Source organism: Zalophus californianus, chromosome 5 (genome assembly GCF_009762305.2).
Source record: "Zalophus californianus isolate mZalCal1 chromosome 5, mZalCal1.pri.v2, whole genome shotgun sequence".
In the NCBI taxonomy this organism is placed as follows: Eukaryota; Metazoa; Chordata; class Mammalia; order Carnivora; family Otariidae; genus Zalophus; species Zalophus californianus.
This window is the reverse complement of record NC_045599.1, coordinates 139727515-139799603: the sequence shown is the minus strand read 5'-3', so window position 1 is coordinate 139799603 and position 72089 is coordinate 139727515.

Sequence of the window (72089 nt, the reverse complement as noted above, 5' to 3'; positions counted from 1 at the left end):
CTATAAAATCTCTGATGCCACCAATGACAAGCACATCACACCAGTCACTTCTGTTTACAAAAGCTGAAGCCTATTTCTAAATCCAGGCTGATGGCAGCTTTTTGAACAGCATCTGAGAACATTCCCCGAGCCTCCTCCCTCTGTCTGGAGAGCTACAGCAACCTTCTCATGATTAAGAATGCTAGTCAACACCTGAAAATAGGGGTATTTATGCCATCTACTGGAGTTTTTCTAAAAATGCTTTTTCAAATATCAGACGTTCTCTTCTACAAATTCAGAAATGTAGGCTATTTTGATTTCTACTCAGAGTACTGAGACCCCTTCAACTTCTCTGAAAATTTGAGAAATATCCCATCGCTCTCGTGTTATGGATGCACAGCTCCTCCTTCTTTGTGGCAGTGCAACTAGATGTTATGAGATGGTAGAGGGCCATCATTATATCGTTTTCCAAAAATGGGGATAAACCTAATTATCCAGGTGTCACTTGTTTTTTGTCAGTGTTAAAATGGTTCCCCAAGAAGTCATGTATCTTATACCTTACATTACCTTTTGATACAAAGAAGTCAACATGTTTACTATGATTAAATAAAATGTTACTTCCTCTGTTTGCAAGTCTGACTCTCCATATACCTGATCTTTATGGCTGTATAAGCAACAATTATTGTCTCCTAGCTTGCAGATTTCCAGTATAATATGTATCTTTTCATCAGTTTTTGTAAAAAAAACAAATAGCAACAACAACAAAAACAAACAAAAACTCCTTTCCATCAAGTGAGAAAAAAAAAGGTCTTTTTATTGGTCTTTTTTTTTCCTTAAAGTTTAGACCAGATATTCTAGACATCATGTACTTTTGTTTTAAATAAAGGCAGTATGGATCTGATATAAATATTATATGTTGTATTCTGATACATATTGTATATATTTTAAGATCTTTACTATGTGAAAGACATTGCCAATAGAAGGAAAAGACAATCCATAGCTGAGCTTTTCAAATCACCTTTCTCACAGAAGACTTGTATCCAGAATAAAGAACACCAAAACTCAACAACAAGGAAATGAACAAACCTCCCCAAAATAAACAAACTATCTAAACAGAAACTTTGTCAAAGAAGGTGTACTGATGGTAAAAAGGCATATGAAGGATGCTCCAAATCATCAGCCATGGGGTAAATGCAAATGAAAACTACAATGGTATTCCAATACACACTCAGTAGAATGTCTAACTAAAAAAAATACTGACAATAATGAAGTGATGGTGAAGGTTAAGAGCACCTGGACTTCTCTCATATTGATGCTGGGAATACAAAATGGCACAACCATTTTGTGGAAAACAAGATGGTAATTCATCATATAGTTAAACATACATTCTCATATTACCTAGCAATTCTACACATGTGTATTTACCCAAGAGAAATGAAAATTTATGTTTATGTAAAAAATTACATACACATGTTTATAGCAACATTATTCATAGTCAATAAAAACTGGATAAAAGTCAAGATGCTTTTCTGGTGAATGGATAAACAAACTTTATAAAGTACATCCATGCAGTGAAATCTGAGCCAGCAATAAAAAGAAATGAATTATTGATTCACCAAAGAATTCATCTTAAATTCATTTTGCTATGTGAAAGAAACAGGCCCAAGAGCTACATATTGCTTGATTCAATTTATATAACCTCCTGGAAAGGGAAAACTAAAGGAACAGAAAAAAGATCAGTGGTTGCCAGGGGTGGGAATAGGGCTTGATTAAATATGAGCAGTGGGAGGGAATATTAAAACCAACAGAACATCACAAAGAGTGAATTTTACTATATGCAAAGTTTAAAAAAAAAATCAACCAGGATATGGGAAGAATGTAAAATGGAATACAAATATATGACATTGAAAGAAACAAAAACATGAGACCATTGAGGGTAGCGAAGAAAATAACCTAAATACTTCGGAAATCAGAATTTTGATTGAACACTCTAGGATTAAGGAAAAAATGCACTGTACATGAGATCTATATTTGGGTTCATAAATCTGCCTTTCTCAGGAGTATGGGTATAGGAATACTGAAAATACTTTTTTTTAAAGGTTTTATTTATTCATCTGACAGAAACAGAGACAGTGAGAGCAGGAACACAAGCAGGAGTGGGAGAGGGAGAAGCAGGCTTCCCCCCCGAGGAGGAGGCCCGATGTGGGGACTCGATCCCAGGACCCTGGAACCATGACCTGAGCTGAAGGCAGACGCTTAACGACTGAGCCACCCAGGCGCCCTGAAAATACTTTTTGCATATACTAGGATCTAATAAATAAGTGAATATATTATATGTATTGAGGGTCAGATTTCTTACCATTAGAACAGATACAGATAAAGAAAGGGAAAGGCTATAATTAACCCCGTATAGGAATGGAATCAGAGGTATTATTATAAGCCTATGCTTTTTAAAGATAGATAGATGATGGATGGATGGTTAGATGCTAGACAGACAGATAGATAGATAGATAGATAGATAGATAGATAGATAGATAGATAGATAAGAGATACATAATGCCTGGGTATGCACTGGTTGGTACAGACACATATATTGATGTATATAGACCTCAGCAGATATTCAATGACACTATATTAGCAATAAGCATACTTAGAGCCCAGATGTTTGTTTCTAAATATGCTCCAATTAAAGGAACCAGGATTGCTTGAAGAAGTGGTTGATTGATTCCAGGGCTGGTACAGAGTAGATGCCTGGAATAAGATGCAGTTCTGGAAAGTAAGAAATTACTCAAATAGAGAGATAAATAAATAAATAAATAAATAAATAAATAAATAAATAAATAGTGCTAACTATAGGAGGTGATGGATATGTTAATTATCTTGATCTTGGTAATCATTTCACAATATAAATGTATATCAAATACCACACTGTACACTTTAAACATATACAATTATATTTGTCAGTTATCATCAATAGAACAAGAAAAGAAAAGAGACACAGGAAATATGGGAAGGGCTTAGAAGCCAACCTGTAACAGCTCCCAGTAACCAAAGCTAGAATAATTTAAGCAACAAAGTCATGATAATACTGGATAAAATTCACAGAATAAACTAAGCATTTATAAGTTCACAGTGATAAAACTATATATTTCAATAACTAAATGAGGAAGAAGGGACAGTTCTTCCTTACAGAAAAACTTGAATTGATAAATGTAGGAAAAAAATAAAGATAATAGAAAAATCACCATTAACACAGCATGGAATTGTTGCAGGCAAATTCTACCAAAGGGTGCTAAAACTGATGGGCAAGACTGTGAGAAGATTCAGATATTTATTAATTATAAGGGGAAAAATAATAATTACCATAGAGAAACCCAGCAGGCAGCGCCTTAAGTGATCAAGATTAATTCCATCAATATGAACATCACGCACTTCCAAACTGATGCACTGAGAAGGACAAGTATTTCTATGGTGTTCTTGCCAAAATGCATAACCTTCACCTAAGCTTGAGAAAAATAAGATTAACCCAAATGGAGGGAACGTTCTACAGAATAATGTACTAAATCTCTTCAAAAGTGTCAAGGCCATGAACAATAAGGAAAGACAGAGCACTTTGATGAATTAGAGGAGACTTACAGAGACATGACAAGTAAATGAAATGTACTGGATCCTGGAACCAAGGGTGAAAAAAGTGAAAAAACTAGTGAAAATCCCAGTAAGTCTTCAGTTTACTTTATGATACTATATTCATGTTAATTCCTTAGGTTTTAGTAAAGTTATGTTATACAAGATGTGCTATTAGAGGAGGCTGGATGAAAGACATATGGGAAATTTTTGTACTAATTTTGTAATTTTTCTGAAATTCTTGATTAGTTCAAAATAAAATTTAAAAATAGTGTAAACTAAAAAAAATAAAAATAACAAATAAAATAAAATAAAAATAGTGTAAACTCCTACTTTTTTAAAGGTAGTTGTCTTATTAATATTTAACTACCAGGATATATGTGTGTGTGTGTGTGTGTGTGTGTGTGTGTGTGTGCTTGTTTCAAATTAGAGGTGTGTATGTTTTGGGCCATTTTGTCTCAGTTTTCCTACTTCTATATTGCAATATTGTTTTTTATTTAATTTTTTTATTTGTCATATTTTATTTTACATTTAAGATATTAATCTTTAACTTCTTTTGATTTGTCTTGATCTTTTGTAAACGTCAATCTGATATATCAACTTTCTGGAACCAACTTTCCCTTTTATTGATGAATTGGTTTGTTTTCCATCTCCTTAACATATTTTTACATATCAATTGGTTATACTATATACCACTATCTTTTGTTTTTTTCTTTTCAACTTCTTAAATATGTCAACCTAAATCAAGAGGGAAACCAAGGCAAGCCCAAATGACCAGAAATTGAGTTTTTTGAGGGAATAGAAGAGGAAATGCAATTTGGGAAATGCCTGCTGCTGTAGCAAGCTATAGGCAAGTTCATTGAGGGTTTTGGGGTGGCCTGTATTATGGCAAGGAATGCAAAGACGGGTAAGTCCAGCCAGAGTTCAAGCAGTAAGGTCATTGACTTGAGGATGGGGAGAGATTCTTGGTGGATGCTCATTGGTCAGAAGATAAGGCTTTGTCTTTGGTAAGTCAGGCATTTATGGGCAATCAGTCTCTCAGTTTTTAAGTTCATTTCTTCAGAGGGCACATGTGTGGGATTCCTCATTTCCTATCATCTGGTTCCATTTAAATTGAAATCTTTTCAAAAGTTAAAACTATAAATATTCCTGCAAATCATTTATTTTAATCCAGAGTTTTTGATGAATACAGTGTTATCATATTGTTCTGTTCTAGATCGTAATTTTATTTTTAGTTAATTTTTAAATCAGGCATAATTTAGGGGTATATTGTTGAAATTCCCAAGTATCTGGCCTTTGTGATTATTATCTAAGTTTCATATTTGATTTCTGATTTATGGCACTGTGTTAGTAAACATGGCTTAAGTGTTTTATCTTAAGGAGTATATTAAGATTTTGGGGGCACCTGGGTGTCTCAGTTGGTTAATCATTTGCCTTCGGCTCAGGTCATGATCCCAGGGTCCTGGAATAGAGCCCCACGTCGGGCTCCCTGCTCAACAGGGAAGCCTGCTTCTCCCTCTCCCTCTGCCCGCCGCTCTGCCTACCTGTGCTCTATCTGTCAAATAAATAAATACAATCTTTAAAAACATATTTTTCTTTTTTTACCAATTACATGATCATTTTGGCAAATATTTTCTTTGTATCTGTTAATATATATACAACACTTTTTAATTAAATTGTTAAATTGTCTATAGTTTTGTACTTGATTTTTCTTCCCCTAGAGTTTTATTTAGAGACATTCACAATGATTATTAATTTGTTAGTTTCTAATTCTAGTTTGGTTAGTTTCTGTGTTTCATAGTTTGAGATCATTTTATGTTGTACATGTACAGTTCCATTATTCTTACAACTTCTTGAATTTTTTTTCTAGAACTCAGTTGGCAAAAATTGGCTGGGTATAGAATTTTGGATAATATTTTTAAGAATATATTTTATCTTCAAGTCTTTAAGTATATTATGCTATAGTTTTCTTCCAGACAGTGTTACTATCAGAAGTTGGATGTCAGTTTGGCTCTTATTCCTTTCTGGGAATTTTTTTTTTTTCCACCTTGGGAACTCCGAGATTTTCTTTTTCCCCTTGCTTATCCTTTTAACCTTGAGGATCTGGTATTTGTCAAGGTGCTGCTTGTTTTTAATCTTTATACTTGCTTGACTTTCAGTGTGGACACTTTCAGTCTAAGTACTCAAATATTAATTCTTTGGATTCTTGTTTTTGATTTTTTAAAAATTTTTCGTATCTCCCACTTTCCACTTCTCTAATTTTGTCAGGAGGCAGGCGCTAGGACTTGAGAACATGCTTTATCTGACTCTTATTCTGTTTTTCTTTTTACCCGTCCTTCTCTGTCATTTTGTATTGCATTCTAGGAAAATTACTCAGTTTGATCTTCCAGGTGGTAATTCTTTTTATTCTTATCTATGTATATCATCTGTGAAGCTTTCGAAAGTTATCAGCAACACCTGTGTATATCTACATATTGATATACAATACCTATGCTATTTTTAGTTGGCAGTCTTATCCTGTTTCTTGAAGGTGACATCCTCACTTATTTTTCTGAAGATATTGTTCTTTTTTTATTTTTATTTATTTATTTATTTATTTTTTAAAGATTTTATTTATTTATTTGACAGAAAGAGAGAGAGAGACAGCGAGAGCAGGAACACAAGCAGGGGGAGTGGGAGAGGGAGAAGCAGGCTTCCTGCGGAGCAGGGAGTCCGATGCGGGACTCGATCCCAGGACCCTGGGACCATGACCTGAGCCGAAGGCAGATGCTTAACGACTGAGCCACCCAGGCGGCCCTAATTGTTCTTAACCTAATGTTTATTTTGTTGGTTCTATCCATTTTTTTAGGGATAGGGTCCTCCGGCTTGTTGAGCTTCTTGTCCTTATTTGTCATTCCTGGCTTTGCCTAAATAGCTCTTGGTTCTTGGCCACACCCTCGGGTTTCTAGTGAAACTGTCTCTGCTATCTCCTGTGTACAGTGTTTGGGGACCACTGTTATTTTAAACACCTTCACCTGAGAGGTCATAGTGAGAGCCTACGCCACATGAAATACCTCAGTAGCTGTGTTTCTGTGTGTGAGTGCTTTTGATATTTCCAGGGTTCACCACACATCAGGACCAATGTCCTAGCCTTTTATTTATTTTTAATTTTGTGTGTGTGTGTTTCTAAGTTTATTTTTATTTTTTTTGTTATGTTCAGTTAGCCAGCATATAGTATCCTTTTAACAGTGGTTTCTTTTCCTCTTGTTTCTGTTGCAAGCAGAACGCTTACAGCTTCTTCGTGATCAAGTACAGAAGCTACCAATCACCTTGTTGCATGACACTGGCTCCTCTGTTTTCCGTATCCATATCCTCGATGCTTGGAACAGAGTTGCTCACCCTTAGTGTCTGTACTCAGCTGTCAGTCCCTAAGCTGTTAGTTCCCTTTCCTGCCAAATTCCACTTTTTAAAAATTATTATTATTATTATTTATGAGAGAGAAAGAGAGCAGGGGAGGGGGTGGTGGAGCGGAAGAGTAGAGGAAGAGGGACAAGCAGACTCCACGCTCATCCTGGAGCCCACGCTGGGCTCAGTCTCAACGACCCTGAGATCATGAGCTGAGCCGAAATCAAGAGTCCAACAGTTAGCTGACTGAGCCACCCAGGGGCCCCACAATTCCACTTCTTATTTGCTACTTTGGATCTCCATGAACATATGCATGAGTGATGTGTTTAGGTGTTTTTTAAGTTACTACTGTCACAGGTCTTCTGGGAATGGAGAACTTACAGAATGTGTTCAGCTTATCACCTTGAAGCAAATATTGTTTTCTTGAGTCAAATCATAAGAAATTGCCATTTTTTCATAGCTCAAAATCACCTGAAGTTTAGCAATCTCATATGGTTCTATGTGATAATTTACTAATCATTCCCTTCCTTATAGCACGAATTTTGTGTATGGCTTGCATATCTTACCTTGGTTATGAGGTAGTGAAAATTGGTGCCACCATTGTATATTACCCACTGTTTTATTTTCTGAAATGGTTATTTGATTCTTCAGCTGAGTAAGTTCTTGAAAAAGCACAGCAAAGAACACAACACCAGTTCCTTCCAGCTGTCTTTGTGGATGTGGCCCAGTTAGATATCCACATCTGGGTGGTGGATTCTCCACAATGAAAACAAGTTTGATAAATGTGGGTAGGATAACTGTTTATGGTAGAGTATATGGGGTCCAATCCATGCCATCTTCAGGAATGGATCTGCTTCAATTTACCAAATGTCTCAGGCCTATAAATATTTGGGGATCCTATTTTCATGAGATGTTCTGGGGACTGCACTAATTATGCACTAAGGCAGGAAAGTTGCCATTCTCTCAACTTGCAAAAATTCTGGATCGTCCCAACCCAAAGATAATTCCTTTGTCACTTCCTATAAGTCTTACAGCATTGCATGTACAAGGATCTTAGGATCTTGGTCTCCTTCTCCTACAGCCTTGGAGCCCATCTGGCTCATCTGGGTTCTTATCCAAGAAGCTCAGTTTTGGGGGAAATTTTCCTAGCTAATGTTGCACATTTCCACTCTGGAGAAGTCCTGTCTCACCCGGCACTCCCTTCCCACGTACAGGGAATTTGAGACAACTGTGTACATAGTTTTCACTGGGGCTTGGCTCACTCTCCTCTCCTTTCTGATAACTTCTTTCAGTTTCCTGGGTCTAACTAAAGATGTGAGACACTGGAGCCTGGGAAGGTCACGCCTAGTAGAGCTTATTCCACCCTCAGCTCAGAAGATGCAGAGGTCTGGTTTCAAGAGGAGACTTGAAAGTAACTGAAAATAACATAGTTACACTGTTTTCTGCAACTTGGCAGGGCTGACAAATACATTGCTGATAACATTAGCTTGGGGTTATTGTCACCTTCCCCTTTATCTTGTTGCACCAGCTGAATAGTCCTAAATAAAATCTTTCCAGATACAGAGAAATTATTTAACTTAGCATCTTAATTTGGAATTTTTAATTTCCTCATAAAAATCGCTTCCTGTTTAAATAGAAAATGGCTTCAAGAGCCAGAGCCTCATATTTACAGTTCTTATTGTCAGAAGTGGATTTTCTGATTCTAAAGGAACAACGACACAACTACCACTAATACAATGGGGTAGATCCAGGATTCATGGAAGCCTGAAGCATATCCAATTTTAGGTGTTCTCCTCAAGGACAATAATACAAAACGACAATCACAAAGTTAGATTAAAAATGAGCATATTTATTTACAATGAGAGAGGGAATAAGAATTACAATTTTTAAAAAGCCGACAGATTCAAAACATCACTAAATCACAACAGTATTTCTATTATTCACTGCCTGACCTCTCCATTCTTTTTTCCTCCAATTCTCGGGCTCGATACTCTTTTATAACTTTCAATATAATAATTAGCATGAGTTATTGTACCTGATCACAATTTAATTTTTATGATTGCTAGTTTAGAAAATTTTCTTTCACATCTTTTTTTTTTTTGAAATATCATGTATAATTTTAGGATTGCTCTTTGAAAGGCTCTCTGTTAGGGTTTTTCCACCTGTGAGCTATTTTTTCATGTGTCGGAGGTTTTGTGATTCCTGACAGGAATTCCAATTAATTCTGCTTTGCAATATTCCCATCAAAAAAGACTTTTAAAAATGTCTAGCACTTTCTTTTATGCACCTTATCTTAAAATACATTTCTAAGAGGAGAGAACTTCCATCTTGACTAGGTGTTGTTGAACACTGAATCCACCATTACATTTTTAACACTTGCTGATACTGGAGAATTTCTTCCAGGCTGCCTTCTGACTTCATGCACTCCAAGTTTTGTTGCTCCCTCACTGCCTTCATACCTCTGGTGCACTGGGGTGGTGGGCCATGTTTCATTTCATGGTGCATCCTCTGGGCCAGAGCTTGTGTAGCCCTATGCAAAGTGAATTGGCACAGGAACAGTAGATATGTTCATGGATGCCCTTACACACCGGGAAGGCAAGTGATAAATTATTTCTGCTTAAAGTGACTGTGAACTCTGTACATATAATCTACTAAACGCCAACCAAATGTACCCTCAAATCAGCCTTTCCTTTGTTGTCATATTTATGGTCATTCCAGTAGCAGTGGCCAACGGGGAAGTATGGAAGCAAGTGGGGGTGTTCAAACGGAAGGGGACAACAGTCTTAGTCAAGTGTGGCTAAAATACCATAAGTACCCTTACACATTTACAAGAAGCTCATGGCCATATCCCATGCCGCTTGGGTATCTCCCTGGGTACTTTCATGACAACGCACTTGAGTTAAAGCAAAGTCACTTGGATTGAAAAGTCAGAGGAGAACTTCAGTGTTTTTCTCATTCTTTATGGTCGTGCCTTCTTGTTTTCACTTGTCTTTATTTCGCCTCTCGGAAGAGTTGTTTCAGTAAGAGTTAATCACATAGACTATAAAAATTCAGCCAAAGGGAATGTAATGTGAGTTATTTTTGTAGGCAGCAATTTATACACTTCAAACAACTCTCTTCATATTCTGGAATTCTTACGTTACGCTGGCAGCCCCATAACAAAGTATGCAGGTGTTTGTTACTATTGGCCAGGGCTATGGGTAGATTTGAGAAACTCCACATTAAGGCTGTGGCAGGACTCGATTACAGAAGGCTTGAGAGAACACCTGAGGGAGATGGGAAAACACATGGGCACCACGGCGCTGTCTTTTTGAATTAATTCTCTGGTGCAGTATTTGTGGTTATTATTGTGAACGCGAGCAAAGAATATTCACTCTAATGATTACTAAGTTGCTGTTATAAATGGCCAGTATATTCCAACCATGGATCAGTTTTCAGTTTGTATGATTATACTCTATTTGACTGTAATTCTCATTTAGATGTAATTTAGCAGTGCCTACTTTCAGTGCCCTGTTCTGAACTTTTGAATGGCATCATGGTTTATGAAGAGCTTGGTGTGAGGTGATTCCCAATAGCTTGTGGCAACTTGAAATGCTTGAAGAGAATGTGAAAAACATATATATCTAATTTCAAAACTGAAGCTTAAGGTCTTGCTCTCATTATAATAGTGTTTTATTCTTCTGGATTGCATAGTGATCCCTGCAGATCCCTTAAGCCTCTGGAATCTGCAAATCTCTTCTAACAGGATCTTCATTTTTTTTTTTTTTTTTTTTTTTTTTTTTTGCAAAAGCTGCCTATTCAAGGCTACCTCCAAAGGAGTATTTTCTATTTATGACATAAAGGGAATTAAGTAATACCCTCAAATAATGAATATCTATTTTCCTCAAGGCTCTTCCCTGTACTGTGGAAAATTAGATTATCATTCTTGAACCCAAGGATTTTCCAACCAATGGAAGAAGATAATGGCACAAAGGAGGATCTGCTTCCTTAACAGGTGTTGATGTTGTTGAAAGACGAATAAAAAAAAGGAAACTGGAAACTGCATTTGATAACATTCGACATAGGTCCTCTTTCTCTTTTTCATCTCTCTCTCTCTCTCTCTCACACAGACACACACACACACACACACACAATTATATATAAAACCAGGATCAACAAAATGGTGCTCTCTAGCACCACTATTATTTAACATTTACTGGGCATAAAAGTCAATGCAAGGTGACAAAATTAAAATCAAAAGCTAAATATTGAAAAAAAACCAAGCCACTTTATTGACTGCATCCGATTTTACTGTCTACCTCTAAACTCCCTAAAAAGCACTGAAAAGGAGCAGGAAACTATCAGAACAACAAAATATAATCATGACCAAGGAAAAAAACCCAACAACTTAAATGGATACAAATAAATATAAATATCAAGTTCACTGTTATTTCTAGAAATAAAAAATATGATAGAAGCAGTATTATATGTAATAAGGATGGAAATATAACAACAAATTTAAAAAGTTGAACAAGATATGGGCAAAACTTACATGAAATCTAATATATGTTTGAATAGTTAAATAGAGAATAGCTTGTGTTTAGATAAGGAAATTAATGACTGTGTTGACAATTTTCCTCACTGAATCTTTATCTTCCATGTCAATCTAAATTTAATTTTAAAATTTGAATACTAAAATCACATAAGCATGAGGAAGAATAGTAAAGTGTGAGATTCATAGAAAATGTTAATGTAAAATCATCATGATTAAAACCCTTTGATAGTAAAAAAGAAATAAACCTGTATCTCAGTGGGTCGTACGGGAGCTAGCAATAAATTGACATAGATTTATTCTGTGAAATATTGTCATCTCCCATTAGTGAGAAAATGTAGGCTACATTTCTGTTTGCTTCTTTATACAAAATAAATATTTAAAAATGAATTAATCAAAATAGTTGAAGAAAAAAATGGATGACAAGGAGTGTGGACAGCTTCTTCAGCAGAACTGTAAGTCTAGAAACTATACACACACACACACACACACACACACACACACACTGCTGATTTTGACAACCTAAACACTTGTATATAGCAAAAAGCACTTAAGCAAACAAACTTTATTGGAACAAAGATGTTATTTCAACATAAATTAGAGCAATTATTCTCATCACTGTGTGCACTTCACAAATAAAAACTTCAAACTAAAAGGATTGTGCAAAAATTATTTGCAAGGTGTAGATAAGCACATACAAAAAACCCTTTTATTTCTGGGATTTAGATATAGATTCTCATCAGGGAAAATAGAAATCTGATGTTAAATTCAAATCCTGTTCGCTGCGCCATGGGAAATTCCCTCCATCAGTGGTGAAAGGATTTATTTTCTAAAAAAAAGTCACACACATTACATCTATTTGTTCAATGCTCCTTTTTCACCAAGGATAGCTTCACTGAAGTTCTACATTTCTAGTATTCCTTTTCTCTGACTTCTTTAGGCATTTCAAAACATTGCAGAAAATGACCAAAATAAATGGTGGCTGTGAATTCTTGGAGAATGAAAGATACTATCTATCCCTGTACAAGATATATGTACAAGATTAAATGCTATTAGGGAGCAAAAATTCCTGTAATCTCTCAATAATCACCAAAACAACACGGGCATGGTGTCAAGGGTTTTTGTTACTTAACCCTTAATATCACAATGGTGAATTCATGGTGGTCAGCTCATTCTCTTACAATGTCAAAGGATGTTCACTGAGGATATTTTGACATTTTTCTAAAGAACTTTCCAATTTTCCTGAATCCTTTGGCCAGGTCACCTCATAGCTACCTCTTCAGTTGATTTCACTTTTGGTAAAAACTCTCTGACCTTCCAGTTACAAGTCCATTTACTCCCTCCAGAAGACCCTTAATTCATAAGTAGACATAATGTGTCTCTATTGAATTGAAATAATGCTTCCATCACTTCAACACTGTGAAAAGGTAAGTGAGCCAATCAACTACCAACTACCCCATCTGTGAGTCATCATTTACATTCCTAATCCTTCCTTTGTGTTAGGCTTGATAAGTTTCATCAGTTTTAGGAAAAGCCACAGTGATATATATTTGATCCAGAAAAGGGGAAAATGTATTAAAACAATCAGGAAGAATAAAAAAAAAAAACTTGCAGGTTTGCCTTGCAAATTGTAGTGATATCATGGCTTCAACAGTTTATCAAGAAGTTAGAGCAGTGATTCTCTTTTCTGGCAGTACATTAGAAACACCTGGCAAGAAAATCTACATACTGAATCTCTAGTTCCACCCAAGACTAAATGAATCAGAATATCCAGTACAAGGGCTCATACATAGACATTTTTTAAATAAATCATACCTGCTGATTTTAATGTGCACTCATGACTGAGAACCAGGAAATTAGGTATATTACATACTCATCTCTTAATTGAGAAAGTTATCCGTGGAGAATATGACCTATACTGCTCCAAACTTTCCATATCCAACTTTAATGTCATCATTCTCTCTCTCTTGACAAACACATTGCCATTAGCAGTCACCACATCCATGTCTGTATCCCCAGCAGAAGAGAAGGGAATGATGGAATTGAAGATTCCAATTTTCTTTTAGGAAGCTCTGGGAGTAATAAATTTTAAGCACATTATTCTCGTTTTTAAAGATTTTATTTATTTGAGAGAGAGAGAGAGCAATTGTGAAAATGAGTGGGGGAAGGGGCAGAGGGAGAGGGAGAAGCAAGCTCCCCGCTGAGCGGGCAGCCCAATGTGGGGTTCCATCCCAGGACCCCAGGATCATGACCTGAGCTGAAGGTAGACACTTAACCGACTGAGCCACCCAGGTGCCCCATAAGCACATTATTCTTAAACCCCCTCTTCACATACCCCACCTTCAACCTGTAAGAAAGTTGTATCCCTTATATCACCTCTGTAGGTGGCACTGGGTCCTTAAATGACCCCCTTATCCCACTAGGTGGCTGGCAAAGAAGCTGGTATTATCTCCATGAAAGGACACTCTAGCCTTTTTGGTCTTTGTTCCTTACTTAGTTTCAATTTCAAAAGAGTTTACATCTAACAACCATTTACTAATTTTAATATGGATTATTTAACTCTGAATTCTCTTACAAAAATCCTTGTGCGCCTATGAATATGCATCCCTAAATCAGTATTTTAAACACCAGCTGGAAGCTCGTGTGTCTGCCCAGTCTTATTTGGTCAGGTTGCTTGGTATGGGAAGTATGTCTATTCTTTTAGCTCATAAAATGCTTCTTATTGCTTGTACGGAAGGAAAGGAAGAAGATCTGTTGACCTCAGGTGATGTCTAGGGTGAAACTCTAATTTTGACTTTCAGAGACACCAATTCCTTTTTTTTTTTTTTTTTTTTATCTGCTGTGAATTTGAAATTACTGCTCTGCAGCTAGGAGTTATTGCTATATATTACTTCTCATCAGTGCTGGCACACTGCATAGAAGGTTGACCCAAATAAAGGTAAATTAATGTATTCTTATGAAAATATAAATGGGGGCAGTTTCTTAATGGTTTAAAATATTTAAGGGTTCACCAAGGGGGAATTTGCAAGTTATAATAAAAAGCTCCCTAAAAGAAGTTCTATTACCACCATTCAAATATGCATCACTGTAACAAGTATATTTTTTTAATGTTACTCTTTCTTTCTCTCAGTGGTCATAATAGAGTTCATTTTTCTTTTTATTACATCTTTGGAACTCTAGCATCACACTAACAAATACAACTGAATGTCCCCACGTTGAGATTTCTAAAAGAAGGGACATCCAAATAAGTGAAAGGGAACTGTAGAGATGAAACATTTTCTTGAAATTTGTGAATTACACTTATCCATATTTTCTCTTATATTCTGAGTTCTTGTAAGTTGGACATTTGGGCTAGATTTTTATTTTTGTGTCTTGTTATAAACATATGGCATAGTTTAAGGTAGAGTCATATACCACTTTGTGTTCACACTAGACATTCATTTTTAAATATTCCATTAGGCAAAATAATGGAGTAACACCTACAATGAAGAATATTATTAGTGAACTGAATTAACATTGATTTCTACTGCCTAGGAAAAATCTGGAGCAGTTTTATATCCAAAAACAGAAAGTGGGCATGGAATGAAACTGAGAATTATTTGAATAAACATCTTGATTCAAATGGTAATGTTACCGAGAAACATTTATTTGAAAATCACAAGTGGTATTACCATTTGAATAAAATGATAATTTTATTTTATTGGTAAAATGGTTTGTGCATATGATTTGTAAAGGTTTTGTTATTATTAAATTATAAAGCTATTTTAATTTTCTGGCCTCTTCCTAAAGCTTTGCAGATTAATACTTAACTAAAATTTCAAAAGGGAAGTATTTGATCTTATATTAATAAAATTGCTATCAGTTAACATAAGGGATTCTAATGCCTTTCCCACTAGTATTTTTTTTTTAAGATTTTTTTATTTGAGAGAGAGCGAGCAGGAGCAGGGGGGAGGAACAGAGGAAGAGGGAGAAGCAGACTCCTTGCTAAGCAGGGAGCCCAATGTGAGGCTCGATCCCAGGACACTGAGATCATGACCTGAACTGAAATCAAGAGTTGGAGGCTTAACTGATGGAGATACCCAGGTTCTCACTAGTACTTTTTTTTTTAAAGATTTTATTTATTTATTTGTCAGAGAGAAAGAGTGCGCGCACAAGCAGGGGAAGCGGCTGGCAGAGGGAGAAGCAGGCTCCCTGATGAGCAAGGAGCCCAATGTGGGACTCAATCCCAGGACCCTGGGATCATGACCTGAGCTGAAGGCAGACGCTTAACCGACTGAGCCACCCAAGCGTCCCTCTCACTAGTATTTTTAAGAAGAGATTGTGTTTGAGAAATAATGCTACCAATAAGCACATCACCATATGAATACAAAGTCCTACAATAGTTATGGTAATATAAATTTATAATATCTGACACTCACATACTATTTGAAATAGTACATAGTCACAAGAATCTGTGGGACAATATGCTACATTTGGTTTGCAAACATTGTCTATGGCCTTGAAAAGACACTTGGTTTAACCAGAGAAAGAGCATGGGTTTATTGAATCCAGGCTCTGTAACTATCTAATCCCATAACCTTGGATTTATTTAGCCTTTTCGTGTTATTTGTAAAATAGAATGACAATACCTACCTCATAAGCTTGTGGTAGGGAATTTGATAATGCCTAGAAATTCTTAGGGCAAAAGAAAGAAAGAAAAGAAAGAAAAGAAAAAGAAAGAAAGAAAGAGAAGAGAAAGAAAGAAAGAAAGAAAGAAAGAGAAAGAAAGAAAGAAAGAAAGGAAAAGAAAGAAGAAGAAAGAAAGAAAGAAGAAAGAAAGAAAGAAAGAAAGAAAGAAAGAAAGAAAGAAAGAAAGAAAGAAAGAAAGAAAGAAAGAAAGAAAGAAAGAAAGAAAGAAAGAAAGAAAGAGAAAAAATAAATAAGTTCTCAGGACACCCTGAAAATCAGAGTAGTTTCTTACCTAGTAATATAATTTCAATTCTGTTGTCCAAGAAAACATTCCAGTATAGGATAATTCTAGATGCCAATTTTTTTTTTTCCATTTTCTTTGTCAGTAGCCTTTCTTATTGAGAATGTAACATTGTATTCTTTTGGCAGTAAAGGTAGAGAAGGAAAAATATGAACAGATGCTTATGTGTGCTCTTTTCTTTTAAACAGTTCATTTACAGTGTATCCATAATTTCCCCCTTGGTATAATAATTCCCATGAATAAAACAAAAAAATCCCCACTTAATTATCAAATAATCCAACAAGCAAACAAATAAAAGATGGAGGGGGGGTTGGAAGGGAAAGAGAGAGAGAGAATGAGAATGAGAGAATGAGAAACCCTCCAGTAATTTGGCGGCGGGGGGAGGGGGGATATTAGCTGAGTCATTTGCACTCAACAATCCTTACTAAGCATCAAGTAAATAAAAAAGTGGAGGTTGCTCTTTTTACTTTTTCTTACTAAGTCTAAATGGATACAAAACTTCGTAAAGTTCACTTTGTAAAGTTTCACTTTTAAAAATTCACTACAGGGGCGCCTGGGTGGCTGTCTGTTGAGCATCTGCCTTGGGCCCAGGTCATGATCCCAGGGTCCTGGGTTGGAGCTCCCTGCCGCCCCCTGGCTCAGCGGGGAGTCTGCTTGTTCCTCTCCCTTTGCCCCTCCTCCCTCCTTCCTGCTTGTGCTCTCTCTCTCTCGAATAAATAAATAAAATCTTCAAAAAGAAAAAAAAAGAAAATTCACTACAATGCTGAGAGATACTTAGGTCTGAGTAATACTTGTACTATGTACTACTACTTGATACTAAGTATCACTCAGTAATACTGAGTGATACTTAGACTGAGTAGCAAGATTCACACAAAGCTCTTGGTTTAGCAAAGTTCCACTACAACGGAATGATTCACCTACATCTGAGGGTGAATTATAGTGAGTTCCTCTGAAGCATTATTTATTATTTAACTGGAGTATTAGCCATTGGTCACCTGAGTTAAGGAAATAATCAAAGAATCAAATGAATGTCATTCTGCGTCAGCTTCCAGCATTTGGTGTTGGAGTGACCACTGTTCCTGGCATCAGTGAGTGTCTGAGCTCAGCCTTTCTTCCCTGGTGCCTCCTGCCAAACAGGTGACTTCTGGACTTGGAGTTTGTATTCAGAGACAGCAAGGACACTCAGCCTCCCTCAGCGTCCGATCATTTCTCCTCTAGGCCCTTGAATAGAGCTGATCCTTTTGATAAATGAGCTCCAGTCTTGTACCCACTCATGAGCAAGGCTACCTGAAACTTACATAACCCACCTCCCCCTTCAGTGGGTGACTATAGTAAATCCCAAGGAAACCACCCCTTCTAAGGAGATTGCCTTTAGTGTCTTAAAGATGAATAAGCAATGAACTAATGATTTCAAACTGTAGCTTCACTTTTTGGATTCCTGTAATTAGCCTTAATAAGCTCTCTTTCGTTATTAGTAGAGGCTAATAGTTGTTAGTGTGTTACTTAGTTTTCCTTTCTAATACAATATTTTCTATTATTTCCACAAACACTTCATTGCCCACGTACTATATCAGCACCCCTAAGCTTGCATGCACACACACACAGCCGCGTGCACAGGCTGACTATCCAGAATAGCTCTGTGCACATTTGTATAAAACTCTGAGGATTTGTACCTTGGAAAATCGTGCATGTACCTTGAAACCTGTGCCAACAGACTTGTTTCTAAAGATACAATTTCTGTTGAAAACTTGTTTAATGAACAATGCTGATTTTGTAGATATCAGTACATTTCAGTTCGTTGAGAAAGAAAAAAGTAGAAAGCAGAGTCAATATATGGCCTTTACAGTGCTGGTTGTGTGTGAATGTTATAATCTGGGGATTTAAAAAAAAAAATCCTGGAATATGGGTCAAAAGCAAAAAGATGTGGGAATTTGTTGGTGTTCTGCTGTCAATTCTCACGACTACAACCAAAAAATACCCTTTGAATATTAACTGCATATTATGTTAATGAATATATTGATTTCCTATTTAAATATATAAAAATATATTATGAATGCTTCTCAGCTTCTCAGTGGTAAGTGTGAAAATATCAAGATTAAAGAATACTAGATGGTATTGTGGCTGCAAAATCATTTTTAAAAACTGACTTAAAATTGCATAGAGTAAACGGATCCTTTAAAGAACAAAGAGATCAACGATCTACTGTGTCTGACATTGAAGGGAATAAAAAGATTCATTTGTGAGACCATCTCATTCTTGATGTACATATCCAGATTAGTGTCCCAGCAATCTAAGCTTCTGCCTATCTTTGTTTGATAGAATGTACAAACGTAAGCACATTATGGTCATTTGGTTTTAGACCAGAGTCCATCCTTTACAAATGAGAAGTAGAGACTCAGAACACGTTTGCCCCCTGGTGTGCATGTAGCTGAATTACAACTATATTCAAAGAAGTAAAAAAGAATTTATGAGGCGGGAAGCAAGTAAAGAATTAAGAAAACAAATAATAAAAGCACATCTTTTAAATTAGTTGGCAGTCACCTAAATTATATAAATCGTTTCTAAAATGATTGTCACCTGAAGTATTCGCCTCAGTCCGCTAAGGTCGCCATAACAAAATACCATAGATGGTGGCTTAAACAACGGAGATTTAATTTCTTACCGCTCTGGAGGGACAAGACCAAGATGTCAGCAGGCTTGGTTTCTCCTGAGTCCTCTCCCTAGCTTGTAGACCACTGCCTGCTCACTGGGACCTTGCAGGGCCTTTCCTCAGTGTGTGTATATCCCTGGCATCTCTTCTTCTTCTTATAAGGACGCTAGTCATAATAGATTAGAGCCCACGCTTAGGACCTCATTTTTACTGTATCACCTCATTTAAGACCTTCTCTCCAACCATGGTAACATTCTGAGGTACTGAGAATTGGGATTTCAAGATATGAATTTTAAGGGACACAATTCAGCCCATGATAGTATTCAATTCTAGTTTCAGGGTGAGTACATAAAGATCAGTATAAATCATTGTTGTGAGACAATACAGCTTTTCCATTATCCATTTTTTTTTAGGGAACTTAGAAGACTTGTTCTGTACTTTGTAAATCTCCTCCAATCACGGTTATAGGCATATAGTAAAATCTCAATATATTTTTTTTTTAATGAAAGAATGAATACCAGGAGATGAGATTATTTAAATTTACATAGCTGGTTCCTTACTCTCATTGACATGTCACTTTACTGTCATTTGCCTCAGCAACATATTTCATTGCATTTTTCTGAATCCAATAAAGAATATTTGAAAAGGGCTGGGGGCTTAAGGAGCTAACAAAAAAAAATAATTGAAAAGTAGATAAAAACATACTTCTTTTTAAAAAAATTAAGCAATATAAGTACTGTGTAAGTGCAATCAGCAAGCTGACATTTGAAATTAAATTTCACTTTTAGGATTTTGAAGGAATAGGAGTACAAGACACAGTAGAGGAGAATGTACTCTTTAATGGACAGGAAATAGTCTCTTTTTCTTCCTTTGAATTAGATTTCTCTCAGGGTTATAGAGGGAATTGCAATTGATGTGTGACAAAAAATAGGGAAAAAATAAAATCACACTTTTTTCTTATTACTGGTGTCTAAAGGGAAGGATCTGAGAATTCACATATTCTACCTAAAACAGAGATGGTTTGACAAGACACCTCAAAGCATGGGCATGTGTTCTTTTCCCCAGACCCAGTGATAGTTATACGGGTATTCTTTTGTTATCACTTTCAGCAAGTTACACATATGTCACTGATATTCACTTATATATGCAAAATGTTTTTTTCCTGTGTTAATTTTTCTTTAATTATTGACTGAATTAAAAGATCTCAGTACTAAATTCAGAAAAGTCATAAGGTAGATATGAAGACTTTGGCAGATTTTTAAATCTCTCATGAATTTCAAGTCAAGGTGTTGTCTGGGCTCTGCCAGCACTTGATTCTGAAGTATTCATGATTCCCCACTGCCCCCCATGGGGATCAGATCACAGATATACCCTGAGCTTGTAGCTGCCACTCTCAGTCTGGCCTGAGAAAGCATGGCTGTTGTGGTCCAAGGAGGAAACAATCCTTAGTCCGCCCCTCCTCCTTCCCTACAGTGTGGAAATCCACTATACTGTTTGCAAAACTTGGTCGATGGTTTAGAGAAATAGTGATAACATAGAGAAACTCTGGTCTGTCTTTAGTTTACATCTGCTTTGCATAACCCTCGCATATGCCCGTGCTACTAACCAGTCTCCTTGCCCACTTATGAGGCCACAGTTTGTGGTAGAAGACCCTTTTAATCCACCACACAGGCAGGCATTTCACATTCCTGGAGTCCCAAGTCCAGGTTCAAGAAAGAAAGCCCTGAGGTGAAAACACAAAGACTTTTCCTTCCTCTATCCCACCTCAGCTTAGGATGCTTCCATCGTAGGCCTCACTCTGGAGTTTCATTTCCCAAGACTTACCCCTTTGCAAAATGTTTAAGAGCCACCCCTCAGGGAACACCTCTCCCCCTTCCAGCAGGTCAGAAGGCAACCCCTCCCTACAGAGCAGGGCTCCTACCCTTCGACCAAAAAAGGGCCATCTCTTCAGAACTTAAAGATTTAACGTGATTATGAAAGATAGTCTTCTGCTACTTTGCAATGCACCATTTTAATTTTTAAAAATCTCTGGAAGTTTGATTTGTTCAGAATCAAGTACCACCAGGTGGAACAAACCAGTGGTCTAGTTTGAGCGACACCCCGAAGACTTCAGTTCTCCTGGCCATTCTTCCTTCAGGGGAGTAGTTCATCCCACCTGCACATCATTCCACATCATTCCTATAGCCTCCATGCTCCCAGCTTCTGACCCAGGAGCATCTGTTCCTGACAGCGGATGCATCTCTCCACAAACAGCAATTTGCATACACAGCACACTCTACATCATAACAAAACAAAACAAGAGAAGGAATACATTTCTCCAAAGACCACCTAGACGAGAGATATGACTTTGACGGTCCACATACACCCTTTCCACATCATCGTATCATCATTTGGACGCAGGTGTTGTCTCCTCTGGTTGACTTTGACAAATCTCAGTGGCATTTCATGTGGCTTTACCCAGAAATGGGCTGTTTGCCCTAAAGGTGGATGTAAGTTGTTGGACAAATTCCTTTCAGGTTTGAAATTTGATAGATCTGTCCAGCTTCATTCATGTACCTGAAAGTCTCAAAACTTAAGGGCTTATGCAAAAGTTGCCATCCACCCCATCTTCCCAGCCATCTGTATGAGGGCTCACTCCACGTGGTAACAAGGAGTAAAAGTACAGCCTTGAGAGGTTACCAGTAAGTTTTATTTTGCCTTTATCAGCACTTTGCAAAGATCGCTGTCTTTTCCTCCTTCTTGGTAACTGAGCTTTCTGCAATGTCCACAGGCAATTGGAGTTTAGGCTTATCTGAGAGACACCGAACTGCAAAGAAAAGCATAAAATTGCACACACCAATCATCTTATCTCCTTTTTCTTTTTTTATTTTTCCAAAATAAAAACAAGATATAACAAAACAGTGTAAAAATTACAAAAATACATACATACCCACAAAGTGCCTAGATTAAATTCTTGGCTGGCAGAGGATGCTGATGTACTTCCCAGTTCCCCAAATGCCAGTTAGTAGAACACACGCTGCAAGCAAGGGAGGCCGCTCTTACTTCTGTTCAGGTCTCTTTTATCATCTAACTTCCCCATCAGTCTATCATGCTAAGACGGTTACTAAACACAAAACACAACCATCTCCTCAAGGAGCACCGAGTTTTATTGAGGGTAGCAGCCGATAAGAGGAGAAATGATTATATAATGCTGGTTAGTGTTATGGAGGGTATCTGCAAAGTAGTAGAGCAGGAAATGTCAAGAGTGATCAGTGTTCAGCAGAGGGAATTGTCCTGGAGTCGAAAACCAAAGAAGTGGGGAGAATTTCAGGCTGAGTGAGCCAATTTACACCCAAAGGCAGGGGTGGCTGAGGGGGCGTGAGCGTGCTGGAACTTACTGATAAAGCAGTTGGAAAACAGGATGCATCCTGTCTGCAGAGCAGGGGGAGGAGAGCTGAAAGATGATACATTTGAAAAAGTAAGCAACAACAGGATGAGAGGGTTGTGCCATTTTCCAGAAAGACAGTGGGCCAACTTCAAAGCCAGGAATTACCTTGCTCAGTTGTGTACTAGAAACATCCTCTATGGGAAGAATGGAGAGTCACTCAGAAGAGGCAAGGGAGATATTTAGAAGGAGGAACCAGTGCGCTCTAGTGGACACTCACCTTACTTGTCACCAGAACCGTTCACTGATCATGGCTGGTACCCTTGGGAGCAAACAAATCTTCCTTAACATGGTTTTTGACATGGCACTGCCCTCATTAGGCTCATTCTTTATTCCTCCTAGCTCACCTCTCTGCTTTCGTGCTATTGGCAATAGTCCCTGAGCACTGCAAATTCACTCAGCTGGGCAGCTGTTTGTGCTGTTCCTTATTTTTAGACTATTCATGGAATATTCTTCTTTTCTTCTTTCTCCGTCTTCCTCCCCACCTCACCTGCCAACATCCACCATGACCCTGAAGTTTCAAATGAGATGTCATTTCCTGCACAAAAGAAAGTTTTCCCCAACCCTGAGCCTTATTTTTTTGGTGTGGTGGATCACATGACCCCAGAGCACCCTGTCCTATCACAACAGGTATTCAGTGATGTACACGTGCCAGGGGTCTCGATTCCCGCTAATCAAAAGATTAGGAAGCGCCAAATCTTGCTAGTGCTTTCTACCAACACGAACGTGAGAGCATGGAACATAGATCCCAGTTAAACATTTTCCTAATGAAAAATTATAGCACTGAAATCTGATTAGAAAGATCCCCCCCAATTCTTGTAATTAAAAAAAAAATGGCAAAGTTGGTGTTAAAGTTTCCAGAGTGGTCAGTGGAAAGAATGAAATGCCCAAAAAAGCAGGAGAGCAATAATGGGCAGAAAGATGTGCTATGCTAATATGATAATGAAGATACATATTAGATATAAAAGAAAATATATTGGAAGATGGCAACATAACATAACATAGCAAACCACAGCATAACACAACATAACATAATATGAAATCAATTAGCTTGGCCACCATAAAAATTCTTCTTGAATATAAAATGTTGGACTAAGAGATACCAAAGTTGGAAATTTATTAAAAGACCACATTGTGAACTTATTATTATGTGCATTTATTTTAAAGTGTTTCTTAAAAAGGAAAAAATAAATTGATGACCTATGATAATACAATATTATGCATATTTTATTTAAAGTTTTAAATTTGTGACCTAGGGTCAATGCATATTTAAATCAAATTCAGACATTGTGGGTAGTTCTATTTAGTAACCACTGAATAATTTCAATGCACACAAAATGTTAATCATATAACCCAAATTATTTGTTCTATTCAGGATCCTAATTGCAAAATTAGGAAAATAGACTAGTGCGTTTAAGGAGACTTTGAACCATGAGGGTTGAAATCAAAGCATCCAGGATTAATCCTCAGCTATAAGAATAAATGAACTCCCAGGGGCGCCTGGGTGGCTCAGTCAGGTAAGCATCTGCCCTTGGCTCAGGTCACGATCCCAGGGTCCTGGGATTGAGCCCCCACATCAGGTTCCTTGCTCAGCAGAGTGCCTGCTTCTCCCTCTGCCTCTGCCTGCCTGTCTGCATACTTGTGATCTCTCTCTCTCTCTCTCTCTCTCTGTGTGTCAAATAAATACATAAAGTTTTTAAAAAAAAAGAATAAATGAACTCTGGTGCTCAAATGGGCTGATGTTTGGATTTGCTTTGCTGAAGTAAAAAGAGGAAGAAACATGCACAATTTCACATTTAATCAAATTAGAATCTGACATCTAAAATGTTCAAGTATTTCTTCACACAGTAAACTGTTTCTAACTTCGCATATATTAGAATATCTCCATAGTAAAAATTATTTTTCTACTAAAATTTGGGATTAAAAGTATTTAATGCAATATACTTTATATTTATAAAACTATTCAGAACTCATAACAGCACTGACATTATTCTTACACTTTGTTATGTAATAGTTTCAATGAATTCAAGTAAATCCATATGTAAACTTCAAAGTGGCTGAGAGTTTCAGGAAGAGTAGTGATATCCTTTGAGTACGGCAATGGAGAATTGCTCAGACTTCATGTCTATTAGCATAATGTGTATGTGTGGGAGTACATGAAGGCTGTGACTGAGTCTGTGTAATCTATCTACTTTGCTTTCACTTTGATACGTCTCATTTATTTAAGGAAGGGAAACTCTTCAGGCCTCTTTGCAAAATTTCCTTTGGGGCCATGTTCCTGAATTTTTAAGTAATATGGTATTTATACTTAAAAATGCACGATGTGCAACGGCCTATGCCCTACTGATCTGTTCCCATCAAGTATTTTCTAGAGAATTCATCTCTTTTGCTATTTTTTCTTTTGGTCAGATAAAATTAAGGCACGTAACACATTAACATCACTTATACAACGAATTTTTTTTTTTAATTTGCATTGTCTTATTATGCAATGCTGCCATCTTGTGGCCATTTGGTCAATTTTAAAAAATGCCATTCCTGGCCCGGGTACCAGACTGACTGCTAAAGCATTACATATTTTCCAGCATCGTGGAAGATATTTACTCTTATAAATAATACCCTCTTAATTACATATCAGTAAACAAGTCATGATAGTTATTTTTTGGCATTTGAAAGTTTTATATACTTTACCTGAAAATTTCTTTACTTCAATATTAAATTCTACGTAAATTGATACTAACATCTGCCTAGAAAAAGAAAACACTGTTAAATGCTGTCTTTACATTTTTAGTACTGTCTTCACACAATAGGTTTTGTGATGTATATTTTATCCTGTATCTCTGCAAAATAAAATCATTTCTATTAACGAGTTAAACAAATTCACATTCTTTGAATGGACATATGAGGTAAAGAAAAATTATATCTGGAGCTAGAGATAATGTGGTGTCTGTCATTATTACATGCTCTAGGTTACAGAGTAAAATATTTGGTTAAATTTCATGATCGTCTATAGAGTTTACAGTTAGGAGTTTAATCATATTTTTTCCTAGATTAGGCCTTTTGTATATTGGTTGACCTTTCCTAATTTTGAAAGGCTTAACTTTCTTAAATTAAATCAAAAGAGAGAGGGAGGTACAGAGATATCCCATATACCCGTTACCCCCACCCCAACATGCACAACCCCCCCCAACTATCAACATCTCTCAGCAGAGTGAGACATTTGTTATAATGGATGTATCTACATTGACACATTATCACCCAAAGCCCATAATTTACATTAGATTCACTCTTGGTGTTGTCCATTCTGTGGGTTTGAACAGAGGTATTATAACACATATCCATCATTATGGTACCACACAGAATATTTCGCTACCTTAAAAAGTCTCTGTCCTCTACCTCTTCATCTTTTTCTTCATCCTAACTCCTAGAAACTAATGATCTTTTTTGCTGTCTCCATAGTTTTGCCTTTTTCATTTTTCTTTCATATTTAAAGCCAGATATTTTACCCAGCCCATGGTTTGTAAAACATTCTCTCATCACTTCGTGCCTGAGATAGGGCATGCCGCAAATGGTAGCTTGCAGCACAGACTTGGCTCTTTTAAGATGCCTGATGCTGCTACAGAGGAGGGTTTTTTCACTTAGTTTTAGCTTCTGGCTACCCAGGACGTGCTTTCCACTGGGATGGCTGTTCACTCACATTCCAGTTCAGTCCTTGGTTGGGGTTTCACATCTTTCTCCTCCAGTGAAGGGGCACTTTGCGGGAGATTCAGCTTCAGTTTTAGTTTGGTCTTTCTAGCATCCTGGCTCTTCCAAGAGGAAGCATAAGAATAGTGGGAACTAAATAGTGATAGTTTTATCACATTGTTCAAAATGTTTATAGAACCTTCTGCTTTTAATTCAGTCAAGCATCTAAACCCAACAATATGTATTTTCAAAACACAGCATAACACATAGTTAATTATAGTCAACATGACTGTAGAGGATTATGCTTTACTGGGTAAGAATTGGTACAGTTACTTGTAGCTTTTTGAGAGCCAATCAAACAAACTAGAAAGAAATTATTAAATCAAGATCTGGTCATAGATACGCATACATATACGTATATATGTATTGGAGCTCATTATGATGCAAATATTTTTTCTGAAAAATAGATTAGAGCACACTTAAAAAATAGTGAATTGAGGAGCAATAGGAACACATTGAAATGTGTTCCAGTGTAACTTATCAATAGGTAAATGGATATCCTGTGCTTGAATTAAAACAAACAGAACAGATGAGTTTACAGAACTGTGTCTAGGCTTTAGCTTTTCCTCAGTAGAATTACAATAATCTTTCATTATAGAATGAACATTGTTCTGAAAGCAACATTTTTCTAATTTGTGTGATTCAAGTTCAACTTGAGGAAGTGTGTAGCATATAAAATGTTGAATCAATCCTGATCATGAAAGGGCATAGGTAGGCATTTCTGATACTCACTTATATCCTGTTGCTTCTTGCTCCGGGAAAGCAGCACATGTGGTTACTATTCTCAGTTACCTAATGATTAGGCATGACCCAACCATTAGCGATGACCAATGGATTGTAAATAGGTGGCTTGTCTCATTTCTGGTTTGAAACATTTAAGTCCAATATGAGTACTATCCAGCCTTTGCTTTCTCTGTTCTATCAATCAAGGATGAGACATATTCCAGATGTTGCACCTTCAACATGTTGGGGTCTCTATTTGCTTGAATCATTGTGTTAAGGTAGGGAAATCTGAGGCCATGATGTATCACCTGAACTAAAGAGAACTTCAAATCAGCCAAAAATAAACCTTTTTTAGGTCAAGCCACTAAGATTTGGGGAGTATTTTCTTATTACAAGGTAGCCTGCCATGACTTTCACAAAAGGCTGAAAATTCATATATTTGTATGTATTTGGCCACTTATCTTCTTAACCATTCTTTGCACAATTTGACACAAACTAACATTAAGATAAAATGATTCTGTTCTCTCTCCACTGAGAATTTAGCACAAAGTATGATTTATTAGGGCTTTCCAACTCAGTAGTCATGTGATTTGCTCATTAAACACAGTGACAACTAGGAACATCAGAAAAGAAAAGATTCAGACTTGGAAAGAATAAAGGGGCACTCGCAAAAGGTCTAGACAGAAGAACGACAGGAGGAGAAAAGAAGCAGAAGACATAGGCTGCCCTCCATTTCCTCACCTCATTCAAATGTAAGGAAGATTGCCTCCTCTGAGATCCTGCAGGGTCTCCAATGCCCAGGACCAGAGATGAGTAGCTTAGGTCCTGGGATTACTCACAATTAATTACTCTTCTCTTTCAGTAGGTCTCAGTTGCTCCTGCAAGACCTTTTCCTTATCAACCCAAAGACAGTTGGCCTATTTTGGTCTCTAGGACACACCCAGAGGTTCACAGGACTTAATCTGGCCCAGCCATGAACTCTAAATATAAAATACCAATTATAAGCTCTTGTGTTTAAGATGCTGGTAAATTCTGGCACACCATTAGGGCATCGTTGGTTGAGCAGAGACTTACAAAAGCTGATGTGGTTGAAACTAGAGTGTATTATGCTAAGCAAAATAAATCAGTCAGAGAAAGACAAATACCATATGACTTCACTCGTGTGGAATTTAAGAAACAAAACAGATGGACGTAGGGAAGGGAAGCGAAAATAAAATAAGATAAAAACCAGAGAGGGAGACCAACCATGAGAGACTCTTGACTACTGAGAACAAACAGGGTTGCTGGAGGGGAGGTGGGTTGGGGGTGGAGGGAGGAGGGCACTTGTGATTGAGCACCGGGTGTTATATGTAAGTGATGAATCACTAAATGCTACTCCTGAAACTAATACTACACTATGTTAACTAACTTGAATTTAAATAAAATCTTGGAAGAAAAAAATATATATGCTGCTGGCATAATACCCATGACTTTTGTTTGGCACAACTCCAGGGGTACCCATTACCCTGCAGTCTATGTTAATGGCAGCCCCTGGCACTCAATTCATATAGGAATACATTGTGATGATGCACCATGGAGTTATGCCATGTGATGGCCCTAAATACCAAGCACAGAGAAGATACTTGATATTGATGCTTGTTAGTTTCTTCTTATTTTCATAGGCTCTTATTTGAGGGGGCTGGTGCCTATTAATATTTCATCTTTTGGGGGAAGCAGGTTCTAACTGGGATATATTTGATACATTTTATGTGATCAAAAAGTTGGCTCAAGTGTTCTGCTAATAAGGGTTAATTTGCAATATTTTTTATTGTGTTCTGAAATCTTTTTCAAGTTAATCATAATAATAGCTAACATTTATATAGCACAATATAGAAATGTTTTTATGCTTTTTATATTCTATTTTTACTAAAAATGCTGTTTTAAGGTAATGTGTAAGTTATATGATGTTACTATTTCTGCTTCCTAGATTCAGGAAGTGAGGCACAGAGAGATTACTTACCTTTTCTAGAATCACAGAGCACATGAGTATTTGAGTTGCCATTAGAATTCAGACAGTCTGGCTCCAGAGAGCCTCTCCCTAAGTATATGTGTTATCTAGCTTCAGATCTATTTGTCTTGCTCACTGTATTCCTCTTCAAAATTCTTTTGCTGATATGAGTTTAGTGTTGAAAATGTGGTTATGAGGAAGCAAGCCACTTGGTTTGTTTCTCCCAAATAATTAATAAACGGGTTATTTTATCCTTGCTATCATATATACATGACCCATTAATATGTCTAAGAAGTACCTTATGAGATTAAATTTGATCATTTAAAACATTAAAACATATAAAAATGAACATATTTTCAAATTCTTACATCTATTTCTCTAATTGCCTGTGTTTACAAATAGAATGCATTCACTTTTTGTTTATATCTGCCTCTAAAATCTAATCCAATCACATGACAATTTCCTTAAGATGTGATGTTTGAACTTTTAATAATAGCGGAATATATTTATTTATAGTTTCCTTTTATGACCTGAAGAGAAATTTTGTAAAACATTATCAACAACAAAAACAGATACAATGTAGAAGGAATTACCTACTCACTTATACTCCGGAGAAAATGAGGAAGTGTTCTCAGTGGGACATCCTACCAGAATCCAAGAGGAGTCAGACAAACGTCCATCTCCCAGACTTGACATGCTTGAGATGTGCTCTGTTTTGGTCAAAGGAGTCTTGAAGAGGAAGAGTGGAAAGGGGGCCTTACCTCAGTGCAGCATCCAATTTCTTGAGCCTTTGAAGAGAAAGGAGTCATGGTCCGAGAGTTTCAGCACAAATTTCCAAGACCTAGGGCATGCAACTTTGGCTTTTTGTCTAGATAACAAATAGCTGCATTAAGTTATGGCAGAGATCACTCATGCCAATACAGCTGAGAGTTAATATTTGTTATGGAAACTTGAGAATGAGTGGCTTTTGGGGATATCTGGATACAGCCTTCTTGGCACTTGCATTGCATTGAAGTTCCCACTCTGAAGGCACATTGTAGGGCATGATGATGCCAGGAAGCGGCTTCCAGAACATCAGACTTCAAGGAGGAATCCAGAATAGGAGAAGCAAGTATGGATGTTTGTGGAGTGGTTCGTTAAAGCAGGGGAGGCAGGCATGGGAGAGGTTCTCCCACATGTTTGAGGGTTGGTGAGATACAGACTACTGTGGCTAACCTCAGGTGAAGTCTCATTTTCCTCCCTAGTAACAGAACTCTGATTTTGGGAGTCATACTGCCATCCAGAATAAAAGACTTCATTTCATATCCTTCTTGCAGCTCAGTGTGGCCACATCACTAAATCCTCCACAATGAAATCTAAGTGGATGAGTTTTATGAGGCTTCTGGAAATGCTCTTAAGTGAATTCATTTCTTTAGGAAGAAATTTTTGAAATTTCTTCTTTTGGCCTGAAAAATGAACTTGATGGCAGGAATTTCAGCCATTTTGAAACAGGAGTTTCAAATTAGTGTAGGACACGTTGGAATTCCTAATGAAACAATGGGAAGACAAAGAATCAATCAGCTTAATACAATATCTGGTGTAGCCACAGCCCAACTAAGCATGACAGTGTTTGACTATGAGTTTTATATCACAAAACTGGCCTGAAGGGGTTATCATTCAAACAATAAATACTAAGAACCTTCTATAAGTGATGCCCTATACAGACATGCTAAGTGTGGTCAAAGAAATGAATAAAACTTTGTGCTTATACCCAGGGTCACAGGAGGCAGAAGAAAGACAAGCATTTTCCAAGTTATATAAAACATTTTTTTAAAAATAAACTTTATGGGGCTCCTGGGTGGCTCGGTCAGTTAAAGCATCTGACTCTTGGTTTTAGCTCATGTCATGATCTCAGGGTGGTGAATCAAGCCCCGTATAGGGCTCCACGATCAGCAGGGAGTCTGCTTGAGATTCTCTCCCTCTCCCTCTGCCTCTCCCCCCACTTGCACGCACACACTCTTTCTCTAAAATAAATAAAAAATAAAAATAAAATCTTTAAACAAAAAAATAAAAATAAACTTTGTTTTTTAGAGCAGTTTTTGGTTCACAGCAAAATTGAGCAGAAAGTATAGAAATTTCTATATACCTCCTGCCCCCACACATGCATATTCTCCCCCATTGTCAACATGCCCCACCAGAGTGGGACATTTGTTACAATCAATGAACTTACAGTAACACATCATTACCACCCAAAATCTATAGCTTATATTAGGGTTCACTTTTGGTGTTGTACATTCTATGGGTTTTGACAAATGTATAATGGCATGAATCTACCTTTATGATATCATACAGCATAGTTGCACTACCCTAAAAATCCTCTGTGGTCCACCTTTCAAAAATTTCAAGAGTGCTATCAGTGCACAAAGAAGTTACATAATGTTTGGAGATTTCAAGTATTGAAATGTGCCGGTGATCTAATTTATATAAATGTAGAGCCTATGATGTGTCCTTGGCTTATCTTCCTGACAATGTCAAGATATTAGAGTCTCTGCAACCTCTAGTGGCACACAAGGCAGGTCCCTTTAAGAATTCATGAAACAGACTGATATATTCTTTGGGCTAACTCCAGGATATTGTTGGTGATTAGGAAATCAGTTGATTGACATGATAATATCTTTGCATTTACTTTCTAAACTTGGATTTCAGACTTGCTTCTCAGAGCAGATCATACAGTACAGTGCCCTTTCCTAGAGTTCAGGGCTGTGATTGCTAAGCTGTTATCAGTCATATTTGGTTTGTACTGATTGAAAGCGATGTTAACAAGCTGCAAAAATGACACAGTCATTCTCAGGCAAAATTTCTAAGCAGATTAATAAACACATTTTTTGAGGGATTAGAGCACTTACAAAGGGAAGGGATGATCTTTAGAAAATAACAAGTTCACTAAGTATAAGACCAAACTCAAGTTACATCCTGTGAGATAAGGTGAATGCTGAAGATGTACCTCTATGCCATTTATGGCAGCATATTTTCAAAGTTTCTCTCTATTCAGTAGCAAAATCTGGCAAAATTTAAGCTGGATGAAGATGCCAATCAGAAAGATTTACATCTAAAGAAATGACTTGAAATTTCTGAGACTCATTTCTTTCTCATTTAGTTGTCAGCCCTAATCTATGTAGATGCATGGACAAGGGATAAACAAATCGTGAATAGTGAAGTAGAGGAAAGTGTAATGGGGGTACAAACAAACATTTTTCCCATGGTAGGAGTGGAAATAAGGAGCAGTTCACAGGAGTAGTAGACTTGGTTACCTGAGCTTTGAATACAACAATACTTTTTCAATGGAATGTTTTCCTGTTATTTATATATGATTATATCTGACCAGAGGACTTAAAAGATGATGATATCAAGACATAAAAATCATCTAAAATTATGCTTGTGCGATTTTTATGTATCTATGTTTCTGTTTCTGAGATGGAATTTGAATCACCAGTGCACTTATAAATGTGTCATTCATCTTCAGTCCCACATGACCTGTATGATATTGAATTGCAAGAGCCATGATTAGGGATGGGCAGGGCTGATTTCTGGATAATAGCAATTGTTTCTTTTCCTAGATAGTTGAGATGAAGCTTTATATTTTAAAGAAACAAGCATATGTTTTACTGATGCATGGGTTCTAAAGCATGAACTTTTCTCATTAAGGATAAAAATATTTAATCTCAAAAAGCCATCTTTAGTTGAAATTTATTACTATCTATCTATAGCTTTCATTAGGATACACTTATTGGAACTCATGCAATGATATATGTCAATGATATCTCAAGTGAGCTGGGAAAAACACCTATGTTTACAGAAGATTTCAACTTGTTGTACTCATTGTATGTGAGTCTGACTATGGTTTACATTTCATTCTCCAGCGACACGTTGCCTTTATTCCCTTATTAAAACAACAAAGTATTAAAATTGTTTCTTGTCTCAATTTTATTTTCTCATTTTGCCATGATGGTTAAACTTAACTTTGACCTCTAGTTCATAATCAAGGTTTTCTTTTTTCCTTTCTCTTAAGACGAGCTATTTTATTTCTTTCTTATTCCATTTGCTGTTCCTGTTTTCCCTTTCCCTCAAAATACAAAACAAAGGTTTTAAAGTAATTTGTATGAATATCCATTTTTGTCTTCTGTGTTTGGGAGTTTTAGATATTTTTCTTTTCTGCACAATTTTGCTTTCCACTCTTTCTATGGACATAACCTCTTACAAGGCAAGGCTGTAGTAGAGTAAAAATTTTCCCTCATATAGACTGATTTATTTATTCCACAGCTCTTTGTAGGTTACTTATTGTTTCTTATGTTTATGCTAAACAAATTTGATAGGGATCGAATCAAAAGGAGAGAAAACTTAAAAAATTAAACAATTCTTTGAATTTCGACTTGCACAAAGAAGGGATTAATTTAAGTGTGCAATTAGCAAGTCTTTTTATGATTAACATTTTATATCCAAGCATCTCCTTAAAGCCCATGACTTTGTGCGAGGTTAAATAAGTTCTGTTAGTGATAGGAGTAAAATCAGTTGTACTATAGAACTGTAACCTACTGAGAATGAAAACTGAGAAATAGTAAGTAAAATAAGTTCATCAAGAATCAGCATATAGGGGCACCTGGGTGGCTCAGTCAGTTAAGCATCTGCCTTCAGCTCAGGTCATGATTCCAGGGTCCTGAGATCAAGCCCTGCATGGGGCTCCTTGCTCAGCGGGGAGTCTGCTTCTCCCTCTCCCTCTGCCTGCCACTCCCCCAGCTTGTGCTCTCTCTCTCTCTCCATCAAATAAATAAATAAAATCTTAAAACAAAAAAAGAATCAGCATATAATTCAAAGAAATGCAAAAGTATTTTCCCATTATATAATGCAATCAATGTTTTTTTCCAAGTACCTTTTTTCTTTATTTTTTTTTCTTAAATTAGTATCATACTTCATTTTATTTTGAAAGTGGTTGTGTGTGGGAGAAGAAATAGATTTTTAACTTAATTAGGAAAAATTCTTTGTGAAATCATATATTTTGGTGGAGAAGTTGATAGATCTAAAGTTTATAATAATTTGATTTAAACCCTGACTTGAGTAAAAGGTACATCTCTATAATCCCTGAACACACACTAAATAAACATTTAATGAAGCCACAAAAACCTGTTTGGATTTTTTCCTCCATCTTATGTCCTCCCTCCACTTAGATTAATGTTTACCAAGATAAATTGTGTATTTTTTGTAGAACAACGGATAACATGTAACCCCTCTGGATGCAAAGATCTTTCTCCAGTAAGACAATTGATTATTGTACCTTCACTCCGCACCCCCGCTCACCCTTGCCAGGACCTGCTCACACTGACATTTTCGGATGTGTTCACTATCCAGTTGGCTCCAAAAATAACACACAGTGCTTGTGCATGAGGTGCAAGGCTCTGCTTTTTCTAAAGGCCTGCATTTCCATGGAAACCAGACAGGCAGAAAAGAAAGAATAAGTGCATGAAACCACTCAGCACTTAGAAACAAAGCTGAATGCAGACCAACTGCCTCATCTGAATTCAGCCTGTGAAAACCGGGAGCCACCTGACCCTGGACTACGAAAGGAAAACATGCTCCCTGCTGGCTTCAGTCCATGAAAAACACATCGTTTCCTTATGCTGGATATTCTAAAGGCTAGAAAGGCAGGGTTTGAAATCCAAAAGCCTGCATTATTTCTACCTTCTGCCTTTCTTTGGTTGTCTGAAGCTCACATATCCATTCTGTAAAATGCACAATCATACAAAAAAAATTTCTGAATTGCTTATCGTTTCAAAAGGATTTTCAAGATTATTTAAATCTTAAAGCTTAATGAACAATGCTGTGCAATCCTTACAAAATGTGATATTAAACCAAAGATCCTTGCCCGTGGTAGCTTCATCAAGTACTGCATATTGTCAAATATCTACCTAAGTCTTGCTACCAGCAAGGAGGAATGTCTTCTATTCAGAAACCAAACAGTTGCAGATCCAGGGGAAGAAAACTGTGTGTGACTCTAGCATCAGAGCTTCCTAGAGGAGTATGCAATTTTGATTTAATTGATACGAAGAGTACTACTAAAACTACATGTATGTTGTGAAATGTAAGTTGATTCTATTTGTTTGTAAAAACCATCCAACCATTTCTCTTTGTGATAGAAAAAACCTGCTATGATGGTGCTGAGTAACTTTTACTCCTCTTTCCACTTCTGCCTGATCCCCACACCTTAGCATTTGGGCCACATCCCTCTGATGTTAAGAGGACTGTTGCTTGCCTGACATGTGTACTCTGGGTTCTAGAATAGAAAACACAGATGTGGGTTGGGGTCATTCAGTTTGGGCTTATCTCTTCAGCCGTATCTGATCTTGTAATTCAAAGATTAGTTGAGACTCTATTAAATGTGTTAATCTGTGTGCGCAAGTATAAACTTTTCTTCCTTGTTGAGGGACAAGTATGAGTGTATCGGGGCTATTTTGCCACCACAGAATTTAGATATTACAGCTATGTTAAAGTAACTAAACAAGGAGGCCACTGGACTGACGTGGCTCTAACACCATGGTTGTCTACATAAGCAAACCACAATCTAAGTCTGTAAATGCCTCCAGGTTATGAAATCAGAATGCTCCAGGCAACCAATCACAAACAGCCAACTGGTCTTTAAGCTGAAGCCAATCAAATTATTTCTGGTCTTTGCTTCTGTACCTTCTCTATGTTGGTCTTTTCTCTGGCTCATTTCAGGAGAGCTCTCCTAACCACATCAGGTTTGGCACTGCCTGATTTGAATAAGTTTTTGCTCAAATAATCTCTTAAAAGTTTTAATATGCTTCAGTTTATCTTTTAATAGCCGGCAAGTAAACATATCTAGTATCTGATATGATGACACTTACCTCCAAAAGGAAAAAGTCAAAGAAGACAAATGTGGCCAACGGACAAGAGGCAATTTGAGTAGACCTTGGTATGTGCCACTCAATTTGAGTCCAGTTTTCCTAGACTCATGGAAGGTTCTTATGTATTGGAGGTTATAATAAAGAAGGAGAAATAAAAAAGAAAAACATTAAATAAAGCTTTAAAAGTGGAGCATGAGTTCTGAGAAGAGAAAGTGACGTAAGTTGGAGTAGAGAGTTTTTCTCCAATTCATCATGTGATTCTGTGGTATGTTAGAAAGAGCTCCAGAGAGAAGCCTCATGACATTTCAGAGACAAGCACTACAGTGGGAAAAAAAAAAAAAAATGCATGTTGGACATCTGATGGGGAGAGGGCTGAATGTAGATACTTTTAAAGAACACCTACAAGATATTCTAGAAATCACAACTAATAAAAAGGTAAGGATTTGGACCTGGGGTCCCTGAATTCTCTGGGTAGAGGAGATAGTATTTTGTTATTTTTACCTTGCTGTGGTGAGAGGACATTATGAAGTATTTGCTGTTGCTCCCTCAACCCCTGTGAATCTTTAACTTTGTTACAACCCACTTCTCCATGAGAAACTGTCAAGTCAACTAAAGAACAGAGACATGAAACCACTGGGTTTTAAACTTCAATAAAAGTTAGCTCATTTGTAAAACAGTTCTAGAAAGAATACTTGTTGAGGCATAGCCATCATCCCTCTCTTCTATGCCCCACCCCCAATATACTCAGGAAGAAAATCCTAGAGAAAAGTGGGATTCTTTGAAAAGGGTCTTTGTGTTTGGGTTCACTCCTGGTGCTAGCTCTGAAGGGTAGGGATAATGGAATCTGCACATAGTTTGGAGCTGTGAGGTTATAGGAGGTCTGTGTTAAACTCCTGTCTTGTCCTAGCAGGCAATTCCCATGAATGTTTCTTGTTTACCATGTCATGGTAATGGAACATGGATAGAGGCACATGGATCCTAGTGAGAGGGAGCAGCCTAGATTCCGATGGATTTGACAGAGAGCGCGCGCGCACACACACACACACGACACTGAGAGCCTGATGACCTGAAGGACCCTTGTGATCTTCCCAATAGACAGCAGCAGTTCAAAAGATAATAGAACTAGGGAGAGGGCGGGGGTGGGATGGGCAGAGTGGCTTCTGTGGTGCCACTAAGAGTAGATAGACATCCACAGCCAGAGACTGATAGAGCTATGCACCTTGGGACCATGCAGAGGCAGCATATTTCAGTGACTGAGTTCAGAATCAGGAGCCAGAGTCCTCGTTCTAGCTGTAGGACATTAGGCGAGTAATGCAATATTTTGTGCCTCAGGTTCCTTAGATAAAAAATCTACAGAAAATCAAGTAAATTAATACATAACAAAGCATACAGAACAGTGTCTGGCATAGAGTAGAGAGTTTAGATATAGAAACTAACTGTTACTAATGACCCAACATAACATGGCCACTTAGGAGAGATGATCAGTGTTATCCCCAGAGGTCTTGTCACACTCTCAGTTTCTCAACTCATGTGATGACATTTCATACATCCTCAGAAACTGACACTGATCTCTGGGGGAAAGGGGAGAGGCCAGGAGATGGGAAAATCCAAGTACACTGTGCTCATTTGGAGTTGATTTGGACTAATACAGTCTTTCCTCAGAGAGATGAAGTTGACCTATAAATAGTAAGTCATATCATTTAAATAAGTTTGGGATTCTGAAAATTCATACCTGATACATTAATAGTTTACCTGGATTCCAAATTTCCCCTTTATGAGCTGCTCGATTATGCCTTAGTTACTTAGATTTTCTGTCCCTTTCTTATCTCCTCGTAAAGTGTGCAAAAATACCTCAACTACTTGAAGGCATAAAGTAGACCTAGATTATTATCCTTTATGTGTTTTGGGGGGAAATGTAACATTTTGGAAATACGACATGAATGAGTTTCCTAGTATTTCTAGCTTGAACTCCTAGCAAGGTTACCAGAACGTTAGCTGGCTATAGGAAATGTACCTATGTCCCTTGGGAATTCCAACCCTACATCATTTCTTTTTGATAATATAGCCATCTATTTATCTTAATTTTAAAACTCATTGAGAGGTATACATTTATTAATTTGTTCATTTATTCAGTCTTTCATTTACTCATTCATGCATTAAAGAAGTTAAAATTATTTAAAGTTAAATATGTTTTAAGGAGGAATTTTTTTATCTCTTTGGGTATATGGAGAAAGAGAACTCATAAAACAGCTAGAATTGGTCATTTAAGATATTCCGTTAATAAGTTGGGTAATCAGATACCTTCATATTATTTATACTATTTAAATTAAAAGTTTAAAATGCATTTACAAATCACAAGATTTTGGTTTGTTTGGTGAACCTTCCATCAGATGGAAGCAGCATATAATGAGACATCGTAGAAGAATGTTGTTTAAACTTTGGTAACTTGGAAGAGATTCGTCATGATTTTACCTTTCTCATTTTCATATACTTTTGGTTTCAGTGTATGTGCAATGCCTCTTTACAGCAGTCATCAGTCTTCATGTACCATCACCATCATTACCATCAATATCATCATAAACATTTATTTTGCATCTAATCTGTTTCTGAAAATATATGAGGGAATCCAGGCCAAGAGGAAGGGTAATCTTCACAAGTAAATTTGGTTCAGAGACCTTGTTTGGAAGCTTGCTTACCGATGAAAGAAAATGACAAATTTCATTTTAATTAATACAACATGCAATGGTAGAATATTTGATCCTCTAGGTAGTGACAAAACTCAAAGTGGTGCCAAAAGCAGTCGACAGCCTTAGAGCAAAGACTAATAGATTGATCAATACAAGATGAAAATCATGATCCATGCATTCCTCCTGGGGTCTGGGGCCCACGTAACCGACCTCAGCCATGCAAGTTCCAGCCTCATTTCCTCTCCATCAGCATCCCAAACTCCAACAAAAACAACTCTTTTATCACGAATTACATCAACAGAATAAACTTACTTGGTCAAACAGAGACAGCTTGTTTCAAGCCCTCAAGCATATAGAAACACGCTTATTAAACAGAATAATCCAAGGGCTCAGATGTTACCTCTCAAAAGCTAGCCAAAGGCTAGTGCTGTTTTTGAATGTTCAAAGTTTGAGCAACCGCGGCCTGCTGAGTTGACAATTTCCTACCCACCTCTGAATCTACAAATATACTTGTATCTACATCATTGGTTCTTTGATCCTTATGGTACAGTGCAAGTGATGCCTCTTGAGTTATGATCTAATTCTCCACTTAAGTATCTTGCTTTTACTTCATCACAGAATGGTACTAGCATGTTTAAATTTTATCGATATGTGTGGAACTGTAGCAACATCTCTGAGCATTGGAGCAAGCAACTACATTGATGTTTTTGTGTTGGTTAAGAACACTATGTGAAGATCAATGATCTTTCTACTTACTTTTAAGGAAATTAAAAGAATCATTCTGTGCCATTAAGTTTATAATATTATTGATACAAAGCTTTTCTTAAAATCATCTATTTTTTATTGATAAGAGCAAAAAATATATTATCAACAGAATTTGGCTGGGTTCTAACATAATTGTTTCCATAATTTAAAAGTCATAAACATGCACCAAAAACTAATATGTACCAATGGAATGTTCTAAAATAGCTTTAAATATTTAAGATAATATTATAGAAAGAAAAAAATAAGTAAAATATAAAAGAAATATTTAAAAATATTTGGCAATTTTGTTTTTCAGTTAAAGAATGTAGACGATTGTCCCAAGGTCATGACATCCTATTTTAAGTGATGAATTGTAATAGCTGTATTTTTGACACATGCCAACTGTTTTAAGTGTCTTCACCTTTTTTTTTTTAAGATTTTATTTATTTATTTGACAGATCGAAAGAGAGCACAAGCAGGCAGAGAGGCAGGCAGAGGGAGAGGGAGAAGCAGGCTTTCTGCTGAGCAGGGAGCCCGATGCCGGACTCGATCCCAGGACCCTGGGATCATGACCTGAGCCGAAAGCAGCCGCTTAACAGACTGAGCCACCCAGGCGCCCCAAGTGTCTTCACCTTTACAGAATGCATTTTTTTCCCTCTAAATGGGAGCTCTGTAATGTAAAGGACACTGAGGTTAATCTTTGAAGTCCAAGTTTCATGACCCAGTCCTGCCCTTGTGACATGAGGCTAGCCACTTAAGCTCATGTCACCATGGTTTCCTTGCCAGCTACACTAAAATATACCCACCTCTTGGGGTTACTTGGTCGATCAAATGAGAATATATACTTGGGAAATTATTTAATACAATATTATTAAAAGTTCTTATTAATCTATACATTTTACTGACATGAAAAATATTTAATATTTTTCCACTTCTCATGGACTCATGCCATATATTTATTATGTGTTAAGTTAGCTAATATGTGTATTTTATGAATAATTTTTAGTTTTTAGAATCTTTTCAAATAATTTGTTTATTTTAATTTCTCTATAAGGGTTTTTTTTAACTTTTACCGTTTTTCTTTTTTTCCATCACAAGTCTTCTAGTCTTGCTTGTGCTCATAAATAAGACTTCTAGGTCTCATTCTTTCTCGAACTTTCTTGAGTCTATTATGTACTCATTGCTCACTTGTCAGCACTTCCTTTCAGAAGAAATCTTTTTTTATTCTTAAAGCTGTATTCGCTTAAATTAAACTTTTGTAGAAATGGAGATCGCGAGGAAGCAAAATTGACAGCATGCTTTGGCAATAATTTATATTTTGTGATGTGTTAGCACAATCAATATTCTTGTTAAACTAGTTATTCCATCCACATTTAACTAAGTAATACCTAATTGTCTGATTTTAAATCTCGTCCTTTAATTCTCTCTGGAAACTCGGGAAAATTCTTTTTCCTGTTTTTCAAACAGATACTCTCTCCTGTTATATTTATTGCCACAGGAAGAATTTGGTTGTTCAGTAGATGTCACTAGAAGGCTATGGTACTGTCATTTATAGTCATAGTAACAAAGCCAATATACAGATATTTTCAATTGCTTTAGTTTTAAAAATATTTTAATATCTCAAATTTAATTGAACATGGAAGAGAAAAATAGATCACCCTTAAAAATAATTATTTAAGATAATGAAAACATACAATTTGTACATTTTCATTATGGTATTTTTTAGATGGCATTAAACACGTATTAATATAAGGCAACTTCCAATTAAACTATCATACAAACTCAAGTTGATCAATCGGGCTTAATAAATGGTGCAAGAAGATTTGATGGCTTGTTCTCTGTCATTATCTCTGTAAAGGTTTGCTATTAAAGAAAACTGTTGCTATGTTCACTATTTCTGCACTCTGTCATGAGAAAGAAACATGCTTTATATACTGTAAGTTTTAAGAACAGAAAGTTTATAGAAACAGCAAGTTGACTCTGTATCCTTTTCTTTCAGAAAATTCTCTTTAGACTTTAATTTTCATATCGCTACCTCCATTAAATATTTTTCTTTAAATCTTTAATCATCATTACCTTAGGTTTCCATCAATCTCTCAGTCGACAGGTATGTAGCGTATAATCCTAATCCTCTCGTTTTTACTTATAGGAAACACATGTTCGTTCACTTTTGGGAATGTTCCTTATAATGCTTCTTGGAATGCTTCCCCACTCAATATAGTCTCACTAGCTGAGTTCTTCCTTTATTATTATTAGTTTTAATCTCTCTCTTTTATCTCGTTCCTACAGTGTGACTTTAAATTGAGATGATTTATTTTGTCCATTAATAAAAGTACAAATAGCTGGTGTTAACTGAATGCTTGGTGTCTGCAGCCTCATTCCATACCTTAGGTATTCTTCATATTCATATTCATATTACTTTAAATGCTTTAGATGCTGTAGTAGTCTGGGCAGGCCAACCGTGCTAATATCTTGGTAGCAAACTGTATATATACACATTTATTCACTCACACCAAGCCCAGTGCAAACATTCTTTGCCTGGTTTCTCTTTGGGCAACTTTACTCCAGGATTCAAGTCTCCTTTTATCCTGACACAAGTGCTCTCAACATCTGGCTCCAAAGTCTCCAATGTAAGAGGGATAGAGGGAATGGAAGAAAATTGGGCCAGATAGTGAACCATCTTGACCCTCTAACTGATGACATCCCCTCACATTTCATTGGCCAGAAAATATCAACTCTCTCCAAGTGAGGTAAGAGGGCCAGGAAATGCAATAAAACTTATGATTTCCCCTTTGTGACTTTTATACCTTCATGTTATAAAACATGCATTTAAAAAGCTATACTCAGCTTTCCTTACCACGCTTTAAAAAAATTGTTTGTCCTACCAACATTTGGCACAAAAATCATAGATTTTTATACTACTGTCTCTAAGATTTTAAGACTTAATAGCCCAAGAATGCTCAAAAATAATGGTAACTATCAAAATACAATATTCCAGAAAATTTAATGTTAAAATACATTGCTGTAAATGATTCTTAGCTATTTGTATCTTTTATAAAATATATACTAAATTTACAGTGAAATAAATTTCTCTAGTGGACTGAGCAGCAGTCTTTGGTTAGAAACGGGATATTATGGCAGCAATTATACAGTCTATTATGATAATCTTGATAGGCTGACCTTGTTGGGGGCACAATTTTGTCAGCAATTACTTCTTATGTCATATTTTCCTAAGTCATTCAGCTTCTTCACACTGAGGCCAATTTTACTTCACTTTTACAACTAAAATTTTCTACACCTTTGACCCTTTGGTAGATTATTAGCATATGTACCAGAATTTGGCTGTAATATTGTACTTCATTAAAAAAAGTAGGTTAAATGGCCAACATTTGTTATAGTAGAACCCAAAACATATAAAGTGATGCTGAGTATCATTTAAAGTAAATTCTAATTTGAGGTCTATGTCAATTGCTTAATTTTGAAATTCCACTTTCCTTCAATAGAACCAAAAATGCTGGGAATAAAATGTAACTTCATGGAAGTTATTTTATTCCAAATATATTTTAAAATAGTCAGGGTCATGCATCAATTTGAAATGAGTTTGTGTGTGTGTGTGGATGTGCATAACTAAAAAACAAAGAAACTAACTAACCTAAAGTTAGTTTCCCAGATAATAAAGTAACAGAATCCATTACTACTGTTTTATCTCCTCTCTCTGTGTGTCAAAGAAAGTCATCAAATGTCGAGACATTGCTTAATGCACTCTATGTGCTGTAAAAGAAATTGGCAAAAAGCTCTCAAGTTTTTTACCCCTAGTTCAGGAACACAAAACAATTTATAAACTATTATCTCTGTAATGAGAAATGAAATGAAGTGTTTGCTCTGTCTAGCTTTTAGCTGATTGTAGCTTAAGTATGTATTATATTGCTGATGTTGAACAGAAGACACTTTCTGTAACTGCTCTCACTTGGATAGTCTCCAAAAAAAGGATGGAAATATTTTACGAGATTATTCCAGGAGGCAGAAGAAAAATCTAAAGGAAACAAAAAATAGGGCATGTGGTTTTCTCTCTTGTCTAAGACTCCTCTGCGTCCAGGAGACTGCATTTACCTAATCCTGGCAAGGGAAGAAGTTTTGCCAGGATCTCCTGAGGTCTTCTTGCCACACATCTGGTGAGACAGTGCTAACCTGTGTGGTCTCTTCGAGACAGTGAGACCTTCCCTCGGTTCATGGTACAGATAAGTGTTCTTCTGAAACAGATGTAGCCAGAGTAAAGAAAATGAGCTCTTTGGACTGCAGTCACAAGCTCTAAGGACATGGATAAAGAGTACCTTTGGAGTTTCTCTCTCCCTAGTATCTGCGCAGATAGAGATGGATATGTAATACAGATATTTATTTGAAGCTTAAAAATTGAAGTGATCCTTATACACTTACATATTCACTTTTCATGACAACTTGTGGAGTTGGGCATCATAATTATGCCTATTCAATGGATGAGAACAACAAACTTCAGATACGAAATTCCTAAGTGAGAGAAACGGGATTCAGACCCAGGTCAGCTGCTTCTGTACCATACACTTTAAGGCTGAAGAGGATTCAGTGGTGCTACCTTCCAATCTGTGAACAGCTTGGGAAGCCCCGGGGAGCCATGCGCACTTAGGAAAAATATTTCTGGAGGCCTGTCCATTCATGCCTCATCACTTCTGGGGGGACAAAGTTGATACTTTATGGTAGCACTGAGTTTTACATCCTCTTCTTTAAAACAAAACACAAGAAGAAACTTTAAAAGTTGTAGCACTCCAGTGTCGCTTGTGAAATTACCTCTTCCAGAGTCAACACATCTATAACGTACAAAAATGCGATCGTGTTGTCCAGCAGGAATTGTTTTAGATCTTGGAGGCTAGTAAAAACATTTGACTTTGTATGTCTAAATCTCGTCTATATTTGAAATGACTGCATCCAAAGTTTGGGCTTAATGAAAAATAAATGATTGTAATAAATGTAACTGAAAAACTCAACTACTATATTTCCTATTTAACCCATCTGTTTTAAATATTCACATATACAAATACATATTATATTTATTAAATTGAATGAATAAATAGTTTTTCAGCCATTTCATTTTAGAGATCAGAAGGTAAAATATTCTTTCAGCCATTGTATTTTAGAAATCAGAAGACAAAATCAAATGTATAATCAGTGATCTTTTATCTCCTAAGGCATTTTTTTCTTTAATATTACTTTATATATTCTCATGTTTCCAGTTGCATTTCAATAAAGAAGGAATTTATATTATGTGTTCTCTTCAACAGAAATTAATGTGTAATAGATTAGATGTGGGCAGCATCTGTTGGTTTTAAGTTCTCAGATCCTTAGCAAAAGCTAGACTCAGGAAACAAATCTTGTGGTCGTATCCTTGACATGTTCATGCACTTTGAACCGGAGGGCAGAAGGAGAAAAGGGAAGTTTATGGAGCATTTTCTTGCTTCTTGTTCTTATGGGATGTGAATTTATCTACCATGTAGTTATTCGCTTGTCCAGATAAATTGTAACTCCAAGAAATTTATTATGTTAGTAGTTTTAAAAGCATACAGGGTCAGGTTATCTGATTTTGGTATATATCTCTAGAAGTGCACTCAGGCCACCAAACATGCCAGAAATCCAAGGAGTCATTTACACAGTCATGTTATCTTACGAAGTGAAATACACTTCTGCAGGGAACAGGGATGCAAGCTGGAGAAATTCTTCTGCCAACAGAAGCTCTTTAGCAAAATGACTCAGTTGTTTATAGGTGTATCCAACAGAACTAAAACCTCATAAAATAGAATACATCCTTTATTTCTGTTTTCATAATATTCAAAGACATTAACTACTGACATAATATCCTGGCTCTATTATAAATCATTGTAAAACATACATACTCTTTAAGTATTGGAACTTACACAATTCATGTCCTCTCCGAGAAGAATCCATAAATTTTGTCAACAATGTCTACTTAGAATTTTAGAAAATTATATAGTTCACTTTGATAAGACATGGAAAGAACAGTTCCATGTTTGAGTGATACAGTTGCCTAAGGGCTTTGGAGCAGAAAGATGTAGGTTTTATTCATTAGGTGACTCTTGATTGAGGGCAGTGAAATCAAAATAATGACACTTAACTCACTAGCTTCTTAAAGTGATGTTAACTTGAGTTATTCATGAAAACTACATGGCATATTTGTCAAAAGGTAGATTTCTAGCTCTGAGTCAGTCCTGTTGAATCTAACACTCTGTGGATGGAGATTTGAAATCAGAATGTAAAAGAATATGCCCCATATAATTCTTATTAACATTAAAGTTTAAGAACCATTAGTTCCTATTGTCTTATATGGTTACAAAATATCACAGGAGATGTTGGGAAAATGTAATATGTCTAAATATATTATAGATAGCATGTATGTTTGATAATCAATGGTCATAATAAATATGATTCAATTAATATACATAGAAATTAATTATTGTTTTAGGTCTGTGTATAACTGTCATAGAAATAATTACGCTTACTATAGAGTTGATTCAAGGTAAGGCTAAATGATAATTTCAGAGACAATTATTTCAAATTTGAATTATTTGGTAAATTATTTTTGTATCTATTTTAAGGACTGATTTAATCCTTATGAACTAGGTTTTAATAAACATTTATTGAACAAGTGGATAGGGCAAAATTGGACATTATACTTTGTATTGTAACATGTTAAACCTAAACTATTTCCATGTATTTCTATTACAGGTGCTTCATTCTATTCTATAGGAAATTTATTGGCTGTTTAAAGTGTCTATCACTGGAGTTTTTGCTAGGAGGACTATTGCTTAACATCTCATAGTGAATTTGTATGGGTTGTGCACTGAATCTGTGCTAGAGAATACTACATTTCCTCTATTGAATTTTTGGATTTAAGAGCTTCATTTTTAACCGGGGAAGTGTCTCTAACTTCCAAATGAAGTGATTTCTAGGTAGACGGCTAGGGTTTGCCAGAAGGATGAGATATCCACTGTTGCTGGTAAGGCTTCTAGGACTGAAGTAATGTTTGTAAACCTCAAAGACAGGATGGTAAACTGACTGTGAATTGGATCCAGGTGCCTGCCTACAGGGGAAAATATAGGAATGCAATCAGATTTGAAAAGGGTCAGATTGGAAAAGGTTATAGTTGATTTTGGCAGCAGGAGCAAATGCTTTGAAACGTTTCTAAAGGAGTGTGTGTTAAGCACTGAGCAGATTGTTTTTATAGACTGGGATTCCTATCTGTGGTACAATTTAGATAGGAATGACTACAGTTATCTGCAGAGTTCCTCCAAAAACTTTAAAAGTCAGTAACCTGTGGTTCCAAGACCCAACCTTGAAAGACAAAGTGCTTAAGAAATTATGTCGCAGTGTTGAGATCAAAAAGGAAAACATATTTTGACTTCCTTCTGTAACAGCATCATTATTTTCAAACTATTTTTCAGGCCATTTATCTACCTGAGCACCAGATTGCTCAAATAATTATAATTCATAATGTGGCCGCAGAGTCTTTTAATCTTTTAATTGACTACCATAGGAATTATATGTACATCAAAGATTAACATTACAGGGAATAATAATGCATCTTAATGTAGAGATTGCATTTAAAAAGATTGTGTGTTTTTTTTCCCCTCAGTGCTTTCTCATTCTGACATCTAAAATTGCTTTTCTCAAATCTGTCGACAAGTTCACATACAACATAGTTAAACGAGTTTCCCAGCATTTGAGGAAACCATGAAGTTCCATTTGCAATGAGTTATATAACTTTAAAGAAAAAGAGTCCAACCAAGAGTCCCGCATTCCATAGTTTTATTTGAGAATTTTTTTTAAATAAAGTTTAATCTCAAAGGTCGCATTTAAATGAAAATAGAGTAAAAAAAGATTTTTCTCTCTGTTATTATTCTGTGAACATGTGAAATCATAAACAAAATTGGAAGTTTGGACAAATTATTACCTGGACATAGTGCTTCACACTATCTTTTCTAGCTTCTAAGTTGTTTTTGTTTTCTTTCCAGGAAAAACAATTTGGTGCAGCTAAATAATCAAGCTGCTCCTGCTTTTCATGACTTTTCTAAGGAGTAAAAAAAAAAAAAGGCAACTCTTCTATAAATTTGGGTTCTCTAAAATAGTTAATTCTGAAATTAATTTTGTTAGCTGAATCACAAGATTTTAAATCTTAACCTGCTGGAAGTAATTTTCATAGAGTTATTAAAAAAAAAAATCCGGGTGTCTGAGTTTTGTTCAACAACCATAAGAAGACATGATGTGATTGTCACACTGCTTTTGAGCTTTGTCCTTCACAAGACAGGTAGAGTCTTCTGAATTCTAAGGAGTTGATAGCTTATTTGCATTTGATACCAACTGTTCTCCTTTGGCAGTGGTAACTTGAATTTCACCAAGTAGTCTTGATCCATTATCATACTATTAAGTTCAATAGAAAAATAATTTTTCCTCCAAATAGTCCCATAAGATTTAAGATTAGATTATAAGATATGAATATATTATATGTAACTGCTTTTTGTATCTATCTTGATGAGAACAGAATTTTTTTTACAGATTAAAACCCAAGATTTACATGACAAAAACTTCCTCACCAAATATATATATCCATCCTTCTGAATTCATTAAACTCAGTATCCATGGTTAGGCCAATTTCACTATTAACCGAATCAAAACTTGTGATCAACACTGACAAAGAAGATGAAATATTGTATAGTGTGGATGAAGCCATTGTTGTTGAGTGAAAGTTTTAATTTTTAGGATTTAACTTACCATATTTATTATGATTTCAGAAAATCTCACCTACAGTTATTTATTTTATTGTTTGTTTTCATTTCACTATTTTGATTAGAATTTTAAAATTAGAATAGCAATCTCAGAAACAAACATCTACATTTTGGTGTTTGGCTGAATTGAAGAATAAAGTTTTGTGTATTTATCTTACCCCCTGGCATTTTGTTAATTTCAATTTCAAAATTTCAAAAATTATCTATATGAAAAAAAATGTTAGGAGATTAGAAAGATAACACACAACTCCATTTCCAAGTCATTGACTTTTCAGTTCAAAGCATTAGCTTCGAGGTTCATCAAAGGATTATAGCCTTTGACTTCTCTTTGAAGAAACTATAGTGAAGTATACAATAAAAAACTTCATCAGTATCAACAGTGAAGCTGGAAAGGTGAGAATTTAGGATGTGAAATACTTAGTGGCCTAAAATAAAATTACTAACTATTCTGTATGATACAGGAGTGGTAGATTCATTATGCCATGCTTTTGTTGAAACCCAAAACTTCACAACACAAAAGGTGAAACTTAATCTCTGCAAATTAAAAAAAAAAAAAAAAGAACTAAGAGGTCTGGGGAATCCCAGGATGAAATGCAAACTGTGACAAAGTACTCGGCTGTGTTATAAATGTGTGACATGACCTTATTGAAGGGGGTAAAGGAAAACAGTACTGAACACAATAACTGCTGGTCACAGGCTATGGAGAGAATGTTGCCTGTTCTCACTCTTCTCTTTCCTGTGCTTATCTTAATCTCTTTTAGGAGATATTCCCCAAGTGTTTCTTGAATTAATGTTGAATACAACAAATCAGGTATTCCAAAAAAAAAACAACAAATAGGTATTCATTAAAAAGTCATCACCAAGTGAGCCTTTTGTAAAAAAAAAAAATATTTATTTATTTATTTGAGAGAGAGAGCGTGCGCACACACACACACACACACACACGCACACGCACAAGTGGGGGGTGGGGCAGAGGGAGAAGGAGAGAATCTCAAGCAGACTCCGCGCTGAGCATGGAACCTGACATGGGGCTTGATTTCAAGGCTCTGAGGTCATGACATGAACCAAAACCAAGAGTCCGAGGCTTAACCCACTTAGCCACCCAGGCACCCCCCAAGTGAGTGGTACACTACTGACATGGCATACAGAATTAGAACAATTTGCTCCCAAACATGACATTCTCAGTGAGTGCCTTGCAGTATTTTGTTGAATAAGAACGGCAGAAGAAGGAGATATTTGTCTTTCTTCTCATGCTAAGGCTAAACCCTTCAGTGTCTCACCATTAAATTTAATGTAAGCTGCAGAGATTTTTGTATACATCTTTTCTTGTATTAAGAAACCTACCTTCTATTCCCAGAATTTTAGTGTTTCTATCATGGGTGGAAGTTGAATTTTATTAAATGTTTTTCCGACATGCCTTGTAATTGTGTTGTTGTTGTCCAGAGCCAAACACGTTCTATGGGGCAGTAAATACTAAGGTAATCATTCTTTTGTGTGAGAATTTATGTTAATCTCTACATAGGTTACCCTGGATTATTTGCTGTGGCCATCGTCTCCAAAGCCATCAAATGTCTATACTGACCTTGTTTGTGGCTCTATTCCTGACATTAGGCTTTCCCCTTGTGCTTCTCCATCAGGAGAGTCTGTCTGTCACAGCTCTCTTAGCTGTGATTCACTGTTGCTATGAAACCTTACTAGCACGGTCATAGGATGTGGGGAATGGGAAGTTACTCTCTCATCTTTTGATTGGTTCTCAATTTTTGGAGTGCATGGTGGGCTTGTGTCTTGGAGTTGTGACCTTCACAAATGTTTTTGTCCCTCCTCCCATAGAGCTTTCTCCCTTACCCCCACCTCTATTCCTTCCCTGAGTGTAGCACATTTATTCCCATTTTCTCCATTTGTGTCCTTGGAGCCTTCTCCTCTATAATTATGTTCTCCCTTTTCTTTTCGTTTAATTGAGACAAGGAGGCTGGAAAAGGGCGAGAGTGGAGCTGGAGAGGCAGTGTTCCCCACGTGCCAGCGAGAATGGGATTTTCCTGGTGGCCTCTGATGACTAACTTCCAAAGATTAAATCAAACCTTTGTTCCATGGAAGAAAGGGCTAGGTGGACTTCATAATGGCTGCTCTTTCGGTCCCCTCTGCTGGAGTTATGGGGGTTCGCCTTGATCTTCACAATGAGCCTGAGAGAATACCTGGAGTAAAAGCCTGTGAAAGCCTCTGGAGAAGGAGGACTCTGAGTATGGCCTTAAAGGACTATCCTCCTTGTCAACATTTGGTTTCCAGTAGCTCACGAACATTTCTACTCCAATGTTCAACTGGCTCAGGGCATCCTGCAGCTTCTGGTTTAGGTAAGCAAAGTGTAGGTCCTGTGTCTCCCTGGAAGTAACTTCTCTCTAGATTTCAGGGTGGGGGTTTGCTCTGCAACCTCAGCTCTCTGATGGGTCTCTGGAAGATAATGACTTTTCTGTTTGTCCAGCTTTTGTTGTCATTGTTTCAGGCAGGAATGCTGGATTCAAAGCTCTTGTGTTGAAACTGAAACCAGAAATCTTGTATCAATGCTCCTGACCATTCTTATAGGTTCTCCTATGAATTCCATTTATTTATTATGACAAAGTGTTTAAAGCCTCTCTGCAAAATATTGACTACTATTTACAACTTCCATTCTAGATAGATTACTTCATTAATAAAATTCTTATTTAACATGGATTTTATTACAAGTTATGTCATAGGACTATAGTCGTCATACCCTGTACAATTGGCAAAATAGAAAATAGAGATGTTAGTCTGTGACACTTTGGGTGCCTACCTTGGGCATTGATACCTCCTGTTATTACTTAGATAACTGAAAATCTCATTATGAATGGAAATCTTGTGAACCATCTAAAAGTTAATTTTATTTTATCTACAAAAAGACAGAGGTTATGTTATGGCTTATAACAACAACAACAAAAATAATGCAACAGGATGGTTCGAACACTAGAATTACTTCAAAATTTCAAAAGATAGAGAAATGATGGTTGTAAATGCTGCTGAGAAGTCAGAGCAAACTGTTGGTGAAAGAAGTTTATATCAGTGAGTTTGCCAAAAGCATAAATCTATAAAGTGAGAAAAAGGAGAAGCAGATTCCCCACTGAGTGGGGAGCTGGACATCAGACTTGATCCCAGGACCCCGAGATCATGACCTGAGCCAAAGGCAGACACTTAACCGACTGGGCCACCCAGGCGCCCCACGTAAGTTGCTTGATTTTTTTTAAACCAATCTGTGAATGATGGATTAACAAATTACTTGACTTTTGCATCTCTGAAATTTTTACTTATACTCAAAAATAAAGCATGGTCGTATGGCATGTTCTTAAACCAGAAATTGCATTTAAAGCCTGAATAAACTTACCATATACGGAACCCTGCTTTAATGTCACATGCCCTGCAGTCACTCTTCCTGGATCCTCACTCGGGTTTTGAGGCTGCCTTCATGATCAAATTTCCAAATTCCAAACATCGTCAAAGGAGCCGTCAGGATTCTGGCTTTGAGTGGAGTGTTAATCCATCTCCAATCACGCTTTCCAGGCTCTGTCCCTGAATCCCAAGCTTCCAGAGCAGTGGCTGTATTAAAGCTGTTGAATGTGAGAGCAATTTCTAACCCAAAATACACAAAAAAGTGAAAATATATGCTATGGATTTTGGTCACATTCAGCTATCATTCTAGCTTCATGAAAACAAAGGCTACCATGGGTAGGTAAAATATACAATGCTGCTAAAGACCATGAAAGGTGGTCTCTCTCAACCCACTTCACTATATATATATTCTCTCTTTCAAAATGTTCTTTCATGTTGATTTTTACCAGGAGTTTTATAATTACCTAATAATGCCATGTGGAATGGATTAATGGTTTTGTATTAATTGTGGCAAAAATGCAATGCTTTGTGAGATAGAATGATAGACATGGCATTATATATGAATGCCGATTAGATATATATTTCATAATAATTGCTGGCCTTTAAACTGAGTTGATAGATCGCAGTATAATGTCGAGTTTATGAACTAGTCCATGTTTTTATGACAGTCTCTAAATGAAGGTACAGCCAAGAGCATGTTTGTTTGCCTGTCTGTTTTGGGATGGAGCAATTACACAATGTCACCTTCATCAGTATCAATAAAATAAATATATTATGTATTTTTATTTTTTTTAAAGATTTTATTTATTTATCTGACAGAGAGAGAGATAACGAGAGCAGGAACACAAGCAGGGGGAAAGGGAGAGGGAGAAGCCGGCTTCCTGCCGAGCAGGGATCCCGATGTGGGGCTGGATCCCAGGATCCTGGGATCATGACCTGAGCCGAAGGCAGACGCTTAACGACTGAGCCACCCAGGTGCCCCTGTTATGTATTTTTATATCTGATTTTGATTTTTGTCCTTCAATTTTATAAAATAACTAACTTCCCAGTTTATCATCCATTGCTTTCCTTATGGCTTATACTTACATCCTCTGGAAATAGAGCTCCCATGTATGTTTTTCTTTTAAATAGTCCACATTTAACAAGTGATAAAATGTTGCTAAAAGGTACACATTTGTTAATGAAAAATGCAACTTTTAATTTTTCCACCAGTCTAGTTGTCTTCTTTCAAGCAAATTTATAAGTATAAATTGAGGAACTCTTGGAGAAACCCTCTAACTGCCACTGAAATCATTGAATAACAGTGGTGTGTAGGCAGTTGAGGGCAAGTTTTGATAGGGCAGTTTATCATAGGCATTTAGACAGAACCCTGTGCATTTCCTGAACATTTTCACCTTCATTTCTAAAGCTATCTGACAAGTTTGTACTCTTAACTTTTCTCTTGATTCAAATACTCTATTTATTTGCATAAAATATAGTGTAATAAATGTATCTGTACCTAAAACATTATTTTTGTAATGTTCTTTCATTCAGCTTTAAGATGACCTTTTATGATTTTGAAAACTTTATGCTTTTAGATAAATTGTGCTTCACTTTTGGTGCATAGGGAGTAGGTACTTACAAAACTGTCTTCATGCTACACGAAAATAAGGGCAAGTTTGACATGAGGGATGCATTATTATCTATCTATCATCTATTTATCATCTATCTATCCATCTATCTATCTATCTGTCTATCTTTCCATCTATCATCTATCATCTATTTATCTATTTATCTGTCATCTATCTCTCTATCTATCATCTATCATCTATCTATCCATCCATTATCTATCTATCATCTATCTATCCATCTATCTATTATCTATCATCTATCTATCTATCATCTATCATCTATCTATCTATCTATCATCTATCTATCGATCATCTATCTATCCATCGATCTATCCTCTATATCTATCTATATAAAATGTAGTTATATGTCAACTGTATTTCATTTGGTCAGAGTAAGAGTAGAGTTTGGTTGGTAAGTATTTTCATGTCTAATTTTCACATTATTGTAGTAGTTACTATGCTTTATTCTGTGTTGTTTTAGGATGGACAGAAAAGCAGCTAAACTTGTATTTTAAAAATATAGGGCATTTTAAATTCTGATCCTGAACCATTTTTAATAATTGCTATATTCTTGTTTAGTTTACTTAATTTCTACTTAGCAAGGAATCTAAGATTTATATTTTCAAGCTAGGAAATATTTTAAAATATCTCATTTGCTGAAGAAAGTTTAGGTATTTTTGGTAAAATGTACATTTTAGTTGTACAAGTTTCATTTGAAAGGAGAACCGGTATCATCACGTTACTCCAAAACTCTACTTTGGGTATACATTGCATTTTCTTCTTAAGACTACAAATCATTTTTTACATATATCATTTTACTTGCTGTTGGATTTTCTTAAATTGAATCCTTTTGCGTCATTTTCCCTATGGACACCCATAAAAGCTTTCTCTATGTTCTTGTTTTATTGAATAGAAACAAGCATATTTTTCTTCTGCTACAGAAATTGCTATTGACAAGTCTACTTCCCCATATCAGTTATCTCACATTTTGCTGGTTTAATGATATTCCTCATTATAGTAATACTCACTGAAAACAACTTAATAAAGACTAATTTCTCTTTGACCTTTAAAAAATAAAATTTAGTGGCTATTTACATTTGGAAATATTTTTATTGACTACTTGTCATCCCAGGACTGATTTCTTTTTTTCAGAATAAAAATTCAATATTCCATCTTGTTTATAGATTTTCCCTGATAAAACTCTTTTCCTAGTGGATTAGCTGGTTATATTTTAAAAATCATGAAGTCTCTTTTTTTAACCTTTTATTTTTTTTTAAAGATTTTATTTATTTATTTGAGAAAGAAAGAGGGAGAGAGCACGCAAGCAAGCATGAGCAGGGGGGGAAGGGCAGAGGGAGAAGGAGAAGCAGACTCCCTGCTGAGCCCGATGTGGGACTTGATCCCAGGACCCTGGGATCATGACCTGAGCCGAAAGCAGACACTTAACTGACTGAGCCACGCAGGTGCCCTAACCTTTTATTTTTTAAAAGAAAAATATAGTTTATAGTGACTGTTAGTGGATAGGGATGGTAGTGGGAGGGAGGAGCCTGCCACTGCATGTGTTTGGGAATTAGGCCACTATTCTTGGCTCATGTACAACTGACAACCTTAGTGCATTAATTGGAGTCCATAGTCTCTCACGGTTCGTCTCCCCTTCCAATTGCCCCCCTTCATTTTTCCCTTCCTTCTAATGTTCTCCATGCTATTCCTTATGTTCCACAAATAAGTGAAACCATATAATTGACTTTCTCTGCTTGACTCATGTCACTTAGCATAATCTCCTCCAGTCCCATCCATGTTGATGTGAAAGTTGGGTATTCATCCTTTCTGATGGATGAGTAATATTCCATTGTATATATGGACCACATCTTCTTTATCCATTCATCTGTTGAAGGGCATCTCAGCTCTTTCCACAGTTTGGTTATTGCGGACATTGCTGCTATGAACATTGGGGTGCATATGGCCCTTCTTTTCACTACATCTGTGTCTTTGGGGTAAATACCCAGTAGTGTAATTGCTGGGTCATAGGGTAGCTCTATTTTTAATTTTTTGAGGAACCTCCACACCATTTTCCAAAGTGGCTGTACAAACTTGCATTCCCACCAACAGTGTAAGAGGGTTCCCCTTTCTCCACAACCTCACCAAAACTTGTTTCTTGCCTTGTCAATTTTTGCCATTCTAACTGGTGTAAGGTGGTATCTCAATGTGGTTTTGATTTGAATTTCCCTGATGGCTAATGATGATGAACATTTTTTCATGTGTCTGTTGCCATTTGTATGTCTTCTTTGGAGAAGTGTCTGTTCATGTCTTCTGCCCAGTTTTTGACTTGATTATTTGTTTTTTGGGTGTTGACTTTGAGAAGTTCTTTATAGATCTTGGATATCAGCCCTTTGTCTATAGTGTCATTTGCAAATATCTTCTCCCATTCTGTGGGTTGCCTCTTTGTTTTGTTGACTATTTCCTTTGCTGTGTAGAAGTTTTTCATCTTGATGAAGTCCCAAAAGTACATTATTGCTTTTGTTTCACTTGCCTTAGGCGATGTATCTTGAAAGAAGTTGCTGTGTCGAAGAGGTTACTGCCTATGTTCTTCTCTAGGATTTTGATGGATTCCTGTCTCACACTGAGGTCTTTTATCCATTTGGAGTTTATCTTTGTGTATGGTGTTAGAGAATGGTCGAGTTTCATTCTTCTGCATATAGCTGTCCAATATTCCCAGCACCATTTATTGAAGAGACTCTTTTTTCCATTGCATATTTTTTTCCTGCTTTGTCAAAGACTATTTGACCATAGAGTTGAGGGTCCATATCTGGGCTCTCTATTCTGTTCCATTGGTCTATATGTCTGTTTTTGTGCCAGTACCATGCTGTCTTGGTGATCACTACTTTGTAATATAGCTTGAAATCTGGCAATGTGATGCCCCCAGCTTTGTTTTTCTTTTTCAACATTTCCTTGGTGTTTCGGGGTCTTTTCTGATTCCATACAAATTTTAGGCTTGTTTGTTCCAGCACTTTGATAAATGTCATTGGAATTTTGATTGGGATGGCGTTGAAGGTATAGATTGCTCTGGGTAGCATAGACATTTTAACAAAGTTTATTCTTCTGATCCATGAGCATGGAATGTTTTTCCATCTTTTTGTGTCTTCTTCAATTTCTTTCATGAGTGTTCTGTAGTTCCTAGAGGATAGATCCTTTACCTCTTTGGTTAGGTTTATTCCGAGGTATTTTATGGTTTTTGGTGCTATTTTAAATGGAATCGTTTCTCTAATTTCTCTTTCTACAGTTGCATTTTTAGTGTATAAGAAAGCAACTGATTTCTGTGCATTGATTTTGTATCCTGCCACGTTACTGAATTGCTGTATGAGTTCTAGTAATTTGGGGGTGGAGTCTTTTGGATTTTCCACATAAGTATCATGTCATCTGTGAAGAGAGAGAGTTTGACTTCTTCTTTGCCAATCTGAATACCGTTTATTTCTTTTTGTTGTCTGATTGCTGTTGCTAGGACTTCTAGTACTATGTTGAACAATAGTGGCAAGAGTGGGCATCCTTGACATATTCCTGATCTTAAGGGAAAGGCTCTCATCTTTTCCCCATTGAGGATGATATTTGCTGTGGGTTTTTCATAGATGGATTTTATGAACTTGAGGAGTGTTCTCTCTATCCCTATACTCTGAAGGGTTTTAATCAGGAAAGGATGCTGTATTTTGTCAAATGCTTTTTCTGCATCTATTGAGAGGACCATATGATTCTTCTCTCTCTTCTTATTAATGTGTTCTATCACACTGATTGATTTGCGAATGTTGAACACCCTTGCATCCCAGGGATAAATCCCACTTGGTCTTGGTGGATGATCCTTTTACTGTATTGTTGGACCTTATTAGCTAGTATTTGGCTGAGAATTTTGGAATCCATATTCATCAGGAATAGTGGTCTGAAATTCTCCTTTTTGGTGGGGTCTTGCCTGGTTTGGGGATTAAAGTCTGGAAGCTTTCCTTCTGTTTCTATTTTTTGAAACAGCTTCAGGTGAATAGGTATTATTTCTTCTTTGAATGTTTGGTAGGATTCCCCAGGGAATCCATCAGGCCCTGGACTCTTGTTTTTTGGGAGGTTTTTGATCACTGCTTCAATCTTGTTACTCGTTATTGGCCTATTCATGTTGTCAATTTCTTCCTGTTTCAGTCTTGGGAGTTTATAGATTTCCCGAAAAGCACTCATTTCTTCCAGGTTGCTTAATTTATTGGCATATAGTTGTTGATAATAATTTCTAATAATTGTTTCTATTGCATTGGTGTAAGTCGTGCTCTCTCCCCTTTCATTCATAATTTTTTTTTAATTTGAGTCCTTTCTCTTTTCTTTTGGATAAGTCTGGCCAGTGGTTTATCAATCTTATTAATTCTTTCAAAGAAGCTTCTAGTTTCATTGATCTGATCTACTGTGTTTCTGGTTTCTAATTCATTGATTTCTGCTCTAATCTAAATTATTTCTCTTCTAATGAATGGTTTAGGCATCATTTGTTGCTTTTTCTCTACTTCTTTAAAGTATGAAGTTAGTTGGTGATTTGGGATTTTTCTAGTTTTTAGATTGAGGCTTGGATGGCTATGTATTTCCCCCTTAGGACTGCCTTTGTAATATCTCATAGGTTTCGGACCAATGTGTTTTCATTCTCATTGGTTTCCATGAGTTGTTTAAGTTCTTCTTTGATTTCCTCATTGACCCAAACATTCTTGAGCAGAGTGGTCTTTAGCTTCCAAGGGTTTGAATTTCTGTCCAATTTTTTCTTGTGATTGAGTTCCAGTTTTAAAGCATTATGGTCTGAGAATATGCAGGGAATAATCTCAGTCTTTTGGTATCGGTTGAGACCTGATTTGTGACCCAGTATGTGGTCTATTCTGGAGAAAGTCCCATGTGTGCTCAACAAGAATGAGTATTATGTTGTTTTAGGGTGGAATGTTCTGTATATATCTATGAGGTCCATCTGGTCCAGTGTGTCATTCAAAGCTCTTGTTTCTTTGTTGATTTTCCACTTAGATGATCTGTCTATTGCTGAGAGTGGAGTATTGAGGTCTCCTACAATTAACGTATTATTATCAATATGACTCTTTATTTTGGTTAACAGTTGGCTTATGTAGTTGGCTGCTTCCATGTTGGGGACTTAGATATTTACAATTGTTAGATCTTCCTTTTGGATAGACCCTTTAAGAATGACCTAGTGTCCTTCTGTGTCTCTAACTACAGTTTTTAGCTTAAAGTCTAATTTGTCTGATATAAGAATTGTTACCAGCTTTCTTTTGATGTCTGTTGGCATGGAAGATGGATCTCCATCCCTTCACTTTCAGTCTGGATGTACTTTAGGTTCAAAATGAGTCTCTTGTAGACAGCATATGGATGGGTCCTGTCTTTTTATCCAATCTGCAACCCTGTGCTGTTTTATGGGAGCATTTAGGCCACTCACATTGAGAGTGATTATTGAAAGATATGAATTTATTGTCATCATGTTGCCTGTGAAGTTCTTGTTTCTATAGATTGTCTCTGTAAATTTCTGTTGTATATCACTCTTGGGGTCTTTCTCCTTTTATAGAACCCCCCTTAATATTTCTTGCAGGGCCGACTTAGTGGTCACATATTCTTTCAGTTTCTGCTAGTCTTGGAAGCTCTGCATCTCTCCATCCATTCTAAATGACAGCCTTGCCAGATAAAGTATTTTTGGCTGCATGTTCTTCTCATTTAGTACCCTGAATATGTCTTGCCAGCCCTTTCTGGCTTGCCAGGTCTCTGTGGATAGGTCTGACGTTATTTTGATGTTCCTTCCCCTGTACATAAGGAATCTCTTCCCCCTAACTGCCCTTAAGATGATTTCCTTGGTTCTAAGATTTGCGAGTTTTAGTATTACATACTGGGGTGTTGGTTTGTTTTCCTTGCTCTTGGGAGGGGTCCTCTCTGTCTCAGGACATGAACGTTTGTTTCATTCCCCAGATTAGGGAAGTTCTGAGCTACAATTTGCTCAAATATATCTTCTAGTACTCTCTCTCTCTCCACCCCCTCAGGGATCCCCATAATTCTGACATTGGAACATTTCATGGCGTCACTTATTTCTCCAATTCTGTTTTCATTGATTTTGAGCTGTTTCTCCCAGGCCTCCTCTTTTTCCTTCTTGTCTATTAATTGGTCTTCTAGATCACTAATTCATTCCTCTGCCTCGTTTACCCTAGCTGTTAGAGTATCTAGATTAGATTGGATCTCATTGGTAGCATTGTTAAGTTCTGCCAGTTCAGCTTTCATTTCTGCCCTTAGAGACTATGTTTCCATTAATTGATTTCTCCATTCTAGTTATTGTCTTCATAACTGTTACCCTGAAGTCCATTTCCAAGTTCTTGCTTATATCTGTATCCATTTGTAAATCTGTGGCAGAAGTCACAGTCTCTGAGTCTTTCCTATTTTGGGGGCTTCTCCTCCTAGTCACTCTGTTGAGGGGTGGTTGAGGGAGTGTACAAAGTCCAAATTATTGACCACAACCCAAGCAAGATGCACTTGTTTTATAGGGACCTTAGGGCTGTCAGCCTCTTATTTTCCCAGCCTGTCTTCTGGGGGAGGGGCCTGCTGTGCTGTTACTCAGGCAACCCTGTTTGGGCAGAGTTGCCCTGCCCCCTGTGAGGGAGGATAGGCTCAATGAAAACCAGTTTTGGGGGGCTTTTGTTCTCTGGCGGCTTTCCCTGGTGGCTTTCTGCATCTCTTCCAAGAGTCATAGCAGAAGAGACCATTTCCAACCCTTTGCCTCAGAGCAGAGAGATCGCAGTCTATTCTTCAGTGAGCTCTCCAAGCCACACTATCTCCCTTTCTGTCTGTGCTGCTAAAAACTGCAGTGTCCTGGGTTGTGTGCCCTTCAGCAATGCTCCCAGTCCTCATCTCTAGGTTGGGGCACGTCTCTGCCCTTTGTGCTTCTAAAATTGCTAGCTGCCCCCAGTTCATATGCGCAGCCCCACCACTCCAGGTTTCAATCTGGGGGGCTGCCCTAAAGTCCTTTCCCCACTGCTACTGGTCTGCAAGTCTGTACCCTGTCCCAAGCGCAGGAGGTTTCGCACTCCAGTGGTGCAAGATCCCGAAGGCTCCCTTCCCCTTCCGTTTATCTTCTGATATCTGCTCAGGGAATCACGGCTACCCACTTCATACCTTGAAACCAACTACCTGTGATATTCTGTTTGTAAATATCCAGATCTATCTCCTTACATCTCAGGCTGATTTTGTGGGTGTTCAGAGTGGTCTGGTAGATATTCAGCTCAATTCAGGGGACTGGTTGGAATAGGGTCCCCTACTCCTCTGCCATCTTTTCCCTTCCATTGGTAATAACTACCGTTAGTCATCATGTTGCAAATTCATATTTTTAGGTCATTCCAAATACATGAAATATTCTCTTATTCTTTGTAATTTTAATAAAACATATTTCCTAAATCAGCTCAAAAGTTACTTCAATACTAATTTTTTTTTGAAAAAGATTAGATGCTATGATAGAATCCAGTATATGCAGAAAACCATGACAAGGCCTGAAAAAGTGGATGATGGAAGGAAATTAAAAGTGTGGAGTATGTGGGGTGCCTGGGTGGTACAGTTGGTTAAGTGTCTGACTCTTGGTTTTTGCTCAGATCATGACCTCAGGGTTATGATCTCAGGGTCATGATTTCAGGGTCATGATCTCAGGGTTGTGAGATTGAGCATCACATCTGACTAGGTGCTAAGGGGAGGTCCGCTTAGGATTTTCTTCCTCTGTCCCTCTCCCCACTCATGCATGCACACACACACACACACACACACACACACACACATACACACACTCTCTCTCTCAAGTAAAATGAATAAATCTTCTTAAAAAAATGATATTTCTAGATACCTTGAATGAGAAAGTAATAACTAATGCTCAGAATAAGATTTGCAATTTTTCAGTGTGGTGACAACCAGAGGTAAACAAAATATTTAGCATCACAACAGTAATAGAACTTAAATATTAAGAAATATGTGCTCTCTCTCTCTCTCTCTCTCTCTATATATATATATATATATATATATATATATATATATAGGTAGGATTGAAAGAACAGAAAATATGATACTTGAGAAGAGGCAAAAATATATATATAAATTTTGAGTTTATCTTAGAGTTTTGTCAAACTTTAATAATTATATTCAAAGTGAACCTTATTTTAAAGGATAAAATGTAATGAGATTTCAAGGATAGATATTTTATCTCTTCTAGTACGATGCAGAATTTGTCATGAATTAGCTTAAAAAAATAAAATCAAGAGGAATGCCACTGCCAATATTTAGAGAACAGAAAATTTAATTAGAGATAGACTCAGATTTGCAGGTGAAAAATATTATCCTGCTTTTTTAAACTTTATAAAAGTTTACATTATGCAAAATTTTATTTTGTGCAACATGTAATATTTATATAGAAGGAAGTATTAAACTATATTTACATTTTTAACAATAACTGTAAAGCAATAGCTATATAATTACCATTCACGTTAAGAAACAGAAATTTCAGGATCTCTAAAAATACTTAGGCCTATGTACACATTTTCAACCATATAATCTTCTTTCTCTTTCTTATCTCAGAAAGTATTCTCACTTTTCTAATAATAGTTACTCTTTTTTTAAGAGAAAGCAATACATGTACTAGATATATGTACAAGGTAAATATCTCTTGACTTTATTATAGGACTCCCAGCCCATCACCCCAAAGAAAATCACTATATTTTCTTTTGTAAACTTTCAGTATACTACATTCTGGTACATGAACTAAAAAGGATACAGATGTATTTTTTATTTATGCAAAAATGATGACATTGGATACAAGACTCTGTACTTGTCCACCTAATATATTTTGTCATGCTTTATATATCAGCACTATGGATACACTTGATTCCATCTAAAAGTAGAGTGTTTCATTATAGACCCAAATGACGATTTATTAGACCCATGTTTTTGACAACCTGTGTGTTGTCAAGATTTGTTTTTGATTCCTAAGGATGCTGTGATGAATATCCCCACACTTACATCCCTGGCATGCTTATTTTAGAGTACATGATTTAAATTATTTCCAGCAGTGGACTTTTATCTGCAAAATTTTTTAAAGATTGTTAGATGGAGCATATAAGAATCTCTGGGGAGTTATTTTTAACTAGAAATAGTGCACATTTTTAAGTAAGTGTTATCCTCCTGAGCATACCCATTTTTAGTAATTGGAGAATTTCCAGTGGAAACTCTGCTAGGCACATATCTTATTGGAGATGTAATATAGTATAAATCTAAATAGAATTATATTTTCTTAAATTGGCATGTACAGTAGGGTCATGCTGTCATGGAGAAATATATAAATTATTCTTAGACCTAACTTAATCTAAAATACTACATAACTAAAAATAAAATCCTGAAACTTCCTTAGGTTCTTACAAATAATATACTTTTCTGAAACTTGATGGTTTACTTACAATTCATATTACTGTTTATGTAATAAAGTGCCAATTAATATAAAACTAAATAAAACCAATTTTGCATATAAATTTTTGATCTCAATGCATCCTTTTTATACATGGTAATTAAAATAAATGGCTTCTGTAAATATCTGCTGGGAAACCCAGATTTACTCAATAAGATAACATTTTTTTGATGATCAGGTAACCTAAACCAAAAATGATCTCTACTGATCTGTTTTTTTCAGTAATATCATTTATTTCCAGGTAGTAATATCATTGAAAGGAAGAGAGAACCAAGTTATTCAGCATGTATAATTACACTTTTAGATTTTTCTGCTAAACTGAAAAGCTTAATATGAAGCAGTTCTTTACATGTTATTCAAATATTCAACACGTACTATTCCAAGTAGTTCTAAATAAATTTTTGTCTTGTTGGTATTCGTCATATTGTGATTCAAGGTCCTTCTGTTCAAGAAGAGAAATGGGAGAGTAAAATGTGATATGTGTAGATAGTTTTTAGAAATGTTCCCCACCGATTAACGTAGGACAAAAAATATGGGCTGTGCATTTAAGTCAGTAAGTTTTATATTTTCCCTTTCGTCAAAAAGATATTTATTTATCTAATGGTTTCGTGAAGAATCCTAATAAATAAAGACTTTGAACATGTCAAACCTCAATAATATTGCTGCTAGACTATGGTCCTAAACATAGTTAATTTTTCAACTATTGGGTGATTGCAATAAAAAAGTAATGGACATCACTCTCCCCCTTTCAGGGTGCAAAATATAACAGCTATTACTTTGGTCCTATTTTGTTTGAAAGAGCAAGCTTCCCTTCCCTCCTTCCTTCCTCCCTTCTTTCCCTCTTTCCTTCCTTCCTTCTTCTCCCTTTGGCCAATTTGATAGTCTGACATATTTGTGAACATGAACCACTTATAAGACTCTGACTATTAAAACCATAGTATATGATACCAGTCATTATTTATTCACAACCCTTATTCTTAAATGATAACAATATAGTTAATCAAATCTCTGTGCTTAATGGATTCTTATCCTGAATGTTTATTATCTTTGATAATAACTTTTTGATGTAATTATGTTTTAGAACCAGAGGGTGACAGTGGAGAGAAATTTAAAATGCTTTTTCCTTCAAGTTTTACCTCTTTTGGTTGTTCAAGGATAAAGCTTAGGTAGATATTTCCATTGAACTGTTTTTAATTACTGCTAGAAATCTTTATTCAACCCAGCCAAAATTGTCTTTACTGATTTAAAGAGATGAAGGTGAGATGCTACTCAGACACAAGCATATTTAACTTGTTTTGCAATGCTGTTCAAAAGGTTTACTGAAGCTGTTTCACCCTCATTTGAAAAATGAACTCTATAAAAATGAAAAATACTTATGTACATGAAAACAGCTTTATTACCTAAAGTCTCAGTGAACACATTGCCTTTTTCGAATTTCTTTGCCTCATTTTCTTTCCCCTTTACTATCACCAATCAGCATATATCGTATAGTTCTCCCATGTCTTCTGCCATCAAATGAAGGCTGGATTAGATTATTTTAGATTATTATTTTCTACTTAGGATACTAGGTTCTTAACCATACGTAAGGGTGGTAATGGGAGCCTTTGTGCTTATATGTGAAATTGAAAGAGTTTAACTGATATAGTGCACTTATTAGAAGTGTTAACTTCATTAATATTAACAATATTGCTAATTATTTTCCTTGAGGTTTATTGTTCTCCCTCTTACTTTTGTCAGCTCTTGAAATTTTCAAAATTTGTGGCAAAAAACAACTAATGGACAAAATTATATTTTTGAAGTTGAAGCTTAAGAAATATATTCATGTATTTATTTTACACAGAAAATGGTATAAATTGTGTGTTTGTAAGCGTGATGCATGTAGTGAGCATGGTGGTATTTCTTTTGTCCTGTTTTTATGCAGAATCAAATTTCACAAGGGTAAGATAGCTGGCCACAGACATGCCCATGGCACAGAGAATTATTTATCAACAGAGCTGCAGGAATATTAGAAAAGGACACTCTGAGTCATAAATGAATGGTGGCTGGCATCTTGTAGAGAGTGGATGACAACCTTGACAACTTCTTTCACTTCCAATTGATGAAGTTTCTTTTTTTTTTTAAGATTTTACTTTTAAGTAGTCTCTACACCCAACATGAGGCTTGAACTCACAACCGTGAGATCAATAGTCCCATACTTTTCTGACTGAGCCAGCTGGGCACCCCTAATTGACGTTTCTGACTGAAAAGCCCAACATTTAAAAACTGGAAATACAAAATTCTCGTATTTATTTTTGTCATAACATAAGGCCTTAGAGCAAGTAAGCTCTATGGTGCATGAGATGATGCAAAGGAGCATGGAGATCATAGAAGATCGTTGTGTGTCACTGGAGGATGAGAGACACAGAAGAATATGGAACTAAACAATAAACAGAACTTATTCTGTTCACTATGGCACAAAGTGCAAAAAATCTGATTGAGGAAAACTCAAAGATTATAGCAGAGGCCCACTTATGTTCCTTATGCTTTGTGGTATATAATTTTGAAAACAAAAACAAAAACAAATATAAAACCAAATGTGGTGAAGATGTGGTTTGGCTATATTCATTCTTAATGAATATTTTGTTTTCACTACAAAGTGTGGAAATATAAATTTTACATAAGTTTTTCTCAAATAGAGCAATACATAAAAATAGCTCTTCTGCAAAGAATTGTTGAGCATTGTAGTAAACATCCTGAACTTCTGCATGTTGATCAGCTAAGCAAACCTTAGAGGACACTACTTTAGATTTACATTAAATCTAAATAAATTTAAAAAGTATGTCATTTAAAGAATGAAATTGGACCACTTTCCTACACCAAACAGAAAAATAAATTCAAAATGGATTAAAGATCTACATGTGAGACAGGAAACCATAAAAAACCTAGAGGAGAACACAGGTAGAAACCTCTTTGACATCGGCCGTAGCAACTTCTTTCTATATGTTTCCTGAGGCAAGGGAAACAAAAGCAAAAATTAACTATTAGGAATTCATCGAAATAAAATGTTTCTGCACAAGGAAGGAAACAATCAACAAAACTAAAAGGCAACCTTTGGAATAGAGAAGATATCTGCAAATGACATATCTGATAAAAGGGTTAATATCCAAAATATACGAAGAACTAACTATACAACTCAACATCCAAAAAATGAATAATCCAATGTAAAAATGGACAGAAGACATGAATAGATATTTTTTCCAAAGAAGACATACAGATGGCCAACAGACACATGGAAAGATGTCACCATCACTCAGCATCAGGGAGATACAAATCAAAACTACAATGAGATATCACTTCACACCAGTCAGAATGGCTAAAATCAACAGCACAAGAAACAATAGATGTTGGCAAGGATGTGGAGAATGGGGAACCCTCTTGCACTGTTGGTGGGGGTGAAAACTGGTGCAGCCACTCTGGAAAACAGTATGAAGTTTCCTCAAAAAGTTAAAAATAGAACTACCTTACAATCCAGCAATCACACTACTAGGTATTTATCCAAAGAATACAACAATACTAATTCAAAGGGATACATACATCCCAATGTTTATATCAGTGTTATCAACAATAGCCAAATTATGGAAAGTGTCCATCGACTGATGAATGGATAAAGATGTGACATATATACAATGGAACATTAGCTATGAAAAAGCATAGATCTTGGCATTTGAAATGACATGGGTGGTGCCAGAAGGTATTATGATAAGTGAAATAAATCAGTCACAGAAAGACAGATACCATATGATTTCACTCATATGTGGAATTCAAGAAACAACAATGAGCAAAGGAAAAAGATAGAGAGAGGCAAACCAAGAAACAGACTCTTAACTATAGAGAACAAACTGCTGGTCACCAGAGGGGAGATAGGCGGGGGAATGGGTGAAATAGGTGATGGGGATTAAGGAGGGCACTTGTGATGAGTACCTGGTGATGTGTGGAAGTGCTGAATCAGTATATTGTATGCCTGAAACTAATACACTGTATGTTAACTAACCGGAATTTAATAAAAACTTGAAAAAATAATCAACATGTTTAGAAAAAAATTAAAAAAATAAAACCATACAATTTTTGTTGTTGCTTATAATGGCAGTTGGTGTGTGAGAAAAGATGTTTTATCAGTGCAAACCCTGTCAGGCCAATTAATGAGACCTGTTTGGAATAGGTCTGAGAGCAACTCAAACTAGATGATTCCAAAGGTCAATTTGAAATTTCCTGAAGAAAAGGCCAAAGTTACAGAGCAGAATCCATTCCAGAAAATCCCCATTCTAAGCCATAACTACTATCAGAATTCTATGGATGATAGTATACCTATATTTTTAAGGAAACATTTCAAAATAATTACATATTATTTTTAAAAAGCAACATGAGTATTGTATATCATTTGAAAATACAGCTAAGCAATTATAAGGAAATAGAATATTTTCATCACTCTGAGGTTCCCACTAACATGTTAATTGCTGAGCACATAGTAGTCCTGCAATGAAATTTTGTTGATGAATGAGTGAATTGATTGATTAATTAATAGTGCAGACTGTGGAAGACATTGATACAAAGCACAAGTATTAAAATATATTTAAACATTTTAACAGTTTTGATGTTCATTTGTTAAATCAGTACAGATGCATTAATTGTTTAGTGTGTGCCAATGGCACTAGAAATAAGAGGATGAAAACAATATGACAACAGGGTCTGCTGCATGGATCTGGGGCCCAAACAAGGCCATTAGGTCTGAATATTTCCATTTCTTCCATCTGCTCTTCTTCATGTTGGCTTCCTTCCCAGGCAGCCCTTCTTCTCCACTGACCCCCTGGCAGCTCAAGTGTAATTATAGTTCTGAGTCCTAGGCAGTCATAAAATTTCTGGAAATCATTCTTTTTTTTTTTTTTAAAGATTATTTATTTATTTATTTATTTGAGAGAGAGAGAATGAGAGATAGAGAGCACGAGAGGGAAGAGGGTCAGAGGGAGAAGCAGACTCCCTGCTGAGCAGGGAGCCCGATGTGGGACTCGATCCCGGGACTCCAGGATCATGACCTGAGCCGAAGGCAGTCGCTTAACCAACTGAGCCACCCAGGCGCCCTGGAAATCATTCTAATTGGGCCAACTTGGGTCATGCTTCTATCCCTATGATAATCTTTGCAGAGGCTAGAGGGATGCCATTATTTGGACTAGACACTTCAGGGACACGTGCTTCTCAGTGGAGTGGGGTGCCGGCCTACTTAAACCACATAGACTGAGGATAAGTAGACAGATGTTTCCTATTGGAATTCCAGGGGAAATGTCACCCAGAGAACTGGAAATGAAAAAAATGCAAAAACAGCAATTTGCCTACTGAAATTTAACTAGGCAAACAGGGTAGGAGAAGTTTCACACAGAAGAAACAGCATATGCTGATACTCTTATAACTTAAACGAAGGAATGACTGAAGGCTAGTAATATTGACCTTGAGAGAGAGCACATAACAGGTATAAGGTAACCTGAATAATTAAGTAGATCTCAAATTGTGTAAAGATTTGTTTAGCTCATGTGAAGGAGACATGGGAAGCGACTGAAGGATTTTTTTTTTTATATTGGGTATTTTGTTAATGGCGTATTTCATAAATTAATTATGTGACTATATTTAGAAAATAAATGGGTTAACTTTTGGAAATAAATAAATCAGTTTTGTCTTTAGAAAACAATTGACAGAAAAGTAGTATTCTTATTAATTGCAGTTCTAAATTAGTATGTAATTTTAAGGGTATTTATCAGTACAATGTTTTTGCCATATAATTGGAGACAATGGAATCTGATTATATGTTTACAGGGTTGATTGTATTCATTTTCTCCCAGATTTCTAAGAAAAGTATCTTATAAATGTATCCTTAGATTAAGGAAAATAATATACGTTCTGCCAAATTATTGATTCTGTGGACAGGATTTGTACCCAAATGTAATGTCATTTCTAGAAACTGGTTTTGATATTGGTGGATCATATTATGAATAAACCATTTAGAAGGAAGCCAACAATAACTGATATGAAAAGGGCTGAAAAAAATGTTAAGAACCATAGGAAAATATTTTTCATAAAATAATGAAGATGCTTGATTTTTCTTTTCATAAGGAAATTCACAGTATAAGAACAATAAAAATGTTTTCATTGATTTATTTAATGTGATGCAAGTTGAAGCTTGGGACTTTGTTTATTCAACTTGAGATCCAGTGCAGTAGCTGTAATGTCTGCTTTAATGCAAGTTATTTTTTTTTTTGAGAAGGCTAATTATTTAAGCTTTAATATAAAGAATAATATAATTTTCTAAATAAAATAATATTAACTTATTCAGTTAAATTGTTTATTCTCTTAAATCTTAATAACATTGCTTATAATCTGTGTGAAAATTTACAAGTGACCCAATGGGTAGTTGGAACTTGTAAACAACAGATGTTACACAGCATCCTGCCGTATCATTAGCAGAAATCACATGAATTAAAAAAAAAAATCTCACCTTGGTGGTTAAACAAGTTTTGTTTTGACTAAAGACTTCTATCTAATAATTCAAAATGATGATGATGATTTATCATATTATCTTTGTCATCATACTTTACACAAATTATCTAATAAATATCTACTACACAATATGAGTTTTAGATCGTGCATAATCAAATAATTATCCTGATTGTGTATGTCTACAAATTCACAAGTGCTTGTATGGGCTTAATATGTAAAAGTCCTTCCTCCTCAATTCTCAGACTTTCAGAATCTGTATGATATATCTGGCTTATAGTCTGAGGCACTCATTAATGCTTTTCATCCAATATTTCTGGTTCACCCCATTCTGGGGAAATGTTGCGTTGAACTTTTTTGCTTCCTTGGGCTTTGGTGGAGCAATGTGACTAATTCAGGCCAATACACTGTGAACTGACCAGAGTATTTAATCATTCACTCAGTGGGAGCCCTTTCCAGCATCCTCTGGTTTTCCTGGCATGGCAATCAGTAATGTTCAAGATGATAGTTGCCCCTTCAGCCTGAGTGCTTGAATAGCAACAATGAACAAAGTCCTGTCAGCCTGTGTTGGAGACATTGTGTGGATGAAAATGAAAAGTAGCCAAGCCTCTCTGTACTGTTGAAAAATTAGTACAGAAAGAAGAGCCTTGCTACAGATAAAAACCTAAAATACATGCCATTGGCTTGGGGGTTAGATTGAAGGTGGTGAGAGCAATGTTGGGGGAGAAGGAAATTCATGTTAGCTTTAGGCAAAAATAAAACACAATAGAGAAGCCCATGCATTGGAGGGACATTGTAGCTTGAAAAGTAAACTGTTTCTCAACTCTAAGAAGCAAGCAGTAAAATTATAAATGAATGCTTTAAGTAATAAAAGCCACTTAAAACTCAGCCTTGCAGGAAGGAGGGCAATATACTTTCCAATCAAGTGTGGGTGGGGAGGGTAATCACAAAGGAGAAGCCATAGCATAGACCCAAACTTCACAAAGAACAACCGAATTTGGAGAGATTCAAAGACAGAAGCACAGCATCAAATAGGATCAGGTATGTTTAAAAATTTAGAAAATTTCAAATTTCACAAAAGCAATACAGTACATACAATTTTCATTGCATAAAACCACGGGGAAGGAGATTGGAACATTACTCTGTCTTCAAACACATGCATAGTTCTGCATTTAGACCTATGTGTCTTTTCACTAGGTCCAGTTTTGTTGTTAAAGACTTGTTTTCCAACCTTCTGGAAGTTTCAGCATTATGGAAAGAGAGGTGGACATAGAGTTCCTCCAAGCAATGCAGTGGCTAAGACTTGGATGGATGAAGGGCCTGTAATGAAAATGTAAAGTCCCAGCGTTTTCATATATCCGAGTCAGAAGCAAGCGTAAACCACGAACTTGATGTCTTCCAACACAGTATTTGCCTGAGCCCAGGAACAGCAAGGCAGAGAGGCCTGAGGTAAGGGTCATAATTCCATGATTCCCAGAGAGAGCTGGGCACCTCTGTTCAAAAACGTGCAGCACCTTCCCTTGACATAATTTATGGCTTTAGGAAATGCTGTTGTGTCTTTTAAGCTCTTAAAATACTTTGGGCTGAATTTTTCACAATATCTGAGGACTGAAGTGAGTTCAATAAAAAATAAAAACAGCTGGGAGTAAGAAGATATCTTCTGTATTCCTAAATGAAAGCTGACAACAGGTTAGTTCACACATCCTTGTCCCACAGGACTTGAACTTCTAACACACAAGAAAATACTGCCTCTCACTGAAATACCAACACATTGCCCTGAACTCCTAGGATGTATTGAGCTGAGAGTAGGCCAAGTGACAAATCCATGATCTAGGGAAGGGAACACAAAATACCGTGCAAAGAGTAGGAAGAGCCAAATGAAGCGAGAATCCTGAGGAGAAAGCTGCCGACTTAGAATAATCAACCTGAGTCCACTAAATCAAAAGAGCACAGAAGGACATTCCCTTAGAACATAAATACACACTCTGCAACTCAAATCATTTTCTAATTTTATAATAAATCAATAAATATACAAAAAGCATGATAACAGGATACAAATATTAAAATGTAGTACAGTTAAAACAAATGTAAAATCATCCAAAAATAAAGCACCAGAAAAAAAGAGAGAATTAATGAGGGATAAGATGATTTACAGAAGGAGAAAAGGGGACAGATGATAGAGCGGCAATAATCAAATAGGTAGGAAAAAAATTGATCTTGGCAAACTAGTGGTTAAGGTTTCAGAAACGCTTTATACTCTTAAATGCTATTAATGATCTGAAAAACTTTTATTTATGGGATTTATCCCTATTGATGTTTATTATATTAGGAAGCAAATGGAGATTTAAAAATAATATATTTATTGATTTATTTAAAAATAAAATAATACATTCAGTGCATGTTGACACAAAAACATACCTTAATTTAAAAACCCTATATTTTTTCCAAAAAACAAGTTAGTGAGAAGAATAATGTTATATTGTATTTTTGCAAATCTCTTTAATGTCTGGTACATATTTTAGAAATACAGCTGATTTCATGTCTGCTTCTGCATTCAATCTGTTGATACATTATTTTGGTTGAAGCACATGAAAAAAATCTACTTCACATAGATTGTATTTGGAAAGGTGAGAGTGTTTTAAACCTTTTCAAATAATTGTTGATATTTTTTTTTTGTCACTACACCACAATTCGATGAGTGATCATTTCTTAAAGGTTAGTAGCTATGTAGAATCTGGATCTGCATTGATGAACTTTTTGTACTCTTTTATATTAAAATCCATTGCACTGTCTTGCACTTTGAATAGATCTTTTATCCATGCACAGATTTGTCACATAATGCATTGATCATTTGGAAAATACTGCCTAACCGTAGATCTTCTAAATAGTTACATAATTTCTTGTACTCTC